Genomic DNA, 72,089 nt, shown 5'->3' on the forward strand with positions numbered 1-72,089 from the left:
GAGTCAGAATAGACTTGCTGGACTTACAACAATAACAAGAAATCTGTGTCCAGAGTTCATGCTCCTAAAAGTTTTGCTAGGTTAGTTTGTCATTCTTGGGCTATTTAAGGAGGTCTGGTGGCGTGATTAGGGTATTTGGCTGCTAACCAAAAGGTCAAGGTTAGTGGTTGGAACCCACCAGCCACTCTGCAGGAGGAAGAGGAGCCAGTCTGCTTCCATAAAGATTTACAGCCTTGGAAACCCTGTCAGTTCTACGCTGTTGTATAGAATTGCTGTGTGTCAGAATTGACTTGATAGCAGTGGCTTTGGTTTTGGGCTAGTTTAGCCATTTTACCCATCTCTTGCTACAGCCATTTAAGCAGGGAGATCTGCCCAAGTGATAGACTGTTAGAATGTATGTGGGATAAGATGGGACTCTTCATTCTCCTTCTGTATATGGCACAAAAGGTGGTGATTACTGTGCCTGGGTCAGGGTTGATTGTTTATGGGAGTGGATTGACATGGAAAGAAGAAATCTGTAGACTGTGGAGACCATTTGTGAACTTTTATAATATTGACCTTGATCTAGTTTCCAAGCATTTCAGATCCCATTAATCTGGCTGGTGTGCAGATGTGGGAGACAAAAAGCTATTGACTCTAATGTCTGATCCTAAGACCTTTTTATGTGGTACTGCTTGCTTCCTTAACCAAAACAAAGAAAGAAACAAAAACAAACAAACAGAAAGTGTCCTTTAGGAATTCAGTTGAAATGTTGAAAGTTAGCAAATATCTCTGAGAGGGGAGTTGATTGTGTGTTTAAAAATGTACTTTGTAGTCATTAGTCTTCTAATTACCTTCTCTCTCATTCTTCCTCTCATCCTCACGGTGAACCCCAAACTGGGTTGGAGACTCAGAAGACACTAGCAAGATTCAGAAACTAGAGTTCAACTTCGGGTGTCTGCTGGGGGAGGAGATTCCTGGGGCCCTGAAAATGAAATGAAACTATGATGTGCTTCCAGTTTGCATGCTCCTGAGTCTGTGCGGTGTCATAGGTGCATCTTTGAAAAGGCAATTCCCTTTGAGACCTGTAATGAGAAAGCAGGTCGGAGTTAGTGGCACTTCTTTCATGTTTCCTTTTTTCACTTTTTTTATTGCTGTCTTAGTGCATTTGTTTATCTCTTTTCCAGACCTGGACTCCAGAACTCCCAGAGAACAGGGACTGTATCTTGCTCACCACTGTTTCTCTGGTTGACTCCTAGTTACCCTAAAATGGTGTGCTTCTGTAAACTCTTGTTGAATAAATAAAACAAGAACAGCCTGAAGACCCTGAGGGCTCTTGGGCTTTGGCAACTGAATTCACTTTTGTGTTTTAATAGTTACATGACCACACATAACTCACTTCTCTGAGTCTCTGTGAGTCAATCTGAAGCCAGAGTTCTAGTAGCCTCCAGGAAAATCTTTAACCAGAAACCTTTTAGTGTCAGCGATACTAACAGGACTTTTGGAATTCTAAACACTCCTTAGGGCCTTTATCTGCCCTCCAGTCTCAGCAGGTATCAAGGAACTTCCTCCGAACTCAGCACGCATCACAAAAGCCATCCGGATTCAGCACATATCGGAGATTTGTTGGGCTCCTGAAAGTCTCCCACATACCTGAGCCTTGCATCCTCCCTAGATAATATTTTCCTAAGTGAACTTTGGAGCCGGGGCGTTTCTTTACGTCCCCCAACATCTTAGATCACTGCCCTAAATCCCTTAGCAACAACCAATCATCTGTACCCTCTTGCCCTGGTGCTGCCCCTCCCCATATTGTTCCATAAATTTGTGAGAATACCGGGGCACGGGGTCTTTTGCTCAAGCCACTGATCTGGTAAGGGCAAAGACCCTAACTTAAGTTAGCTAATAAACTTTCCTATTGCTTTTGCATTGTTGTGTGTTGGCATATTTCTCTTGCCGAGGAACTCCTTCATAACCTGGGCACAACATCTCTATATCATTTTAGACTGATGAGGAACATTTTTGTTGTTGTTGTTACAGAGTTGTGTGAAGAGTAATTGATAGAATGTATGTATTCTTTGGCTCACATGAAAAAAAAAAACAAAAAAACAACCCAAACTCACTGTCCTCCAGTCGATTCGACTCACAGTGACCCCTCCTTGGGTTTCTGAGGCAGTATCTCTATGGAAGTAGATTTCCTAGTCTTCCTTCTGAGGACTGGCTGGTTTGAACCACCAGCAAACTTGATATTCATTCTTTCAAACTTTGATAGAAATACTATCTTAAATCTTTAATCCTATTAATAGCTAAAGAAATAATTTTTCATTTTTGAGAGCACACAAGAGATCCATTCAGTCTTTGCCTGTCTTCTTTTCCTTTCCTTTGATTTGCCAATTTCTATCTCTGATACAGAAGCTTTTTATGCTAATGCTGCTCTTTTCCCTACAATGCAACTGTTATAACAGTTTTAATATATCATAGGTGCTTTGCTAAGAACATTATTTAATTATTTATTTTAACATGTTATTGTAGTTTTAGGTGAAAATTTACCTAGCAGATTACTTTGAATTGTGGTATTGGCAAAGAAAGTTCGGCAGAGTAGACAGCAAAAAAAGGGAAAATGCTCAATGAGATGGACTGACACAGTGGCTACAAGGATAGTCTCAGGTATAGCAAGGATTGTGAGGACAGCACAGGACTGGGCAGTGTTTTGTTCTGTTGTACATGCAGTCACTATGAGTTAGAGCCAACTTGATGGTACCAAATAACAACAACAACTACAACAACAGCAAAACCATATTAAGAAGAATATTAACATATTAAAAAGATTAAAATGTCAATAATAATGTAATTATGGCATGTTAGTGTATTTGGAAAATAATTATAGGGTCAATATCAGACAAATCATCCCTACATCTTCAAAAACAAGTGTTGTGCTCTAATCCTCCTGCTAAGTGATTAGACTGAACATGAATAGCTGGTGAGGATGCTTACATTTCTACTGACCCTGAAATAAATATCAAAGGACAGAACAATATTAAATTCCAGACATAATAATCCAGTCGTACAACAATATCTGAATCCTGAGTAATTGTCTCTCCTTGTAAAAAGCAACCACATTAAAGAGGATATGGCATGTCTGGTAGGTATGAAAGTCAATAAGTTATCAAAGAAAACTCAGCCCTTTTCCTAAACAGGTGAGTCAGTAGCATCAACATTTTTAAATGTCAGCCTCTGGATTCTTATTTAATTCTGCTCAGTACAAAACAGTATCACAAAGCCACTTCCCGGGCACTTGCAATATACCAGGTACCATGGCAGGCTTCAAGAGGTGCCAGAGATAACTAATAGCTTTTCACTTACAAAGTCCTCAGTCCAGTGCCTCAGACAGACACACAGAAATAAGTTTCATACCAAACATTTGCTGAGGGTGGCACTGTCTTTGAAGAACGGTAGGAACAGGATATGTGGGGCTGAATGAGAAGAGTGTTCCCGTGTGAAGGGGTAACCTGCACAAAGGGACAGAGGCCATAGAGCTTTGAGTAAGTGTGGGGGACTAATTCTGTTTGGCTAGTTTAGAGACTTCCACCCATTTGCCAATTTGTAGTACTGTGGTGGTTTGCATGTGGTATAATGCTGGAAGCTATGCCATCAATATTTCAGACACCACCTGTGCCACCCATGGTGAACAGATTTTTGTGGAGATTATAGACTAAGACAGACTAAGCAGAAAGGCCTGGCAAACTGCTTCCAAAAATTAGACAATGAAAATCTCATAGATCAAAACAGAATATTGTCCAATTCACTTGCTCTGGACGCATCATCAGGATGAATTGCTAGAGGAGGACGTTATTTGGTAGAGTAAGGAACCAATGAGGGCATGGGAGACCCTCAGTGAGGTGGATTGACACAATAGTTGCAGTGATGGACTAGAACATGTACGATTGAGAAGATGATGTAAGCCTGGGCAACGTTTTGTTCTGTTGTATGCAAATAAGGTCACCAGAAGTCAGAGTCGATTTAATGATAGTTAACAGTGCAATGCGAGGAAGTTTCAGAGGGCATTGAAGGAAGATGAAGTTTTAAAAAGTGGTTAGAGTTATATTGTGGAGGGCTTTGGGTTATGGGTTGAGCTTACTTTTTTTTTTAAATTTCCAATGGGAGCCATGGAAGGGGGATAAAGAGATGAAGGAAGAGGGTAGTTTGAACAGAGGGTAAAGATGTAATCTGAGGGGAGCCCTAGAGGTATTGTTTGTAGGATGTGTTGCAGAATCTAACATTTGACACTGTTGACTACCCTCCATCTTGAAACTTGAAAGTCCCCATTCTCTTCTTGGGACACTCTTCCGTCCTTCAATTTCTTGGCTCACTCCATCTCTGTCTCTTTTCCTGTGTCTCCTATCATTGGCTCTTCTCATGCTACAGCATCTCCTAGGGTGATCCACCCATATTTATGTATGAAAGACTCCCTAATCTTTATCCCCAGCCAGTTTGCTACCCCGAGGTTCAGGATATCCTAATACCCTCTGAACACTCCCTCTGGCTGGGTATCTCACACTCAACAAACCTAAAGTGAAAGCCTCCAATTGCCTCCCTCCCAGGCTCTGGGAGTCAGGCACTGAACACGGGTGAAGGTAAAAGTCTCAGGGCCAGGAGAGCTCTTTCTAACAATCATTCATCAGGCAAGTCAGATAAAGCAAGGACATTATGATGCTCTGGAAATAGCACTAGATTGGAAGTAAGGAGGAATGTCTGGTCAATTAAAAAAAAAAAAAAAAGAATAGATAGATAAGCAACTAGAATAAATAATAAAGTCACCTGGTGTGGTAGTTAAGGTTGTGTGTCAATTTGGCTGAGCCTAGTAGTGATACCTCTCGGAAACCAAGGAGGGGTCGCTATGAGTTGGGGCCAACTCGATGGCACACAATAACAACAAAAAAAGCAAGTTTTCAGTCACTGGGCTGCTGGATATAGTTATTCCCCACGGTGAGACTGGTGATCAACTCCACGGTGGAATCTACTGGAGCAGCTGAGTAGCTGCCTTAGGGAAGTGGTCTGCTTCCAGTCTATGAGAAGAAGCTTTGAGAAAGGTTTCTGAGTTTCTGGCATACTTGAATCTTGCATATAGCTGAGTTGTCGTTCAGCAGCCTCCCATATTGTCTGTCGATCTTGGGACTGTTAATGGACTTGAATCAGTGGCCTGCCATGTGGTTTGGTAATATTGGGACTGTGCCTTTTTATTTGTTGACCTTGGGTTTGCCAGCCTCAGCAGCCAGCAGCTACCTGAGTGAAGAAAGCCTCCAGCTTCAGTGGGACAGGAACAAGGGGCAGAGCTGAAGTCTAAGGTTGAAGGGCATTCATGTAGCTCCTAGACCTGGCACTTTTAATTTGGACTTCTAGCCTCCCAAACTGTAAGAGAATAAACTCCTGTTTGTTGAAGCCACACATTTGTGGTATTTTCTGCTAGAGCAGCATGAAGTAACCAAAATACCTGGAATCCCACCACCTTCATATATATGTATCTTTCCCAACTTTCTTTCATGTAAATAATTTGTATTTCTTTAGCAAAAATGATATCTTACTGTCATACTGCTCATTAATCTTTTTGTCACTACTATATTGTTTCTTTTTCAGAAAAAAATATATGTATACAAGATTTGTTTCTAAGCCAACATTATCTCTTGCCCCAAATACTGCTATAATCTATCGCCAAATGCCCCTATTTTCATTTTTGCTTTCTTGCAATCATTTATCCATTCAGCAGAGTACTATTAAAACATATCAATAATATGAATGATGTCATCTTGTTCCCTTCCTTAGCCTCCTTCTCATCACCCTCCCTCTCTCCATTGGCTGCCTATAATATTTCAAATACAGTGTACACTTTTCACTGTGCTACAAAGCCCTCTGACCACATCTCTCATCTTACTTGCTTGGTTCTTAGAATTTTCAGGGCCTGAGGTTCTTTACATCCATTGCTCACTCTTCCTAGAATACTTGTCTCTTTATCCTTTGAGTGCTTGTTTTCATCATCATGTTATTGTTGTGAGGTGCTGTTAAGTTGGCTCAGACTCACAGTGATCTCATGCCCAACTGCACAAAATGTTGCCTGGTCCTGCACCGACCCCGCAGTCATTGCTGTGCTCAAGCCCTTTTGCAGCCGCGGTGTCGTTTCATCTGATTGAGGGCCTTCCTCTTTTTCACTGATCCTCTACTTTACCAAACAGGATGTCCTTCTCTAGGGACTGGATCCCCTGATAACATGTCCAAAGTATGTGCAGTGAAGTCTCACCATCTTTGTTTCATTCATAGTAATCTATTAACTAGCCAAACACCAGTTGACTTCAGATGTGTGATCATCAAATGCTAATTATTGTGTACCACTAAGACTTTATGATGATTTGTTAGTCAGCATTATTGTGGGAATAGGTAATTGATATAGAGAGTGATGATGGGAGTGAGTTGGCCAGAATCACTGGGGCGCCACGGTAGAACTCAGTTTGAAAACCTCTGCACTAAATGGTTTTTGAGCTCTGTTCAATTTAGACCTCCTTTGACCACCTAGGATACTATAATGTAGCTTATAGGATATAGTCTTTTGAAGGGCATATTTATGGCCAAGATTTTGGAACCAGACACATTTAGACTAGAATCATGACTTCACCATTACTGACTGACTATAACCTGTGACCAACTGACTCATCCTCATTGATCCTCAGTTTCTTCATCACTAAGATGGAGGAAATAATATCTTCATCACAGATGTATTGTGAGAAATAAATAATATGGTGAACCTGTATTTAGCCTAGTTCCTGTCTACAGACTGAACAACACAGATTTCTCTTAGGACAGTAATAAATGGAAAGTGGCTTTTTCCCCCATCCTTGCTACTTCATGTATGTGTTGCAAGTATCTATTAACTAACAGTGAAAGTGCCAGGCATTTCATTCTCTGTGTGTATGTTCATGCATGTATTTACCAATTCTTACAACCTTCTTGTAATAAATAATGTTTTCTCATACTGAATGAAGAAATGAAGCCTCTGAGAAAGGCAGTGAATTGCCCAGAATCATACATCTTTAAACTGCAAATTCAACTCTGTTTAGACGAAGTCCAAGAGATTTCCACTCTTTGATTGGCCTATTCTTGATTTTAAACCGAAAATATAATCTAATCTCAATCTGATAACTGGTGGATGTATTTGGAATAAAGCTATTTGACTTTTTATTTCTCTATCTAGAGAATTTCATCCCCTTAAAGTTTCAGCCTTCAGGAAAACAAAACAAAAAACCAAAACCTGTTGCCAATTGAGTCTGTTCTGACTCCATAGACACTGCTGAAAAAGAGAAAGCTTTGGGGAGATGGCCACTAGGTGGCAGTGCTGTAACCCAGTCTATGTTATCCAGGTTCAGTGAACCAGCCTGTTTGGCTTGAAATGGTGGATACCCTTGCGCGCCATCCTGCTTCCCATCAGCATCTAATCTCTCTGAAAGAGCAAAGCTCTGGTGTTTTGATGCAGAACATTAATTACATAAGTGGATGGGAAATCTAAGAATTGAACATGCTGTCTTAGCCTCAAGCTCCGGGCGTGCAACAGATGCACCGATTTCAAGGCTCCTACCACGGTATGAACAACCAAGATTAGCTGTTCTGGGCTATCAGAGGATCACTTTCTTGCTCTGGCTTGTGCATCTTTTTTTATTTCCAACCCAAAAGGAGCTATTCTGAAAAACAAGACTTTTCACCATTTGGGAAATGTATTCTATGTTTGGGCAAAGTCTCTCTGTTTTCCCTTCCCCAGAACACATTTAGCATTCAGACTTTTCACTCTGTGACATGTACAGCAGTGTGCCTGTTAATACAGCTGAAGCTGGGGCCTGTACTTCTTGCAGGGCTATACCTGCACAGGTCTTGTGAAATGCCTTTCCTAACCCCTAGGTTCAGCTTTCCTATATAGACCTCTGAGGGGAGGTACATGATGTTCACTGAACCTTTCCCATGACAACTTGACTGCTTTATGCTTTTCATTTAAGGCTGCCTTTTTTGGGAATAAGGAGCTCTGGTGGCATAGTGCCTAAGACATTTGATTGCTAATTAGAGGGTTGGCAGTTCAAACCCACCAGCCACTCCATGGAAGGAAGACTGGGCAATCTAATTCCGTAAAGATTTACCACTTCAGAAACCCGTTGGGGGTTGCTATGAGTTGGAACTGACTCAATGGCAGTGAGTTTTGTTTGCTTTTCTTTTTTTCTTCTGAATACCAGGCTGCGGTATTTAAGGTTATTTGTCAAATTGGCCGGGCCTGGATTTGAGTGGCTGGCCAGCTGGGTGTAGGTATTCTCCATGATGACTCAATCCCATTGTGGATTCTACGGTAAGTAGCTGAGTATCTGCCTTATGGATGTGGTCTGATTCCAGTATGTGAGAAGAGGCTTTGAGAAAGGTCTCTGAGCTTTTTGGCACACTTGGACCCTGCATGCAGCCGAGCTTTCATTCAGCAGCCTTGTTGAGGTTTGATCTTGGGACTATTTTTGGACTTGAACTAGTGGCCTGCTGTGTTGCTTCATAATCTTGGGACTGTGCCATTTTACTTTTTGACCTTGGGTTTGTGAGCTTCAGCAGCCAATATCTGTCTGAGTTAAGAGAAGCCTCTAGCTTCAGTGGGCTGGAGCAAGAGCTAGAGCTGAAGCCAAGGTAGAGGGGCCTTCACCCAGCCCTTAGAGCTGGCACTTTGAACTCAGACTTCTAGCCCCTAGACAGTAAGAGAATAAATCCCTGTTTGTTAAAACCACCCAGTTATAGTATTTTCAATTAGAGCAGCACTAGAGAACCAAAACACAGGCCTTCACTACAAGATGAGATTCTCTTTCAATTGGCCACCATTTGGGATCATTTTGTTTGGTGAATTTCAGTTAACGTATCTCAGCATTGCAGACTATTCCACAAACATCATTTTCTTTTGGGCTGGCTTGTGTGTTATGACAGAAAGAGTTCACTGGACAAAGCTGGGTTGACAGTATTAGGTGCTTTTTGTTGACATCTGCAAAGTGTTGATTTGCTCTTAAACAATATAAATATTTGAGAAGGGGATCCAGTATGAATGTCCACAGAGCTACCATCACCACCCCAGCTCTATTTATTTATTAATTTTTTAAAAAAAACTTAGTGATATCTTCTAAGATACTGGGGTTCTTTTGAGAGTAGTATAAGATATTTTGTCTTAACCTATTGTTTTTGTATCATTTATCTGTTGCTACATAATAAACTACTTCAAACTTAATGGCACAAGAGAACAACCATTATATTATATTCAAGATTCTGTGTATCAGCAGTAACAGGTTGTCTCTGCTCCATGATATCGGGGAACTCTGCTGCAAAAACTCAAAAACTCTGGGTGACTTGATGGCTGGAATGATCTAAAGCCCCTTTCTCTCACATGTCTGGAGGGGCTGGGACCTCAGCTGGGCCTGTTGTCAGGAATATTTACCCATAGCCTCTCATGTGGCTGTTGGGCTTACTCATAGCATGGTAGCTGGATTCCAAGAGTGGGCATCCAGTGGATCCAGGCAGAGTTGTATCTTCTTTTATGATCTTCAGTTGGAAATCACATAGTACTTATTCCATAGTCAAAAGGCACCCAAATTCAAAGGGAAGGAATAAAGATCTCACCACTTAGTGGGCGAGGAGCTCTGGTAGCATAGTGCCTAGAGCATTTGACTGCTAACCAGAAGGCTGGTGGTTCAAACCCACTAGCCACTCCTTGGAAAGAAGATTAGGTGATCTACTTCTGTAGTGATACTGCTTTGGAAACGCAAGGAGGGGTAGCTATGAGTCAGATCTGACTTGACGGCAGTGAATTTAGACTCTGGGCAGAATGTCAAAGTCACGTTATAAAAGACCACATGGAATGGAAAATATTGCTGCAGCTATTTCTGGAAAAGAAAATCTGCCATAATTATCAACATTTTACCTTCAGCAAGGCATTGATGAACCACTGGAGGGATGGCTGGGATTCATATCTCTATAATATCCTCATTCCCTATCTATGGAAGATATAATAGAGAATGTTAAAGCTAACAGGGAGGTTATAGAGCCCATTCTCCATAGAGTATAAGCCTCATCAAGACTAGCCCTGAGGATATAAAAATATATAAAGGTTTAAACTTGTTTTTAAGGAGCTCACAGTCTATCAGGAGAGGCAGATTTGTAAAGAAAATAAATACAAATACAGAGACAGTGCTTTGGAGCTAGGCAAAGAAGGTTTCAAAGACATGTTGAAGTATCAACTGAGATTTGGAAGATAAAAGGAATTCAAGAGACAGCATGGAGCAAGAAAAGGCATTCCAGCCTGCAATGACTGTGTGTGAAGGTGGAGTGGGGGGTAGTGAATCAGCAAATCGTGTTCCAGGAAATCCAATGGATTTGTAAGTAAAGTGCAAGGTGGAGAGTAAAAGGAATGAGATCTGAAGAGGGCTTGTCCATCATCCATTTAAGATTTTGAGCAGAAATGTGATAAGATTAGGTTGAAAACCCATTGGTATTAAGTCACTTCCAACTCATATCAACCTTCTAAGATGGAGTAGAACTGCTCCATAAATTTTCCAAAGCTGTAATCTTTATGGGCACAGACTGCCACATCATTCTCTCATGGAACAGTTGGTGGATTCAAAGTACTGAACTTTGGGATAGCAGCCCAACACTTTAACCACTTCACAGGGCTCCTTAGATCAGGCTTAGGTTTTAGAAAAGTTCCCCTGCCACAGTGAGGAGGACAGACCAGAGGTTTGGTGTGGCCAGAGCAAGAGACATCAATTTGGAGGTCACTGTGGTGATCTAGAGAAGTGACAAAACTTTCAATTAGGAAACTGGTGGTAGGAAAGGAGGGGAGAGAAAGGATATGAACAATAATTAGGGAACATGAATAACAATTAAGGGATGCATGAATTAATGTATGTAAAACCCTTGGAATGAGGCCTGGCTCATAGAAGCACCCAAAAAGTACAAGCTGCTGTTATAATTACTAGCTGTTTTTGTAGGAACTGGATTTTCTGAGTCACTGACGGTGGGGATAAAGAAGAGTATCTAAGATTATAGCACATTTCCAATTTAGGGACCAGAAATAGTTGATATCATTTCCCAACATAAGTAACAAAGGTGGAAAAGCATGTTGGAGGAGATGTTACGAAATGAATTCAATTATGGACCCGTGAGTTTCAAGGTGCCTGTGTAAACTCATGGAGTCCCTGGTGGTAGGGACAGTTAATGCATTTGATTGCTCACCAGAAGGTTGGAAATTTGAGTCTACTCAGAGGTGAGAAGAAAAGCCTGAAAATCTGTATCTGAAAAATCAGCTACTGAACCCCTGTGGGGCACAGATCTAACCTGACACACATGGGCTGCCATGGTCAGGAGCGAGGCGATGGCAGCCGGTTTGTTACTGGTGTAATCCTGAAGAGCTGTTTCAGTAGATGGCCGAAATGTGGGCCTGGAGCACAGGAGGCAGGGCTGTAGTGGACCCAGGGTTTGCTCATGAAGCTAACGGAATGCTAACGGAATGCTAACTGAAGCTGTAAGCAAGCATGTGTCATTAATCAAATATTTTAGAACACTTTTCTTAATTCCTTCTTATTCCTTTAATTCCTTCCACCATTCATCATGTACTGCGAAGGTGTATAATTTTGTCAATATTTTTTAAAACAAACTTTTAATATACTCTTAAAATACAATTATTTTTTAGAAGAGACATTGGAATAATTTAAACTTAAATGTACTTGAATATGAAACATCAGCAGCCATATTGTAATAGAATTCTAGTGTCCTTTGGAAAAAAGAAAACAAAACAAGATCTCCTATTTTCATGAATGATTATGATTCCAGAATCTGATGATTTTAAGGCAATTGTATTAAACTATTGCTTTTTATCTGTCAACATAAATTGTGCTTTGCTGATGAAATTCTGATCTAGCTAGTCAATGAAACACAGCTGGCAAATACAAGGGATGGCTCAATTAGGTGGTTAGCAAACCTAAGAGGCTCCAAACTCTTTGAGAGTCTGCCATTGGTTCAGGTAACAAAGGGAATTAGTCTCTCCTATGAGTAACATGGGAGCTCTGGTAGCATAGTGTCTAAGGCACTTGACTGCTAACCAGAAGCCTGGCGGTTCAAATCCACCAGCCACTCCTCGGAAGGAAGATGGAGCAATCTACTTCTGTAGTGATACTGCCTTGGAAACCCAAGGAGGGGTCGCTATGGGTCGGGTCCGACTTGACGGCACATAACAACAACAAGTAAAATAGAATTGACAAATATGTCAAGTATACAACAACTTCTCCCTCAAGTGTCTTTGGTGGATGCTATGGATCCCAGAGGTAGCTTCTAAACCTGTCTTAAAGGATTCCCTCCAACAGCCATCTATTGATCAGTAGGTACTTGTAATAAAACCAGTTTCTGGTTCCATCAGTGGTAATGCTCTTATCAAGATACTTGAAAGAATATTGTATTTTCATACTTGTACCTACCAACCCGTTAGTGAGAATTCTTTTCAGATATGTTAGATATTACTGACGTAAACAGTTAGAATCCAGAGGAGCACTTGCTTTGTCTTGGAGCCTATTCCCTAATTTTTTTTTTTTTTTCCCCAAACACTTGGAGGAAGACAAGATCAAGCCAGTAAAATTTCTAGGAGACAACACTGGAATGCATACTTTATCATAAGATTATCCCCAATTCCTAAACTAGAATAAAAGATTAACAAGATAATATAAAATTGTATAGGAAAATAAAAAGTAAAATTATGCCAAAACTTACAACAAATCAATAGTCCAAGAGCAAGATGGGAGGCTGAGCAGGCTTAACAAATGTTTCTGAGGGAAAGTACAGCTAATGGCACCATTTCCCAAAGTGATATCTTTCCAAATGGTGCTAATAGGAGAGCAGCATGGGCCAAAGCCTATTCTAAAGGAGAGGCTAATCAATGCAAAGGGTCTGCATCAAATAATTTAGTGAAATGCTTGTGTAAATAAAATTCAACACATTGCTTTGTTCACAGCCTCTCAGAACCCTACATATACTAATGTCCATGGTAATTTTAGAAGAGGAGCAACATTTTTCAATTATTTAATCAAAACCCATTCTTCCTGCAGAGAAAATGTGCCACCCATGTGGCAAACTCTGGAAGAGCCTGATCTAGATTTTAGCTGACTGAAGTTCAGTGGTGGTTCACCGATAGTGAAGGCAGACCACACTTGGGTCCCTGCCCTCTGTGGGATCAGGCCAAGCTAGTTTACACATCGAGTGATTAAGAGGAGAGAAATTTATTTATTGCAAAGCGGCAGTGCAGGAAACAGGGGTCAGTACCCAAATCTGACTGCCCCAGTGGAGATTGGGATACAGTTTCTGTAAAGTTCAGGAGAGAGGTTTATACATATTCATAAAAATCTCAGGAATTTGGACGTGAATTAACCGAGGATTGGCTGAGGCTTCCTTCACCTTGGTTTAAAGGGAGAGTCGTTTTTAATGCAGTGCACTTGTGCACCACCGGATGAGTCACTCATGACTGAGCTGTCAGTAGCTGATCAGGACTTGGGCAGGGGGATGACGCAACTTTGCTCCTGTTTGTCTCACTGCGCATGTCTGCGGGCCAAAATTGATTTCAAGTTGGTATTGGTTGTTTCCTGAAAAACAACTTTATTATTATTATTATTACTTTTTTATTTTTAATTGTGATTTGGGTGAAAATTTACAGAGCAAATCCACTTTCCATACAGCAGTTCACATACACTTTGTCTCGTGACACTGACTACAATTTACCCCAATGCAACAGCTCCCCTCCCATTTCCTCCAGATAGTTACCTCCTCCCTGTGTCCATCCCTCCATGCACTCCTGCCCCCTGAGCTGTCTCCCTGGGCATAAACAGCCCTTCTTTCTCCCATGATTGTTCTCTCCAAGGAGTGTATCTACCTCAGGTAAATGTTCAGCTCATATGCCTGTCTGTTGTTTGGCTGGAAGCCACAGGTGTGGGTTCAATTCCAGACCTGAAGGACAGCTAGGGGCCATAGTCTCAGGGGTTCCACCAGGCTCTATTCGACCAGTAAACCTGGTCTCCACCCCCCCACCTTTATTTCCCCTAATGATTTTGAGTTTCACTCCACATTGTTCTCCCTCTCTATCCAGGATCTGAAAAACAGCTTTAAGGAAACACATTAACATACGTTTTCACCTGTTTCTGACTAGGGTGGGGGAATAACAGCTCTTAAGGAACCCAGTTATCAAGCTCACTCATATGTCTTCACCAAGGTGGGGATAATGGACAGGATGGAGGATTGGGCCTCAATTGAGCTCAGCTCTTAAGGAACTAGTTATCGTGCCCACTTATCTGCCTCCAGCCAAGGTGGGAGTAATGACTAATGACGGACAGGCAGGGGCACTGAGCTTTGATTCTCCTCAGCTTCAATAGAAGCTTCCATGCAGGCGACCTGGGTTTTAATTCCCAGCCAATGGAAGTCAAGCACAGTCACCACCAGACTGTCAGTGGAATGTTTGTGTTGCCACAATGCTGAACAGGTTTCAGCAGAGCTTCCAGATGAAAACAAGACTGTGCAAAAATGCCTGTTGATCTACTTGCAGAAAACAGCCAGTTAAAACCCTGTGGATCACCATGGTCTGATCCTGTGGTACATGGGGACACCATGAGTTAGAGGCCAACTGAATGACAACCAACACTGCCAACAATAGACAGGGATGGTAGACTGTACTTGCCACCTCCTCCCCCTCCCCTTGGAAAGTGTAAAATACAGGTGAAAGTGTAGGATTGTTGTTAGGTGCCGTTAAGTCATCTCCAACTCATAGCTACCCTATGTACAACAGAACGAGACAGTGCCCAGTAAAACATACACAAAATTTTATAGTGACTGAGCTATGTTTATTTATCAAGCACATTTTGCTTACTATATGCCAGGCAGATAATGATACTATTGATTTCCCGGGAGTCCTGGGTGGTGCAAACAATTCATGAGCTCAGTTACTAATGGAAACATTGGTGGTTCCCGTCCACTCAGAGGCATCTCAGAGGCCTGGTCACTTACCTCTAAACAATCAGCCACTGAAAATGCTATGGAGGACAGTGTTGCTCTGATACACACAGGGCTAACATTCCAAAACCAAAACCAAACTCACTGCCGTCGAGTGGTATCTGACTCATAGTGACCCCTCCTTGGGTTTCCAAGGAAGTATCACTACGGAAGTAGATTGCCCAATCTTGCTTCCAAGGAGTGGCTGGTGGGTTTGAACCACTAGCCTTCTGGTTAGCAGTCAAATGCCTTAGGCACTATGCTACCAGAGGACTGTCATTTGTCTGTGCCAACTTGAATGGCAACAGGTAACGGTAATTAATTTGCCATTTTATTGGTGAGGAAACTGAAAGAAGATAAGCTTTGTAACATGTCAAAGGCCACACAGCTAGGAGGGGGCAGAGCCAGGAGCAAGGCTGGGTGTCCATCTCCAGAGCCTGTAACCTCTCCTGTCACAGCTGGAGCAATGCTTCCCATGCAGAGAGCCAAACACAGCCACTATAATGAAACCAGAGTGGTAACAGTAACACGTATGATGTGGCAGAGAGGCTAAACAGAGAATGAGGGCATGCCAAAGGCAAAGCAGTTAGCCTTAAGGTCAGTACCAAAGTGCCAGTAAGAAAGGTTCCAAGATCTTTATGAGAATAACTGATTATCTCAGTGTTTAAAGAACACCGGAAATATTACTGGAGTGTGAATAAAACAGGAGCAGCCGCTTCTAAGAGGCGTGTGTCTGTGGTTACAATGTACAAATTCCCAGGAACCCTTAGCATATTTAAGTAACAGGCAACATTTTGGCCTTTTGGTTTTTGCGCCTTTTTATAGCAAAATAGAGTCATTCTGAATTATGCTGTTTCTTTCAGACAGAGGAGCCCTGGTGGCACAGTGGTTAAAACATTTGGCTGTTAATAAAAGGTTAGTGGTTTGAACCCCCTGGCTACTCTGTGGGAGAAGTATGTGGCAGTCTGCATCCATAAAGATTTACAGCCTTGGAAACCCTATCAGGTCTTCTACTCTGCCTGTAGGGTCTCGGTGAGTCAGAATCCATTCGGCAGCTATGTGTTTGATTTTGTTTCTTTTGTTCTTTCCGACAATTAGGAGGGCAGGACATATTGTCCAAGCCAGGGAGCTCTTTCTGACAATACCTCTCAGAAGTTTTAAAAGAGTATGTACCCTTTTGATTCTATGAATCATCCCAAGTTTAAGAATTTAAGACAGTTATAAATATATTCAAGAATATTTAGTGTATTATTGGCTGAAGTAAAGTTTAGAAACAACTTCTACATGCAACAACTGGTTATATAAATTATAGCAAATCAATGCAGTAACATACTTTGCAGCTACCAAAAATTATATTATTGAAGGATGGATATGCAAGATATTCATGATAGATTAAGAAAAATATGAAGTTACAAAGGATAGGTGCAACTGAACCCCTTTTTGTTGTATATATCTGGGAGGACCAAATTTTCTCTAAAGCAGTACTTGTTGTTGTTGTGTGCCATTGAGTTGGACCCAACTCATAGGGACCCCTCCTTTGGTTTCCGAGGAGTGGCTGGTGGGTTCAATCCGCCAGCCTTCTGGTTAGCAGGCAAGTGCCTTAGCCACTATGCTACCAGAGCTCCTGTCCATTAACATTTGCTGTGATGACAGAAAGGTTCTACGTCTGTGCTGTCGGATAAAGGAGCCACTTTATTTTGAGCACTCTGTGTGTGGTTCATGTGACTGAAGAACTGGATTATTAATTTTCTTTAATTATAAGGAATAGAAATGTAAATAATGAATTCTTACACAAACAACATGCATGTTATACCTTTCTTTTTTGTGTCAATTGTACCCATCTTCACAACCCTGCCCCCAGGTATTTTTGCAAGCATGCTATGTTAATTTTTATTTTTCACAGCAACATGTAAAAATAATTACATAGCAAGCTTGCAAAAATACCTGTGGGGGAGGATGTGATCGGCAAAAAATCATACACAAACCAAACCCAACCCACTGCCATCAAGTCGATCCCCGCTTGCAGAGATCCCCACTGGATTTCCAAGGCTGTAGATCTTTATGGAAGTAGATTTCCTCACCTTCCTCCCACGGAGCAGATGGTGGGCTTGAACTGCTGACTTTCTGCTTAGCAGCCAAATGCCTTACCCACTACATTACCACATTACCATAACGTGTATTATTTTGTGAAAAATACAGTAGTCATAGATGGTTACTGGCTACTTTATTGACGGCACGTATCAGAGAGTAACCTTAGTAATCTCAGTCTTTTTCCTTTGTTGTTGTTGTTAGCTGCCACTGAGTTGGCTCTGGCTCATAGTGACCCCACGTATAACAAACAACACGTTGCCTGGAGCTGTGCCATCCTCATCATAATAGCTATGTTGCAGCCACTGTGTTGAGCGTCTTTTCTCTTTTTTTGCTGGCACTTTACATTACCAAGTATGGCGCCCATCTGCAGAGATTGGCCCCTCCTGATTACATGTCCAAAGTAAGCAAGACAAAGTCTTACTATCATTGCTTGTAAGGAACATTCTTGCTATCCTTCTTCCAAGACAGTTTTTTTTTTTTTTTTTTTAAGTTCTGGTGGTGTATTGCCTAAGGCATTTGACTGCTAACCAGAGGGCTGGTGGTTCAAATCCACCAGCCACTCCTCGGAAGGAAGGTTGGGCAATCTACTTCCGTAGTGATGTTGTTGTTATGTGCCTTTGAGTCGGACCCAACGCATAGCGACCCCTCCTTGGGTTTCCGAGGTGGTATCACTACGGAAGTAGATAGGCACGACTGCCTTGGAAATTCAAGAAGAGGTTGCTATGAGCTGGGTCCAACTTGACGGAAGTGTTTGGTTTTGGATTTATATTCAAAAGTCTTCATCAATGCCATAATTCTAATGTGTCCATTCTTTTCTCTTCCTTATTCATTGGCCAGCTTTCACATAGATAGGAGGTCATTGAATAAATACCATGGCTTGGGTCAGGCACACCTTTATCTTCAAAGTGGCATCTTTACTTTTGAAGATTTTAAAGAGGTCTTTTGCAGCAGGTTTATTCAATGCAATACATCATTTGCTTTCTTAACTGCTGCTTTCACAGGTATTAATTGTAGGTCTCAGTAAAATGAAATCTTTGACAAGTTCAATCTTTCTCCATTTACCATGGTGTTGCTTATTGGTCCAGTTGTGAAGATTTTTTATTTCTTTATGTTGACGTGTAAATCACACTAAAGGCTGTAGTCTTTGATCTTAATCAGTAAGTGCTTCAGGTCCTCTTCACTTCCATTGCAGGTTGTTAATGAGTCTTCCTCCAATCCTGATGGCATATTCTTCTTCATATAGTTCAACTTCTCAGATTATTTGCTCAGCATATAGATTGAGTAAGTATGGCAAAAGGACACAACCCAGATGTACATCTTTTCTGATTTTAAACAATGTAATATCCCCTTGTTCTTTTCTAATGACTACCTCTTGGTCTAGGTATAGGTTCTGCATGAGCACAATGAAGTGTTCTGGAATTCTCGTTATTTGCAACGTTACTATTATTATTTTCCAGAAGAAGATCAGCAGGCCCTTCTTCCTAGTGTTGTTTAGTCTGGAAGCTCCGTTGAATCCTGTCCATCATGGCTGATCCTGAGATGCCACTTGCATAACTTCTAGAATCATAGCAACACACAGACCACTGAAGTATGAGAAACTGACAGGTATTCTTTCTTTGGTGCAATTATTTGTGTTTTCAAACTAGTCTGAAATTCAGTAATGATTTTTTAAAAGTGAAAGTGCAAGCTGTCTCTCAAAATGAATTCTCAGTATGATGAAGGTAAGACAAGAGAAAGAGGACTTTACAAGGCCAGATGGATAGAGTTTAGGAAACCCATAAAACAGAAGTGGCAAACTCGTTCTCCTCCAGGAAAGCTTAGTCTTTGCTCTTCAGGCCTTTGAATGATTGGATCAGGGCCTCCTACATTATGGCGAGTAACCTACTTTACTTAAGGCCAATTGATTTTAATATTAATTCATATTAGTACCTTCATAGCAACATCTAAGCTAATATTTGACCAAGCAACTAGTTACCACAGCCTCATCAAGTTGACATCAAAAAACCATTACTCCTGGATTCCTTAATTGGGATCCTAGAATATTTATGTCTTTATGATATGAATTCTTACACACTAATCTTTTCACTTCCTTTGGAATAAGACTCTTGTGTTTGTATCCTGGTGATGCACATAGTGATTATCAGTCAGACCTGTTATTGTTACACCTTGCCTTGGCTGCTGGACCACGTCTTGCTAATCCTATTCTTCCATCAGGAGATTGCCACTATGAGTCCAATTGCAGTTGGTGGCTCCATTTAGGTTAACTTATCTGTCACAAGTATTTAATAACTACCAAATACAAGTGTCGTATGTATAGTATTATAATCTTGAGAGCCCAAAATCTTATTGGAACAAAAGAGAACTAACCCAAATGCATTTATTTCTTTGTATTCCTTGGCCTAACTCCTATAATGCTGCATAAAACCCAAAAGTTGTAAAAAACAAATATACTCTTTTCCTATGAGATAAGGAGTTGGGCATTTGACTCATTAATTCTAGTTAACTTAATATTGCCTTCTAAGTCTCACAGAGATTAATAAATCTTTCTTACATGATTCAGAAGACTTTAATGTTATAATTATGAAAATCAGTTATTTTTGTTTTGAGTTGCTATGTAGAAAACTGATTTTCTCATCAATTTCATTAAACAGTCTTTGTGTAGGGCTGACCAAAAAAAAAAAAAAAAAAAGGAAAATAAAAGTTATGGCTCTTTGGTTGGTTGGGTCCTGGGTGAATGGGAGTTTACAGTAGGTTTAATTCTATTATTGCCATTTCATGTTAAATTTTTATTTTACCCTTCAATCTATCAATCACCTCAAGCATAAGTAATTAAAGGCCTTAATTTGTATCACAGCTGCTGCTTTTCTAAATGCAAATTCATGAACAGGCCTATAAAGAATGCACAATAGCCAATTTTATCCTAGAATGCTTAATGATAGCAATACATACTTTAATTTGGTCACCAAAGCACAAGGATGTGCCTCTTTCATCTAAGGGAAAACAAAGAGGAGGATTGCATTGATCTCTTTGGAGTTACTCTAAACGTCTCTGATTTGGTTTAGAGCAAGGACTGGCTACACTTCTTCCGGAAAGGGTCAGGTGGTATATATTTTAGGTTATGTAGGCAATCTTGTCTCTGCTGTGACTACTCAATTCTGTCATTGTCTCATGAATGCATCTGTAGTCAATATATAAATGAGGATGCTTGTGTTTCAATAAGACTTTATTGACAAAAGTGGGTGCCAGCTTGGATTTGGTCTTTGGGCCATAATTTGCTGAACTCTGGTTTAGGATATTAGAGATGGGAGGGGTGATTCTGCCTAGTGTAATGGAAAGAATACCAACAGAGTCAGGTGACAAGGTTTGCAGTCTTAGATCTTACAGTTTAGTTTAGTTAAGTGAACGTTTATTGATGAAATATTGGATACTGTGCTGCTATTCTCCCCTCCCCTACCCAAGAGCAGACACTCTCCTCAATCATGGCACTCTTTCCCACAGAGTCCAGGTGCACTGTCAGAATTTTTCTCAACCCGGTACTATAGGCAACCATTATTAACGGATTGGAATTGCTATGTGAGATAAATTAATTTGTCACTCCTTACATAATATGTGTCAGTCCCTGTACTAGGTAATCCACATGTTAAGATTAGTGACACTTGGTACCGGCTCTTCAGGGGCTCAGATTTCAGTGCCATTGCCATAGGTCAAATCATTTTTCCCTCTGACATCTGTGAAATAGAAATACTGGATCCTACCCCATCTCTCCCACTGGACCATTGTGAAGATCAAATGAGGCACTTGGGTGAAAATATTCCATAAATGGCATAACACTGAATAAATCTGTTGTTACATAACTTCAATACTTGTTTAACAAGTGAAAGCACCCAATGAATATATATATATCAGTCTTGCTCCTGTTCCTTATATTTTTGAGCAGTCTCAGAGACGAGGATACAGTCTGCAAAGTTTCAAGGTTTACATTCAGCAACTGGGACATGAGAAAATTAACCACCCATAAAAATGACTTTATTTTGAGAAATTAGGGCAAACATTTCACTTCTGCTAAACTGATGTGTGAATTGTGTTGCCTAAGGTGTCCTCTGTTCTTAAACTTTACATATGCCAGGGATCAAATCCTTCTGAAATAGTTCCTAAAGGACAAGGATCCAAATGCAATAATAGTAGAAAATATTTTTAGTGGAGAAGGCAGTGGGTGGGAGCCTTCAGGGGAAGTTCTTTGAGAGATCTCAGGGGACTAGCATACTTTTTTTGTTCCAAATAACAAAAATCAACTTGGTCTCACCTAAAGAAAGACAGAGAATTTATTTTGAAGAAATCTGGTTGTCTCTTGGAATGCAAGGACAAAGATACAGTCTCAGGAAGTGACTGAAAACAGAAATATAAAAGCCATGAGGCCTCCTTGGGTACCAGCTTTGTCTTTGTGTGTGATTGTTTCATTCCTTGCTTGCTCTCTCTATAGAATGGTTCCCTCTATATTCCCATTCTGGGATGGAGAGAGATGCCTGTGCCTTAGTTTCCGAGTTTATATGTTATAAACCTCTCAACTAATTTGATGCTTTGTTTTAATTCCAAATATTGAAGGATGGAAATGTATGCATCAGTTGCCTACTCTTGTTCAATCAAATGTAATCAGCAGTTGCAAAGAGATGCCAAGAATCATTTCCATGAATATTAGGTGGGTATTATTTTAGATATTAACCAAAATTTATATATATTAGTTTTCCAGGGATCCTACAATGAAGTACCACAACACAGGTGACTTACAACAACAGAAATGTATTGCCCACAGCTCTGGGGCTAGAAGTCTAAAAGTCAGGGGCTTGGCCATGCTGATTTCTGTGGAGGGTTGGTGTGAGGATTTGTTCTATATCTCTGTCCAAGCTTCTGGTGACTCTGAGCAATCCTTGGAACTTCTTGGCTTGCAGCTACATCACTACGTCACTTTCTTCCTTTTGTGTCACATGGCATATGTACTAGTTTCCTCTTTCTGTCCATCTGTGTCTGTTCTCGTCTTGGATGTGTTATGTGCCATCGAGTCAGATCTGACCCATAGTGACCCCTCCTTGGGTTTCCGAGGCAGTATCACTACAGAAGTAGATTGCCCAACCTTCCTTGGAGGAGTGGCTGATGCTACTCCCATATTAACTGATAACATCTTCAAAATACCTATTTATAAGTAAGATCATATTTAGAGGTAATGAGGGGTTAGGATTTCAATGTGTCTTTTTGGACAACACAAATCAATCCATAATGGAGGGAGAGATATTTCCTTGAGAAAAAGGGTAATGTTATTGGCTTATGTAGGAGGCCAACCTCCAAAAGATATTCACTTCAAGTTTTCAACAAAAAGATGCTGTTCTTGTATAATATTTTATAGCTATAGCATTTGGGGTATAAGACTTGGATTAAGACAACAAGGTGGTCCTGCAATATCACCTTCAAAAGTTTTATCTCAGAGATGTTAACCTATTTCCTATTACTTATCCAGAACTTGTATTTTCACAGCTTTTCTCTTCAGAGAGAACTACTGAGGTTTGTATGTGGGGATGGTGACTAGTGAATGTTCTGTTGAGTATCAATAAATGGATACATACTTTTGTAATATTACTCTGCCAAAAAAAAAAAAAAGTTTCTATCCTAGTTTTATCCCTTAGATCTAGATCTAGATCTAGTGAAAACCTTTCTAGTGAAATGTCTCAGAACATTATACCTTCTGTTAAATTCTTGTCCTTTCACAAGCAGATTGGACACCTTTAGAATAGAAAAGAATCTTGTTTGTTCTTTTATATTCATCCATCCCCTCTGTTCCTAGCACACTGCTAGACACATGGCAGATGCCCCCAAAGTACTTGCTAAAAGTGGTTTGCTTCTCTGATAGGAGCCCAAGAAGATGTAATCAAAAGAAAGACCCACGTGTTTGAGAGTCGGCTGGGAAAGAATCCTTTGTGTAATAGCTGCAGGAAGCTGAGCTTCTCAGCTAGTGTGGTAACAGAACAATGACCACGCCCCTGTCAGTAACTCTATGTTCTAATCCCCTAGAACCTTACTTTATATGGACAAAGGGAATTTGCAGATGTAAATAAGGATCTTGAGATGGGAAGATTATCTTAGATTATTCAGGTTGGTCAGATATAATCACAACAATCTTTAAAAGAGGGAAGCAGGAGGAATTAGAGTCAGAGGAGAAGGTGATGTGTGATGTGATGGTGGAAGCAGAGACTGGAGTGGTGTGCTCTGAAAATGCATCAAAGGCCACAAGCCAAGGGAAGCAGGCAGCCACTGGAAGTTGATACAAGCAACAAAACAGATTCTTCTCCCAGAGCTTCCAGAGGAACCAGCCCTGCTGACACTTTGACTTCACCCCAATGAAATTAATACAACTAGGGATCCCAAAGACATAGGCCAAATCCAAATGGCTTATCTGTTTTTTTGGTCAGCACAGTATGTTAAGAAAAGAAAAAAAAAAAAGATCCAACCCTTGAGGATTGGTAGATTTCACATATAAATTTGGGTTTTGTGGTTCTCTGAAAAAAAAAAAATAGAGATCTAGAAACACAGTCTAGATCCAGTGTAGCAAATGTCAACTAAATCTGAGTTGGAGTTCCTTCCATTGTCTGTGAGTGTATCCATTAACTATAGACTTCTCTTCTCCCTGTTGTCTCTCTGTCAAGGTAGTACTTTGTTCAGCTTTAATAGAGAAATATTTCTCTGTACTCATATCCCTAGATAGGTTGAGAGAGCTGTATATATATATATATTTTTTTAAATTGTCACAAATGTACCATACCAATGTTAATAGGGAAAGGTGAGTGAGGGGTGTATAGAGACTTTACACAATTTTCATAAATATTCTGTAAATCTAAAACTATTCTAAAATAAAATGTTTTTTGAAAGCTAAATTGAACATCTTTCTTTATGAAAGTAGAGAATATTCTCATGTGGTAAATATGCAATGTGTTTCCCTGTTGAAAGAAACACTTTAGTCTCTTTCACCCATTGCATTACTCTGTGGGCATCGCTAAGTATATATTCCTGACCCTGACCATTTTCATTTTGTACATAAGGTACAGTAACTGGTTCAAGGTCATACAGCTAGTCTAGGAGAAGCCTTAAGTCGAACCTGGGCATTCTGACTTAGAAAGCCCAGTACTCTCTTTTCCTTCCTGCTGCTGTGAGAAGTGATGACCATAGGGAGCGGATAATAAGGATAATGTTCTAGAATATAGTGGAAATCCCACTTACCTTTCCTGCGTCCTCTATCTGAGGAAAGAAATAGTGCCAGACTCAGAGCATCCTGCTTGCTTGCCTTTCAGTGGTTTTTTTTCACTGTCTTCTTTTATATTTTATATTTGGAGCATAGGGAAAACATTTGACATTTGTCCAAATACAAATGTGCTTTGTATTTCATCACTTACATATTAGAAAACTCCAGCAAAGTAAGAGAACATTTCCTCTGAAAGCAGGAACCTTAGGTTTGAGAAAGTTGGAGCCAAGGCCTCATGGGCAGAGCAGAGCAGTGGTCCCTGTGTTCAGGTTCTTGCAGGTGCTCTAGGGTAAATGCTGAGGCAGGCATTTTGTGTGGGCTTCTGCTCTGCGAGGAGCTGGGAATTAAGGGATCAAGTGGATTTGGGAGGTTATGACTGCTTCCAGAACACTGTGTGTTCACAGCCTTGGGTCTAAAGAGGCTTTGGTGTGGCTGGCTCAGAGCTGTCCAAGGCAGGCTGTTGGGAGACAAAACAGGCTCAGGAATAGGCTGGTTGCTGGCCTACCTCTGGCCTTGTCTCTGCAAGCTTTAATAACCCATCCATGTTTTCTGTCTAATTTCTGAGGCAATTTTCATGTTAGTTGCTTTCCCTGGGGTCTGAAGCAACAAGGATAACTAAAAGATGTGGATTCTCCAAATTTTCTGGTGGTTAAAAACTCTGGAGGTGTGACACTCACTGCTGTAGAGTCGGATCCGACTCATAGTGAAACTTCCTTGGGTTTCTGAGGTAGTATCACTACAGAAGCAGTTGGAGATGGGAAGGGAAAGGTGAAAGTAAATGTTAATAACAGCTACCGTTTTATTGAGTGCTTCCTATGTGCTCATAGAATTTATGTACTACATATGCAAGCAAAGTGTTTCTTGAAAGAGTACACCTTAGTCTCTTTCACCCATTGCACTATTCCCTGCCCCCCTCTAAGGATGAATTCATGATCTGTGGACATTTTCATTCTACAGATGAGACTTCTCAGGCCCAGAGATACCAGGTAACTTGCTCAAGGTCTCTCCGTAGCTAACTGTGGCAAAGATGTGAATGAAGCACAGACCTCCTGATTTACTTCTAGCCCAGTGTTCTCCCTTATTTTGGCTGCTGAGGGGAATTATAAGAATGGGGAAGGGATGATAATATTATAGTGTAAGGGATGCAAACTGAGACTCAGGAGCTGACTGCCTGGGCTTAAATCTTGATTCTACCACATAATAGCTGTGTGCTTGTGCAAGTGGTTTAACCTATCTGAACCTCTGTTTCTCCTATAAAATAAATGTTGTTGTTGTTGTTGTTATGTGCCGTCGAGTCGGCCCCGACTCATAGCGACCCCTCCTTGGGTTTCCGAGGCAGTATCACTACGGAAGTAGGATTGCCCAACCTTCCTTCCGAGGAGTGGCTGGTGGGTTTGAACCGCCAGCCCTCTGGTTAGCAGGCAAATGTCTTAGCCACTATGCTACCAGAGCTCCTAAAATAAATAGCCCATTTCAAAGGGCTTTGTGAGGATTAAAAGAGTTATAAGTAGTGACTAGCTCGTGTTGTTGTGTGGTTAGGTGTCTTCCTGCTGCTTCTTCCTCATAGTGGCCCTTTGTCCAAAAGAACAAAATGCTACTCACTCCTGCCCCATCCTCACCATCCTTGCTATGTTTGAGCCCATTGTTGTAGCCACTGTGTCAATCCATCTTATTGAGGGTCTTCCTCTTTTGCACTAATCCTCTACTTCACCAACCATGATGTCTTTCTTCAGGGGCTGGTCCCTCCTGATGACATGTCCAAAGTACATGAGATGAAGCTTTAAGATGCTTGCTTCTAAGGAACATTCTGGTTGTATATCTTCCCAGAAAGATTTGTTTGTTCTTCTAGAAGTCCATGGTATATTCAAAATTCTTCACCATCAACATCACAATTCAAAGGCATCAGTTCTTTAGTCTTCCTTATTCTTTGTCCAGCTTTAACATGCATATGAGGGGACTGAAAATACCATGGGTTGAGTGAGGCACACCTTAGTCCTCAAGGTGATGTATTTGCTTTTAAACACTTTAAAAAGGTCTCTTGCAACAGATTTGCCCAATGTAATATGTCACTTGATTTCTTAACTGATGCTTCCACGGACGTTCATTGTGGATCCAAGTAAAACGAAATCCTTGACAACTTCAATCTCTTCTCAGTTTATCATGTTATTGCTTATTAGTCCAGTTGTAAGGAATTTTGTTTGCTTTTTTTTCAGGTATAAACCATACTGAAGGTGGTAGGTAGTTTTTCATGCTCATCAATAAGTGGTTCCTGTCTTTTTCACTTTCAGCAAGCAAGGTTGTGTCATCTGTATATTGCAGGTTCTTAATGAGCCTTCCCCTAATCCTGATGCCTTGTTTCTCTACATATAGTCCATGTGGTAGATAACATTGTGTCAACTTGGCTCGCCTGTGATTTTGAGTCAGTTGCCAGCTGGATATAGTCATTGCCCATGAACCAGTGCCCTGCCATGTTGCCTGCTGATCTTGGGACTGTGCCATTTTACCTGCTGATCTTAGGGTCATCAGCCTCAGCAGCCAGCAGCTGCAAGAGTTAGGAGAAGCTCCCAGCTCCAATGAGCCTGGAACAAGAGGTAGAGCCATATAGCTGGCATTCTGAATTTAAGGAGCTTTGGTGGCATAGTGCCTAAAGCATTTGACTGCTAACCAGAAGGTTTGCAGTTCAAACCCACCAGCCACTCTGAGGAATGAAAACTGGACAATTTACTTCCATAAAGATTTACCACCTTGGAAACCCAAAGGAGGTCACAATGAGTCAGAATTGACTTGATGGCAGTGAGTTTTGTATTTTTTGGTTTGGCTGAATTTGGACTTCTAACCTACTAAACTGTAAAAGAATAAATATCTGTTTGTTAAAGCCATCCACTTTCTGTATTTCTGTTCACTTTCTGGTATTTCTTTTATAGCAGCACTAGAGAACTAAGACAGCCCAGCTTCTCAGACTATTTGCTCAGCATATAGATTGAATAAGTAGGGTGAAATGATACAACCACGACACACACATTTCCTGATTTTAAACCATACGGTATCCCCTTGTTCTGTTTGATTGGCTCTTGGTGAATGTACAGTTTTCTCATGAGCATTTTTAAGTGTTCTAGAATTCCAAATTTTTGCAATGTTATCCATAATTTGTTATGATTCACATGGTTGAATGCTTTTACATAGTCAAGAAAATATAATAATCAATAAAACACAAAGAAAACATTGTTTTGGTGTTCTCTTCCTTCAGCCAAGGTTGATTTGACATCAGGGATGATATCCTTCATTTCATGTCCTCTCTTCTGGATCCAGATTGAATTTCTGACAGCTCCCTGTTGATTTGCTGCTGCAACCATTTTTGAATTATCTTCAGCAACATTTTACTTGCATGTAATATTAATGATATTGTCCAATAATTTCTATATTCTGCTGGATCACCTTTCTTTGGAATAGGTACAAATATGGATCTCTTTCAGTCAATTGGCCAGGTAGCTGTCTTCCAAATTTCTTGTTATAGTCAAGTGAACACATCCAGTGATGCATCTGTTTGCTGCAACATCTAAATGGGCATTCATCAATTCCTGGAGCCCTTTTTTTTTTTTTTTTTTTTCCAATTCCTTCAGTGCAACTTGGACTTCTTCCTTCAGTACTACTGGTTCTTGATCATATGCTACTCTTGAAATGGTTTTTGTTATAATGACTCTGTGTATTCCTTCCATTTTCTTTGGCTGGTTCCTGTGTCATTCATCATTTTGCCCAAAGAGTCCTTCAAAATTACAATTTAAGGCATGGATTTTTCTTCAGTTTTTTACTTTGAGAAATGCCGAGTGTTTTCTTCCTTTTTGTTTTTGTAACTCCAGGTCTTTGCATGTTTCATTATAATACTTTTTCTTCTCAAGCTGCCCTTTGAAATCCGTTCAGCTCTCTTTCTTCATTATTTCTTCCACATCTTTTAGGTACTTTACATTCAAGAGCAAGTTTCAGAGTCTCTTATGACATCAATTTTGGCGTTTTCTTTCCTTTAAATGATCTTTTTGCTTTTTTTCTGATGTCCTTGATGTCATCTCACAACTCATCTGTTCTTTGGTCATTAGTGTTCAGTGTGTCAAATCTGTTCTTCAGATAGTCTCTAAGTTCAGGTGGGATATAGTCAAGGTCATATTTTGGCCCTTGTGGACTTGTTTTAATTTTCTTCAGCTTCAACTTGAACTTGCATAGGAGCAATTGATGATCTTTTCCATAGTTGGCCCTGATCTTGCTCTGACTGATGACACTTAGCTTCTTCATCATCTCTTCCCACAGATGTAGCTGATAGCATTTCTGTGTACTTCATCAGACTGGGACCACATGTATAGATGCTGTTTGTATTGTTAAAAAAGACATTTGCAGTGAATAAATTGTTGGTCTTGCAAACTTCTGTCATGCATTGTCCAGTGTCATTTCTATCACCAAAGCCATATTTTTTAGCTACTGATCTTTCTTCTTTCTTTCCAACTTTCATGTTCCAATCAGCAGTAATTATCAATGCATCTTGATTGCATGTTTGGTCAGTTACAGATTGCAGAATTTGATTAAAAATCTTCAATTTCATCTTCTTTGGCATTAGTGATAAGCATGTAAATTTGAATAATTAACTGGACTTCCTCATAGGCATGTAGTAGTTAAGGTTGCATGTCAACTCGGCTGGGCCATGGTCTGAGTGGTTTGGCAGCTGGATGTAGTTATTCCTTATGATGAGATTGTAGTCACCTCCATGGTGGAATCTGCTGTGAGACAATCAGTGGAAAGGGAGCTTCCTCTGGGCTGTGGCCTGCTTCCAGCACATAAGGAGGAGCTTTGGGAAAGGTCTCTAGCTTTGGCACATCTAGATCCTGCATTTTATGGAGTCTTCTCAATGGCCTGCCACGTTGCCTGTGAATCTTGGGATTTTTCCTGGATTTTAACTAGTGGTCTTCTGTGTTACCTGCCTACCTTGGGACTGTGCCATTTTACTTATTAGTCTTGGGTTTGTCATTCTCAGCAGCCAGCAGCTACAGGAGTCAGAAAAATCCTCCAGTTCTAGTGGTCCTAGAATAGGAGGCAGAGGTGAAGCCCAAGATCAAGGGGCCTTCATCCAGCCCCTAGAGGCAACACTTTGAACTCAGACTTCTAGCTTCCTAAACTGTAAGAGAATAGATCCCTGTTTGTTAAAACCATCCATTTGTGGTATTTCTGTTATAACAGCACTGGAGAACCAAGAAAGACAAGGTACATGAATATTATCTTATCACTGACAGTGTTGTATTTCAGGATAGATCTTGAAATGTTATTTTAAACTATGAATGTGATGCCATTCCTCATCAATGTGTCATTCCTGGCATAGTAGACCATATAATTGTTTAATTCAAAATTAGTCATACCAGTCCAAATTCAGCTAACTAATGCCAAGGATAGTGATCTTTATGTGTGTCTTTGTGTTTCTTTTTTGATGACTTCTAATTTTCCTACCTTCATATTTTGTACCTTCCATGTTCCTATCATTAATAGATGTTTATAGCTATTTCTTCTCATTTTGAGTCATGTCACATTAGCAAGTGAAGGCCCCAAAAGCTATACTCATCACTAAGGTTGACTCTACTTTGAGGAGGTAACTTTTCCCCAGTTACATTTTGAATAAATTCAACCTAAGGGGCTCATCTTCTGGTACTATATCAGTCAATGTTCTGCTGCTATTCATAAGGTTTTCACTGCCTTATTTTTTCAGAAGTAGACCACCAGGTCCTTCTTAGTCTGTCTTAGTCTGAAAGCTCCTCTGAAACCTGTCTGCCATGGGTGAAACTGCTGACATTTGAAATACCAGTGGCATAACTTCTAGCATCACAGCAACACACTGGCCACCACGATGAATGGTAGGACTAGCTCATGGTAGCTAGTATATAAATTTTGCTCTTATTATGAGATGGTTATAGATAGTATCCTTATTTTCAAAATAACACAGGCTGAGAGGTTACATAACTTACCCAATAGCATACAGAAAGAGTGCTGAATTGGGATTTGGATTGGTATCTCTGCTGTAAGTTGTCTGCTATATTACTTGTTAGTAACTTGAGTTTTGTCCTATGTCTTCCATGTTTAAAGAAGCTTTAGAGAAAAATATCAAAACCCAGGGCAGGAAACGCACCTTCCACCGAAAAGTCCTTGTGTATTGGTAGGGCCCCATCCCCTGAGGGAATCTGGAGTTTTGCCTTGGTGCTTGAGTCTTTAAGAGCTTCCTAAGTTCTGGTGACTTACTTAGGTGTTGGGATCCACTTATCATAGTTCTTCTCCTCTGACTCAGCCCCGTGGATGACAGAGGCCAAAGTCCTGGCTCCAGAAATGAAATTTTAGTTTAGTGGATTTTAAAATGTCAGTAGTCTTTAGCAATAAATGGCATAGAAAATTCCTTCTTAGCGAAATATCTTCTTTTCACTCTGAGGAAACTCAATAGCAAGGAGGTTCAAATATATGTTGTCAATAGCTAGGATTGCCAGATTTAGCAAATAAAAATACAGCACACCCAATTATATCTACTCTTCACTTATAAATTATCTCATTATCTGACATTTCTCACTTATGACAATAGAAAAAATTCTACTTAAATCACTGCAAAGCAAGGTAAGGACCCATGTGTTTTGAGTGAGAGAGTACTTCTCTCTTGATGCCCAAGTCCTTGATCCTTCCCATGCCACCCCTCTCCCCAGTCTTGGATACAAATAAAGTTAGAAAAGGGGGTGGAAAAAAGGCCAGACATGTGTTCTAAGGCCTTGAAGAATCCCAGCTGTGTCTGCAGGCTGATGGCTGCTCCACTGAGTGGAACTGTGGCTTTGGGCCTCAAGTCCACACAAAAGCAGCAGAGGAGCGTAGACAGAATGCAGGGTGATCACCGCTGCAGACCCCATGATCTACTGTTTGTGCACTTGGCGTTCCTGGGGCCAGTGAGTGGAGGTCCTGTGTGGGTGTACTTTTCTGTGGAGAGCAGGGACTCCCTCTGGGTTAGAGTAGGGCAAGTCCGCTCCTGGCTGCAAATCCTGATCCTATTAGCTCTACCTGCATTTTGAAATAGAAGCCTGTCTGCCTGTGGCCTGTTGGAAGTACAGAAGTCATGGCTGAACACTAGTGAGCTGTGGACAGGGGTTGCAGGGGAGGAGCTGCCTCATGGCCCATTCACTCTAAAATGACTCCTGCAGCCTGTGATGCATTTGGTCACTGAAGTTTTGCATAATGCCAATTTTCACATAATGACCTGGTCTTTGGAACCTGACCATGTCAGTAAGTGAGAAGTGGGTGTAATTTTGAATTTCAGGTAACCAAAAAATAATTTTTAGTATAACTATGCTACAAATATTGGATGAAACACAGTTATACTGAAAATTATTTGTTTATTTGAAATTCAAATTTAACTAGGAGCTCTGTATTTAATTTAGTGGCTGCAACGATGGGCTCAGGTATAGCAAAGATCATGGAGCTGGCACAGAACCGAGCAGTGTTTCATTCTGCTGTGCACTGGGTCTCTATGAGTTGGAGACAACTTGATGACACGTAACAACAACTGTATTTAAGTTGGGAACACTATCAGCAACACCTAAGGCACTTGACTGCTAACCAGAAGGCTGGCGGCTCAAACCCACCAGACACTCCTTGGAAGGAAGATTGGGTAATCTACTTCTGTAGTGATACTGCCTAGGAAACCCAAGGAGGGGTTGCCATGAGTTGGACATGACTCGAGGGCAGTGAGTTTTTTTTTTTTTTTTAATGCCATCAACAGAATTAGCAAATCTAGAAAACAAGATGAGTGCTTCTGGAAAGTTCAGCCTTCTCAGAAACTTAGCAGATGGTATGTGACAATTGCTATTGTTAAGTGCTGCTGAGTAGGTTCTGACTCACAGTGACTCTATGTACAAAAGAAAGACTGCACAGTCCTGTGCAATGCTCACATATGTTGCTGTGTTTGAGCACATTGTTGCAGCCATTGTGTCAGTCCTTCCCATTGAGGGTCTTCCTCTTTTTTTGATGACCCTCTGCTTTACTAATCATGATGTCCTTCCCCAGGGACTGGTCCCTCCAGACAGCCTGTCCAAAGTACTTGAGATGGCGTCTCACCATACTCACTTCTATGGAACATTCTGGCTGTACTTCTTCCAAGATAGATTTGTTCATTCTTCCGTCAGTCCATAGTATATTCAGCATTCTTTGTCAACACCATAATTCAAAGGCATTAATTCTTCTTCTGTCTTCCTTACTCACTGTCCAGCTTTTGTATGCATATGAGATGATTGAAAGTACCATAGCTTAGGTCAGGCACACCTTAGTCCTCAAAGTGATTTTGTTGTTGTTGTTAGGTTCCGTCGAGTTGTCTCTGACTCATAGTGACCCTATGCATAGCAGAATGTAACACTGCCTGGTCCTGTGCCAGCTCCATAATCTTTGGTATACTTGAGCCCATTGACGCTACCACCGTGTCAATCCATCTCGTTGAGAGCCTTCCCCTCTTTCATTGACCCTCCACCTTACCAAGCATGACACCCTTCTCCAGGGAATGGTCTGTTCTAACAACATGACCAAAGTATGTAAGATGAAGTCGGGCCATTCTTGCTTCCAAGGAGCATTCCGGCTGCACTTCCTCCAGGACAGACCTGATAGTTTTTTTAGCAGCACAGCTCAAAAGCATCAATTATTCTTCAGTCTTCCTTATTCATTGTCCAGCTCTCACATGCATATGAGGCATTTGAAAATACCATGGCTTGTGTCAGGTTCACCTTAGTCCTCAAAGAGACATCTTTGCTCTTCAGCACTTGAAAGAGGTCCTTTGCAGCCGACTTGCCTAGTGCTATACGTCATCTGATGTCCTGCCTGCTGCTTCCATTGGCTTCGAATATAGAACCAAGCAATGTCAAGTTTTTGACAACTTCAATCTTTTCTCCATTGGTCATGATGCTGCTTATAGGTCCAGTTGTGAGGATTTTTGTTTTCTTTATACTGAGATGTAACCCATACTGCATTCTGTATTCTTCAGTCTTCATCAGTAAGTGTTTCAAGTCATCCTCACTTTCAGCAAGCAAAGTTGTGCCGTCAGTGTATCACAGGTTGTTAATCATTCTCCCTCCAAACTTGATGCCACGTTCTTCTTCATATAGTCCAGCTTCTTGGATTATTTGTTCAGCATACAGATTGAATAAATACTGTGAAAAGATACAACCCTGACACACTTCCTTCTTGATTTTAAACCATGCAGTGTACCCTTGTTCTGTTTGAATGACAGCCTCCTGGTCTATGTACAGGTTCCTCAGGAGCACAATCAAATGTTTAGGAATTCCCATTCTTCTCAATGTTATCCACAGTTTGTTATGATCCACACAATCAAATGCTTTTGCATAGTCAATAAAACATAAGTAAACATTTTTTTTCTGGTATTCTTTATCACGATGCTGTTTATTGGTCTAGGTGTTAAGATTTTCATTTTATTTATGTTAATGTGTAACCCATTCTGAAGGTTATAGTCTTGATCTTCCTCATTAATTGATTCAAATCTTCTTCACTTTCAGCAAACAAAGTTGTGTCATCTGTGTATCATGAGTTTCTAGCCTGAACTATTATGTAACCTCCTACCTGCTGCCCCCACATCATCCCTGGCCCCAGTCCAGTCTGTTCTGCGTGCAGGAAGCAGAGTGATCTTATAAAACCACATATCTGCCCTTGACAATCCTTTATTCAAAACCCTTCAATGACTTCCCACTTCTCTTTGGCTGTTGTTGTTGTTGTTATTTGCCGTCGAGTCGCCCCCGACTCATAGTGACCCCTCCTTGGGTTTCCGAGGCAGTATCCTACGGAAGTAGGATTGCCCAACCTTCCTTCCGAGGAGTGGCTGGTGGGTTTGAACTTCCAGCCTTCTGGTTAGCAGTTGAGTGCTTTAGCCACTATGCTACCAGAGCTCCCTAAAGACTCTAATACTTCAGCATGATCTACAAGGCTCCCGATCATTCCTAGTTTCATCTCATGCAACCCTGTTCCATCTTTCTTTTCCCTTTTAACACTGGTTTTCTTTAGTTCTTTGACTATGTCATGCTCTTTTGTAACTCAGGACATTTGCATAGGACAAAATCTACTTCTCGGTCCTCTAATGCCCTTCTTCTACACTCTTCCCATGGTTCATTTGTGCTTCAGAGCTCAGCTTAAACTTGACATCAGGCAGACCTTTCCTTATCATCCCAATGATTATTCTTCTCTTATATATAACCAGAGCCCCCTGCATGTTTGGTCATGCTCTTAAGAATTCATAATTATTTTATTTCCTTGCTTGTAATTTTGTCTGTCTTCACTAATTTGTAAGCTTCATGAAGATGATCACCATGCTTTTCTTTTTTTTTCGAGCAGTGTACTTCCAATGCCTAGAACAGTATCTGACATATGTTGTTGTTGTTATCGACCAAACATGCAAACCTTACGTATAGCATGTGCCTAATAAGTAGTTGTTGAATGAAGGAGTTAGCACTGTGTCACTTTAGAGTAATTAACACAGTACAGTGAACTTTCTATGAATTCATAAATAATGACATGTCACTGAGATGAGGTTGGTGTAAAATGATTGAAGGAGAAGGTGAAGACAATATATGGTTATAATGACAAAACTAATATTTAATAAGTTATAATGAATGCCGATAAGACCTAGCACACATTATGATTCAGGTAATTTTCTAAAATGTTTTACCTATTTTAACTCAATCCTCTGGCAGTAAGCCAGCCCGGGACCAGCAGAAGGTGGGTGTTTGTGTGCATGGAGCATCCTGGGGGCAATCTGGGTAAGTAAACAGGGCGCAGGAGACCAGGAAATGAGTAGAGCAGTTTGGAACAGCTAAGAGAGACAAACTTATCTATCATTGTGTTGTACTGTGGTGGTTCGAATGTTGCTGTGAGGCTGGAGGCTATGTCACCAGTGTTCAAATGCCAGAAGTGTTACCCATGGTTAAGAGGTTTCAGCAAAACTTCTAGACTAAGATAGACTCAGAAGAAGAAAGAAGCCATCCAATTCTCAAAGAATTGGCCAGTGAAAACCTCAAGAATAGCAGTGAAACATTGTCTGATATATTACTGGAAAACTTTGTGAATAGCCCTGAAATGTTGTCCGATATAGTGCCAAATGATGATCCCCTCAGGTCAGAAGGCACTCAAAATATTACTGGAGAACTGCCTCCTCAGAGTAGAGCAGACCTTAGTGATGTGGATAGAGTACAGCTTCTAGGACCTCCATTTGCTGATGTGGCACATCTCAAGATGAGAAGAAATAGCTGCAAGCACCCATTAATAATCAGAACATGGAATGTATGCAGTATGAATCTAGGAAAATTGGAAGTTGTCAAAAATGAAATGCAGCACATAAAGATCAATATCCTAGGTATTAGTAAGCTGAAATGGACTGCTTCTGGCCATTTTGAATCAGACAATCATATGATCTACTATGCTGGGAATGACAAATTGAAGAAGAATGGTGTGGCATTCATTATCACAAAGAATGTATCAAGATTTATCCTGAAGTACAATATTGTTAGTGATAGGATAATATCTATACTCCTATGAGGAAGATCAATTAATACTACTATTATTCAAATTTATGCACCAACCACCAAAGCCAAAGATGAGGCAATTGAAGATTTTTACCAACATCTGCATTCTGAAATGAAGTGAACTTGCAATCAAGATGTGTTAATTATCACTGGTGATTGGAATGCAAACGTTGGAAGCAAATAAGAATCACTGATAGTTGGAAAATATGGCCTTCATAATAGAAATAATGCTGGAGATCACATGATAGAATTTTGCAAGACCAATGACTTATTCATTGCAAATACCTTTTTTCAACAACACAAATGGCAACTATCCATGTGGACTTTGTCAGACACAGTATACAGGAATCATATTGACTACATCTGTGGGAAGAGGTGATGGAGAAGCTCAATATCTTCAGCTAAAAAAAGGCCAAGAGCTGATTGTGGAACAGACCACAACTGCTCATATGCAAGTTCAAGTTGAAGCTAAATACAATTTAAAAAAGTCCACAAGAGCCAAAATATAATCTTGATTATATCCCTCCTGAATTTAGAGACCATCTAAAGAATAGATTTGATGCATTGAACAGCATTGATCAAAAACCAGAGGAATTATGAGATGACATTAAGAATATCATCCATGAAGAAAGCAAAAGGTTATTAAAAAGACAGGAAAGGAACAAAAGACCAAAATGGATGTCAGAAGAGACTCTGAAACTTACCCTTGAGCAGAGAGTAGCTAAAGCAAATGGAAGAAATGACAAGATAAAAGAGCTGAACAGAAGATTTCAAAGAGCAGCTCAAGAAGACAAAGTCGATTATTATAATGAAATGTGCAAAGACCTGGAGTTAGAAAACCAAAAGGGAAGAACATGGCTCAGCATTTCTCAAGCTGAAAAAACTGAGGAAAAAAATTTAAGCCTCGAATTGCAATATTGAAATATTCTATGGGTGATATGTTGAATGATGCAGGAAACATCAGAAAAAGATGGATGGAATAGAGAGTCACTATACAAAAAGAATTAGTAGATGATAATCCATTTCAGGAGGCAGCATATGGTCAAGAACCAATGGTATTAAAGGAAAAAGTTGAAGCTGCATTGAAGGGATTGGTGAAAAAATAAAAAAGACTCTAGAAATTGACAAAATACCTATTGACATGTTTGAACAAACAGATGCCACGCTGGAGGCACTCACTCGGGTATGCCAAGAGATATGGAAAACAGCAACCTAGCCAACTGACTGGAAGAAATCCATATTTGTACCCATTGCAAAGAAAGGTGATCTCACAGAATGTGGAAATTATTGAACGATATAATTGATACCACATGCAAGTAAAATCTTGGAGAAGATAATTCAAAAACAGTTGCAGCAGTATATTGGCAGAGAACTTCCAGAAATGCAAGCTGGATTCAGAAGGGGACATGGAGCTAGAGATATCATAGCTGATGTCAGATGGATCTTGGCTCAAAGCAAAGAATGCCAGAAAGATGTTTACTTGTGTTTTATTGACTATGCAAAAGCATTTGATTGTGTGGATCACAACAAATTGTGGATAACATTGAGAAGAATGGGAATTCCAGAACATTTGCTTGTACCCCTAAGGAACCTTGACCAGGAGGCTGCCATTCAAACAGAGCAAGGGGATACTGCATGGTTTAAAATCAGGAAAGGAGTGCATCGGAGTTGTATCCTTTCACCATACTTGTTCATTCTGTATGCTGATCAAGCAATCTAAGAAGCTGGAGTATATGAAAAAGAGCGTGGCATCAGGATTGGAGGGAGGCTCATTAACAACCTGAGATACGCAGACGACACAACTTTGTTTGCTGAAAGTGAGGATGACTTGGAGCACTTATTGATTAAGATTAAAGACTACAGTAGACTGTATAGTATGGATTACACTTCAACATAAAGAAAACAAAACTCCTCACAACTGGACCAATAAGCAGTATCATGATAAATGGAGAAAAGACCGAAGTTGTCAAAGACTTCATATTGCTTGGTTCTACAATCAGTGCCAACGGAAGCAGCAGTCAAGATATCAAATGACATATTGGCCAAATCTGTTGCACAAGACCTCTTTCAAGTGTTGGAGAGCAAAGATATCTCTTTGAAAATGAAGGTGTGCCTAACTCAAGCCATGGTATTTCAATTGCCTCATATGCGTGGGAGAGCTGGACAATGAATAAGGAAGAGCCAAGAAGAGTTGATGTTTTTGTGTTGTGGTGTTGGTGAAGAATACTGAAAGTACCGTGGACTGCTAAAAGAACTAACAAATCTGTCCTGGAAGAAGTGTAGCTGGAGTACTCCTTGGAAGCGAGAATGGCCAGACTTCATCTCAACTACTTTGGTCATGTTCTCAGAAGGGACCATTCTCTGGAGAAGGATGTCATGCTTGATAAAGTGGAAGGTCAATGACAAAGTGGAAGGCTCTCAACAAGATGGATTGACATAGTTGTTGCAGTGATGGGCTCAGATATAGTAAGGATTGTGAGGCTGGCACAGGACCAGGTAGTGTTTTGTTCTGTTGTACATAAGGTTGCTATGAGTTGGAGATGACTCCATAGTACATAACAACAACAATCCTCTGAACTCTCACCACTCCTATAAGGCTTCCTGATCCAAGTTCCTTGCATTCTTCACCCCTCACTCCAGAATTTCTATGGAGAAAACTCAATTTAGTTTCCTTCTCTGGGTAACTCCTATTTCTTTGTCCATATTTGTAAACTATTGGTATTCCCATAGATCTTAGATCTTTTACTTCTTCCTTTTAAGCTCTTGCCTTGAATATTTTCTCCTGATTTTCTATGTGAAAAGAAATTGAAGAAATAAATTATATACAATTCAAAGTCAGGAAGCTAACTGAGTTACATTGGCAGGTAGTAATTCTGGGTGAAAAAAAGTGCTTATCTTTGAAAAGGGAAAAGTTCTTTTGCTTAATGGTTTCAAACTTTACTAAGTAAAGATTATTGACATTTACATGAAAATGTATCTTACTTGCCTATTGGATTAGTATATAGGCCAACAGTCCTAAGAGAGCAGTAAGACAGGTTTTTTGTCAGGTCACTTAGACATAATCACCACAATCTAGTCTGTATCAGGCACTGGCCAGATGCTCAGGACATAATTATAAGACATGCTTCATCTTTTTTTGGACCACTGGTGGACACAGTGGGTAAGGCATTTGGCTGCTAACCAGAAGGTTGGTGGCACACCCATTAGCTGCTCTGCAGGAGGAAGATGAGGCAATCTGCTTCCATAAAGAAACCTTGGAAACCCTATGGGGGTTGCTATGAGTCAGAATCGACTTGGTGGCAGTGGGTTTAGTTTTTCCTCTGTTTTTGATTTGAGTTTACCTAGAGGTGCCTTGGAAGAAAAGGCTAGTGATTTATTTTGAAAAATCAGCCATTGGAAACTCTATGGACACAGGTCTATCCTGACCCACATGGGGTCACCATGAATCAGAGTCAATTCAATGGCAGCTGGTGGTGGTAGTAGTGGTGGTGGTGCCTGCTTTCAAAGACCTCTTATTTGAAACTGTTGTCTATAGTCACTTAATGTCTTGAGTCTGGATCCATTCTATTCTCTATGTATCCTCAAACTTTGCATATGCCATTAACACATAAAATAATATTGATCAGCATTGTATAAGAACCTGTCTGGAAACTGTATTACCCAAGGAAGAATTGAATGAACTGTTAATCTTCAGGCTGGAAATGAGAACATAGTTCCTTTCTTTACATGAATGGTGGTCAAGCAGAAAAGAAATTAAACTCATTTTGCATGGTTCCAGGAGACAGAACTGGATGGGAATTTCAGGAAGAGTGATTTTAAGTTTAATTGAATCAATCCAATGCAACCGTTCTACTTATAGTACTTACCAAGTGCCAACAATCTACCCAGACATGAGTGAGACAGACCCAATTCCTACATTCACATAGCCACTGCCTTGTTATTTTGCTCATCAGAGCTGCTACCTAACTTTGCCATAAAAATGTAGAGAATATAGATGTATATCATAGGATGCAGGAGCTCTGGTAGCATAGTGCCTAAGGCATTTGACTGCTAACCAGAAGTCATGGTTCAAACCCAGCAGCCACTCCTCAGAAGGAAGGTTGGGCAATCTACTTCCATAATGATACCACCTAGGAAACCCAAGGAGGGGTCACTGTGAGTTGGGTCCAACTGGGTGGCACATAACAACAACAACAACCATCATAGGATGCACTTTACAGATAGCTATATTTGAACAAAGGAGTGCTGGTGGTGCAAGGATTAGAGCATTTGGCTGCTGACCAAAAGGCTGGCAGTTTGAACCCACCAGCTGATCCATAGGAGAAAGATGAGGCAGTCTGTTTCTATAAAGATTTATAACCTTGGAAGCCCTATGAGGCAGTTCTACTCTATCCTGCAGAGTAGGATGAGTCAGAATCAACTTGATGGCTATGGTTTTTTTTTTTTTTTTTTTTGTGTGTATAAATAATTTGAACAAATGTGTCTGGACTATTGAGCTTTTTATAATGTTACTTTAATCTTTTGTTTGTTTGTTTATCCCAAGAAAATAGCTAGTTTGGTTGGCAAAGTGTTTTTATGGTATGGTGGGCCTTGGTGTTTTCGTCTGCAAAATGGCAACATTGAGCTAGCTAGCCTCCAATCTTCTCTCCATTCCATGATTCTATTCTACTTTCACTTTGACATTAGTCAAAAAATATACTTATATCTGTTCTTAAAGTACAGGAAGATGGTTATTATGAGAGGCCCACTGGTTTAATAAATACTTAATTTGATAATTTCATTTTGGTTGGAAAAATAAGTCAGCTGGAAAGAGTAATCCCTGTTATTCATGTGCTGGGAAATATAAGGAGGACTTCCTGTAGAATCCAAGCTGCAGACAAATAAGATATGCTAAGAACTTTCAGAAAATAAATCAACCTTAATAAAGAAATGACAGGAAATTTTATTGAAGTGAATTCTGATAGTTTTAGGAAAAAAATGAAAACACTAAAATCAAGCAAAATTCCTCCCCCCACACACACATTTCCATTAGCACTATTTATTTATTACTTATTATTGGAGTTTGGGTGAAAGTATACAGAGCCAATTAGTTTTCCATTGGACAATTTGTACACAACTTGATTTGTAATATTAGTTGCAATCCCCACAGTGTAATAGAACTCTTCCTACTTCCTTCCTAGGTTCCCTGCTTCCATTCATCCTATTTTCTGCCCCTTCCTGCTTTCTGAGCTTCATTTTTGGTAAATGCTCCCTTTCTGTGTCACTTGGTTGCTTGTGTTGAAGGATATATTCCTCCCGGATATTATTATTTACTTTATAGGCCTGAGTATTGTTGGGCTGAACTGATCCCCAGAGGTTGGTTTAGTTCCAGGCTTGCAGAGTATGTGAGGACCACACTGTTGGCAGTTCTACCAGTCTCTTATCAGACAAGTAAGTCCGGGCTTTTTATGATGTTGAATTTTGTTCTCCATTTTTTTCTCCTCTCTCTGTCTAAGACCATCTGTTGTGATCCTGATCAGAGCAGTAGGTAGTGGTAGCCAAGCACTCTGTTTCTTCTGGTCTCAGGTTAGTAGAGGCTGTGGTTTGTGTGGTCCATTAGTCCTCTGGGCCAATTGTTTCTCCGAGTCTTTGATATTCTTCATTCTTCTTTGCTCCAGATGAGGAAAGACTGATAGTTGCATCTTAGATGGCTGCTCACAAGTCAAGAAAAATTCTTATTGATATTTCTAAATGAACAGTGAGCAAAGATTATATTTACAGAAACATTTTGAAATACATTTCTATATTCTTACTGACTAGAAAATACATATCTGTGTGCCATGTACAAATAGTTCAAGAACTTGGAAAAATACAAAGTTAGGCCCTTGGTAGACGACAATATTTTTGATATTTAAATGTGTTACAAAATGGAGTAAAAAGAGTTAGCATTCTCAAAAGCAGCTTAAGTCATGAAGCATTTTTAGTGTGTACTGTTTTAAAAGAAATAATAGATCTGGGAGAATATATAGTCAAGTGATAAAGCAAATGCAGAGAGTGCCCAGGAAATACAGCTATTGTCTCCTGACTGCCAACTCTTTTTAAGAGAACCATTTCTCTGAAAAGTTAATTTGCAAGTAAGTTAAATGTAGCCTGTTAAGTCGCCTAAAGTGCTGTCACATAGACTTCAAGCTTCCCATCCCACCAATGGAGTAGGATTGCAGTCCAGATGGCATGGTGACAGGTGATATATCTTACTGCCTGGAAGAGAGTTTTGCCAGAGGTTGGAAACTTTGATCAAATTTATTTAAGTATTGAAATATGTAAGGGCTAACAATTCAGGAAAAGGCATCATTGGTTTTGAAACTAAATATCCACAGACCCAAATTAACATGTCTTACCTTGGCTTTTAATTTAAGTCTGAAGTAATAATTGTTAAGATGTGGTACTTTTAGTCTGGAAAGGCTGACTCCTTACACTCTTTCCCAATTTACCACACATCTTCTCAGCCCTGCTTCTACCCTTTCAAGTCGACAATAAATTCTCTCCCAGAAATACTGGCCAGTTGGAACTGATGTCACCACTTCTGTGGATCATCAGCAAAGTGAACAGTCTCAGCAGCCCATCTGAGGGACCCTACTTTCCTGACATTATTCTCAGTAATGAAACAATTAGACATAGAGATATAGGTACCTGATCTACAACACAGGAGAAATACTGGCTCTACTCTTGCAGGCCATACACTCTACTGGGAAGTTGTGTTCTATTTTGTACTCTCATCTCATTATCTTGAGATCTCCTTCTCCTAAATCTGGGGTTTCTTACAAGTTAAATCAAATGATCTCTGTAAAAGATCACTAAGTCCACTAAAAATGGGAAATATTCCATGAATTCAGGTTGAATAAAACTTACAGAACTCAGATCTCACTTCTTTAGGATATATACCTAGTAATGGGATTGCTGGATCCAATGGTATTTCTAATTCCAACTTTTTAAGGAATCGTCATACTGCTTTCCACAGTGCTTGTATCATTTTACAGTCCGACTAGCAGTGTATGAAAGTCCCAATCTCTTCACATTCTTGCCAGCATTTATTATCTTCTGTCTTGTTGAACTTTGCCATTAGTGCTAGGGCAAGATGGTATCTCATGGTTGTTTTGATTTGCATCTCTCTAATGGCTAATGATCATGAACATTTCTTTATGTGTTCGTTGGCCACCTGAATATCCTCTTTGGTGAAGTGTCTTTTCATGTCTTCTGCCCATTTTTAATTGGATTATTTGTCTTTTTGTTGTTGAGGTGTTGGAGTTTTCTATAAATTTTAGAGTTAAGTCCCTTGTCAGATATGTCTTTGCCAAATATTTTTTCCCAATCTGTTGGTTCTCTTTTTACTCTTTTGGAGAAGTCTTTGGAAGCACATAAAATTTAATGTTCAGAAGGTCCCATCCATCTAGTTTATCTGCTGCTGTTCATGCGTTTTGGGTTATGCTTGACAGTCTATTTATGCCATGAATTAGGGCCCTTAAATTTGTCCCTAGCTTTTCCTTGAGGAACTTCATAGTTTTAGGTTTTGCATTTAAGTCTTTGATTCATCTGGAATAAGTTTTTGTGTATGGTATAAAGTATGGATCTTGTCTCATTTCTCTGCAAATGGATATCCAGTTTTGCCAACACCATTTGTTAAAGAGACCAGTTCTTCCCCATTTAATGGATTTCAGCCCTTTGTCAAAAATCAACTGACCACAGGTTGATGGTTCTATTTCTGGGTTCTCGATTTTGTTCCACTGGTCTATGTGTCTGTCGTTGTACCAATACCAGGCTGTTTTGATTACTGTGGCTGTATAGTAGGTTCTGAGATGTGGGAGTGCGACACTTCTCACTTTGTTCTTCTTCAATAGTGCTTTGCTTATCTGAGGTCTTTTTCCTTTTCATATAAAATTGTTGTTGTTGTTGTTGTTGTTATGTGCCATCGAGTCGGACCCGACTCATAGCGACCCCTCCTTGGGTTTCCGAGGCAGTATCACTACGGAAGTGGATTGCCCGACCTTCCTTCCGAGGAGTGGCTGGTGGGTTTGAACCACCAGCCTTCTGGTTAGCAGTCAAGTGCCTTAGCCACTATGCTACCAGAGCTCCCTCATATAAAATTAGTGATTGTTTTTTCGTTATCCTTAAAGAATGTTGATGGGATCTGGATTGGGATTGCATTGAATGTATAGATTGCTTTGGGTAGTACTGACATTTTCACAATGTTCAATCTTCCTATCCACGAGCATGGGATGTTCTTCCAATTATGTAGATCTCTTACAGTTTCTTGAAGTAGTGTTTTGCAGTTTTCTTTGTGCAGGTCTTTTGTGTCCCTGGTAAGATTTATTCCCAAGTATTTATTTTTTTTGGTAGCTGTTGTAAATGGTATTGATTGCCTTATTTCCTTTTCAGCAATCTCTTTGCTAGTGTAGAGGAATCCAACTGATTTTTGGATGTTGATCTTGTATCCCATCACTATGCTAAATCTCTCAACTAGTTTCAGTAGTTTTTTGCCGAGTCTCTTGGGTCTTCTATGAATAGGATTATATCATCTTCAAATAGGGATAGTTTTACTTCTTCGTTACTAATTTGGATGCCTTTGATTTCCCTTTCTTGCCTTATTGCCCTGGCTATGACTTCCAATACAACGTTGAATAGAGTGGTAATAGAGGGAATCCTTGTCTCTTTCCTGTTTGAAAGGGGAATGGTTTCAGTCTCTCTCCATTGAGAAGAATGTTGGCTGTTGGTTTTGCATATATGTCCTTTATTATGTTGAGGAATGTCCCTTCTATTTCTATTTTGCAGAATTTTGATCAGGAATGGTTGTTGGATTTTGTCAAATACTTTTTCTTCAATTAATATGATCCTTTGGTTCTTTTCCTTTGTTTTATGTATGTGATGGATGATTTTGATTGTTTTTCTAATGTTGATCCATCCTTGCATAACTGATATGAACCGCACTTGGTCATAATGTATTATTTTTTTTGATACGTTGTTGGAGTCTATTGGCTAGGATTTTGTTGAAGATTTTTTGTATGTATATTCATGTGGGATATTGGTCTGTAGTTTTCCTTTTTAGTGATGTCTTTGCCTGGTTTTGATATCAAGGTTATGCTTGCTTCATAAAATGAATTACAGAGGATTCCATCCTTTTCTATGTTCTGGAATAGTTTGATTAGGATCGGTGTTACTTCTTCTTAGAATGTTTGGTAGAATTTGCCAGTGAAACCTTCTGTGCCAGGGCTTTTTTTCATTGGTAATTTTTTTTATGACCTTTTCAATTTCTTCTTCTGTTATGGGTCTGTTCAAATTTTCCACCTCAGTCTTTGTTAGTTTAGGTAAGTAGTGTGTTTCTAGAAATCTGCCCATTTCTTCTAGATTTTCAAATTTGTTGGAGTACAGTTCTTCATACTATCCTCATGTTATCTGTTTAATTTCTGTTGGTTCTGTTGTGATGTTGCCCAATTAATTTCTTATTTGTGTTATTATTCTCTCCTTCTTTCCGTTTGTCAAATTTGCCAGTGATTTGTCAATTTTACTAATCTTTTCAAAACACCAACTTCTAGTCTTGTTGATTTTTTCTATTGTCCATTTTCTATTTCATTGATTTCTGCTCAAATCTTTATTATTTTCTTTCTTCTGGTGACTGTAGGCTTTTATTGCTGTCCTTTTTCTAATTGTTGGAGATGTTGGGTTAAGGTGTTTATTTTGGTTCTTTTTTGATGTGTGCATTTATTGCTATAAATTGGCCATTGATCACTGTTTTTGCTGTGTCCCCCAAATTTTTGTATGCTTTTGCTGTGTTGCAAAGATTTTGGTATGTTGTGTTTTCATTCTCATTTGGTTCAAGGAATTTTTTAGTTTTATTTTTTATTCTGTTACCCAATTGTTCTTAAGGAAGGTGTTGTTTGGTTTCCATGTGTTTTGGTCTTTTTCTGTTTATCTTCCTATTGTTGATTTCTAATTTTATAGTATTGTGATCTGAGAGATGCTTTGCAGTATTTCAATGTTTTCACATTTATTAAGGCTTGTTTTATGGCCTAACATATCGTCTATCCGGGAGACTGTTTCATGTGCACTGGACAAAAATGTATATTGTGGTGGTGTAGTCTGAAGTGCTCGTAGAGGTCTATTAGGTCAAGTTGGTGAATTGCATTCTTTAGTTCTTATGTGTCTTTGTTGAGTTTCTTTCCAGTTTTATTTTTCATTGCAAGTGGTATATTAAAGCCTCCTAATATGACTATGGAGTCATCTATTTGTCTTTTCAATTCTGTTAAAGTCTGATTTATGTATTTTGGGGCTCTTTCATTTGGTGCATAGATAATTACTTTGGTTATGTCCTCTTGTTCAATTGATTGTTTAGTTATTATGTAACATCCTTGTCTCTTATGATGGTTTTTATCAGAAATTAATATTTCTACTCCTGCTTTTATGGTTGCCATTGGCTCAATATATCTTTTTTTCAAGCTTTGATTTTTAGTCTATTTGTGTCTTTTTCTCTAAGGTATGTCTCTTGTAGACAGCATATTGATGGGTTATATTTTCTTAACCAGTCTGCAACTCTCTGTCTCTTGGGTGGTACATTTAATCCATCTACATTCAGTTTAATTATTGACAAGTATGAATTTGTTACTGTCATTTTGTTATGTGTTTTTTCGTGGTGTTACTGATTTCTTTGTTCCATATAATTTTCTGTGCTGAGCTCGTTTTGCTTATGAATAGCTAATTTCTTTTTAGGAGCTCTGGTAGCATAGTGCCTAAGGCACTTCACTGCTAACCAAAAAGGCTGGTGGTTCAAACCCACCAGACACTCCTCGGAAGGAAGGTTGGGCAATCTACTTCTGTAGTGATACTGCCTTGGAAACCCAAGGAGAGGTTGCTATGAGTCAGGTCTGACTCCATGGCACATAACAACAACAACAACAATTTCCTTTTATCACTGAATTATATACCATTGTATGGATTATCACAGTTTATTCATTTGCCTTTTGAAGGACAAAGGAATTCTGGTGGTGTAGATCCTAAGGCATTTGACTGCTAACCAGGAGGTTGGCAGTTCAAATCCACCAGCTGCTTCCTGGAAGGAAGATGGGGTAGTCTACTTCCTTAAATATTTACCACCTCATAAACCTAATGGGGGTTGCTATGAGTGGAATCAACTCAATGGCAGTGAGTTTGGTTTGGTTTGCTATTGAAGGGCAAGTTGGTTGATTTCAATTTTTGACAATTTTGAATAAATAAATATCTGTGTGCAAGGTTTGAGTGGATGTGAGTTTTTAATTCATTTGGGGAAATACTTAGAAACCTCCTGGATTGATGATAAACTCATCTTTAGATTTATAAGAAACACTGTCTTCCAAAATGGTTGTACCATATTTGCATTCCCACCAGCAATGAATAAGTGTTCCTTTTGCTCCATATCCTTGCCAGAATTTAGTTTTGTGAGTGTTTCATATACTAGTCATTCTAACTGGTATATCAGTGCATCCAGGAGAGAGCAAACAAATGGCAGAGGGATCAAGGTAAGGGGAGGGAAATAGGCCCCAACCCTCAAGACACAGGAAAAGTAGAGAGGAAAGGAAAGGAAAGCCAGTGTGTCCAAGACAGAGTGAGCAAGTGGCAGGGATCCTTCCAGGTAAGGGGAGGGTGGAGAGGTTTCAAACAACTAAAGGAGACAAACTTGTCTATCGGTTTGTCATACTGTGTTGGTGTGAGGCTTGAGGCTATGCCACTGGTGTTTCAAATTCCAGCAGGGTTGCACATGGTACACAAGATTCAATGTGGCTTGCAGACTGAGATAGCCTAGGAAGAAGGAAGAGGCCATCTACTTCTCAAAGAATTGGCCAGGGAAAACCCTATGAATAACAGAGAAACACTGTCTGTTACAATACTAGGCAGCCATATGTATAGCCTGGAAACACAGTCTGATACAGTGCAGGAGCATGAACCACTTAGGTTGGAAGGCTTTCAAAATATGACTGGGAAAGAGTGGCATCATCAGAATAGAACCAACCTTACTGATATGGATAAAGTAAACATTTTGAGACCTCCATTTGCTGACGTGGCATGACTCAAATTGAGGAGAAACAGCTGCAAACCTCCCTTAATAATTGAAACATGGAATGTATGAAGTATGAATCTAAGAAAATTGGAAGTTGTCAAAAATGAAGTGGAACACATGAAGATTGATGTCCTAGGCATTAGTGAGCTGAAGTGGACTGGTTTTGGACATTTTGAATCAGACAACCATATGATCTGCTATGCCAGGAATGACAATTTGAAGAAGAATGGCATGGAATTCATCATCACAAAGGATATTTCAAGATCTGTCCTGAAGTACAATGCTCTCAGTGATAGGGTAATATTCATACGTCTACAAGGAAGACCAGTTAATAGGACTATTATTCAAATTTATGCACCAATCACCAAAGAAAAAGATGAGGAAATTGAAGATTTTTATCAACTTCTGTAGTCTGAAATTGACTGAGTATGCAATCAAGATGTGTTAATTATGGTGACTGGAATGCAAAAATTGGAAACAAAGAAGAATCACTGGTAGCTGGAAAATTCAGCTTTGGTGACATAAATAATGCTGCAGATCACATGATAGAATTTTTCAAGACCAACAACTTATTCATTGCAAATACTTTTCTTCAACAACTATACATGTGGACTTCACCAGATGGAATACACAGGAACAAGATTGACTACGTCTGTGGCAAGAGGTGATAGAAAAGCTCAATATCTTCAGCCAAAACAAGGCCAGGAGCTGATTGTGAAATAGACCATCAACTGCTCATATGCAAGTTCAACTTGAAGTTGAAGACAATTAAAACAAGTCCACAAGAGCCAAAATATGATTTTGAATTTATCCCTCCTGAATTTAGAGACCATCTAAAGAATAGATTTGATGCATTGAACATCAATGACCGAAAACCAGAAGAATTGTGGGATGACATCAAGAACATCATCTATGAAGAAAGCAACAGGTCCTTTAAAAGATGACAAAAAAAGAAAAGACCAGAATGGATGACAGAAGAGACTCGGAAGCTTGCCCTTGAGAGGAAAATAGCCAAAGCAAATGGAAGAAATGACAAGATAAAAGACTGAACAGAAGATTTCAAAGAGCAGCTCAAGCAGACAAAGCCAATTACTATAATGAAATGTGCAAAGACCTGGAGTTAGAAAGCAAAAAAGAAGAACACTCTCAGCATTTCTCAAGCTGAAAGAACTGAGGAAAAAAATTAAGCCTTGAGTTTCAATATTGAAAGATTGTATGGGAAAAATATTGAATGATGCAGGAAGCATCAAAAGAAGATGGAAAGAATACACAGAGTCACTGTATAGAAAAGAACTGGTAGATCTTCATCCATTTCAGGAGGTGGCATATGATCAAGAACCAGTGATATTGAAGTAAGAAGTCAAAGCTGTACTGAAGGAATTGGTGAAGAACAAGGCTCCAGGAATTGAGAGAATACCCATTGAAATGTTTCAACAAACAGATGCTCCATTGGAGGCACTCATTCGATTATGCTAAGAGATTTGGAGGACAGCTACCTGGCCAACTGACTGGAAGAGATCCATATTTGTGCCCATTCCAAAGAAAAGTGATCGCACAGAATATGGAAATTATCAAACAATATCATTAATATCACACACAAGTAAAATCTTACCGAAGATAATTGAAAAACAGTTGCAGCAGTATATTGACAGAGATCTTCCAGAGGTGCAAGCTGGATTCAGAAGAGGATGTGGAACAAGGGATATCATTGCGGATGTCAGATGGATCTTGGCTCAAAGCAGAGAATACCAGAAAGATGTTTAGCAGTGTTTTATTGACTATGCAAAAGCATTTGATTGTGTGGATCATAAAAAAATGTGAATAATGTTGATAAAAATGTGAATTCCAGAACACTTAATTATACTCACGTGGAACCTGTACATAGACCAGGAGGCTGTCATTCAAACAGAACAAGGGGTTTAAAATCAAGAAGGGAGTGCATCAGGGTTGTATCCTTTCACCATACTTATTCAATCTGTATGATGAGCAAATGATCTGAGAAGCTAGACTATATGAAGAAGAACATGGCATCAAGACTGGAGGGAGAATCATTAACAACCTGTCATATGCTGATGACACAACCTTGCTTGCTGAAAGTGAGGATGACTTGAAGCACCTACTGATGAGGATTAAAGAATACAGTTTGCTATATGGATTACATTTCAATATAAAGAAAATGAAAACCCTCACAACTGGACCTATAAGCAGCATCACAATAAATGGAGAACATATTGAACTTGTCAAAGAGTTCATGTTGCTTTGTTCTATAATTGAAGGCAATGGAAGCAGCAGTCAGGACATTAGACATATGGCACTGGGCAACTCAGCTGCAAAAGACCTCTTTCAAGTGCTGTGGAGCAAAGATGTCTCCTTGAGGACTATGTTGTGCCTGACAAAAGCCATGATATCTTCAAATGCCTCATATGCAAGTGAGAGCTGGACAATGAATAAGGAAGAGCCAAGAAGAGTTGATGCTTTAGAATTGTGGTGCTGGTGAAGACTGTTGAAGATACCATGGACTGCTAAAAGAACTAACAAATCTGTCCTGGATGAAGGGCAGCCAGAATGCTCCTTGGAAGTAAGGATAGCCAGACTTCATCTCACCTACTTTGGTCATGTTATCAGAAGGGACCATTCTTTGGAGAAGGATGTCATGCTTGCTAAGGTGGAGGATTGACAAAAGAGGGGAAGGCCCTCAACGAGATGGATTGACACAGTGGCTCCAAAGATGGGTTCAAGTATAGCAGGGATCAGGGAGCTGGTGTGGGACCAGGTGGTGTTTCGTTCTGATGTTCATAGGGTCAGTATGAGTGGAAGATGACACGATCCACACTTAACAACAACAACAACTGGTACACAGTGATATCTCATTTTGTTTTGATATGCAATTTTCTAATGACGTATGATATCGGGCTTTGTTATATGCTTACTTGCTATCTGTATAAACATTTTTGGTGAGGTGCCTGTTCAGATCTTTCACCCATTTTTCAATTGGTTGTTGGGTTTTGAATTGTTGACTTTTAAGAGTTCTTCACTGGATACAAATTTGGATACAAATTTTTCATCAGATATCTATTTTGCAAATACTTGTTTTCTAGTGTATGGCTTGTCTTTTCATTCTTTTAATAGTGCCTTTAATAGAGTAGAGATATTTGATTTTAATGAAGTCTTACTTATCAAAATTTTCTTTTATTGGTTGTGCTTTTGGTAATGTATCTAAAAACTTATTGCCAAACTCAAGGTCACCTAGATTTCTCCTATGTTATCATCCAGAGAAGTTGTATAGTTTTTAATTTAACATTTAGATCTGAAATTCATTTGGAGGTAACTTTTGTGAAAAGTTCAAGGTCTAGGTCTTGATTCAGTTTTTTGCTTGTGGATGCTCGGTTATAGCACCATTTGTTGAAAATATTACCCTCCATCGAAATGCTTGTATTTCTCTGTCAAAGATCAGTTGACTATATTTGTGTGGGTCTATTTCTGGGCTCTCCATTTTGTCCAATTGATCTCTTTGTCTATTCTTTTACCAATACTGTATTGTCTTGATCACTTAAGCTTTATAGTCCTTATAGTAACTCTTGAAGTCAAGTAGTGTCTGTATTCCAACTTTTTAAATAATATTTTGGTTATTTTGAGTCTTTTGCCTTCTGTGAAAATTTTGGGATCAGTTTGTTGATATCCACAAAATAACTTGTTGGGACTTTGAGTGATATTGCATTAATCTATAGATCATGTTGTCATTTTGCTGTCTCTATAATAAAGAAAACTTCATATATGAGAATATTTTTTTGTTTTGTTTTGTTTTTTAGGTTAACATAAATATTGGCATATAATTTTGTCCATATTTGATTATCAGAAGAATATTTCAAAGACCAAGTTATTTGGTCTATAAAATCAATTACTCACTAAAACTGTTTATAACATGTACACAAACTCTATTTAAGAAACCAAATTGACATTCCTGGACTCCCAGCAAGACAGTAATCAAAAGACTGTCTCTCAGAGAGTCTTCATTTGTTCTCCAGCTCATGACAATCACAGTAATTTTAAAGTAACTATTTCCATTTGATAATTATGTAGTGGAGACCTGTTGTCTGCTGTGCTGCCTGAAGAATGCTGTAGACAGAGGCAAGACTCAAGTTCACTTTTTGTACAAAATCATATGTAACATATTAAAGTGTCCCCAGGCTTAACTGGTGCTTCCTGAAAGTGAACAAGTATTTGAATAGAGTGATCAAATCTTGTTAGAATAATCTAAGCACAATAGATTAGGAAAAATAATGCCAAAGCAGATAATATTTTAGAGTTAAATTCAATATAACAACATAGTCACACCTTTACCTTGTCAATTTAAATATTATTGTAGTTCTTCACCCCACCCCACCCCCTTGCAGTCTTTAATTTGGAGAATTCAGAATCCCTTTCAAGTATTGTTTTTATTCATGTTGAGAATGGTGAGTCAGAAAGATGAATAAGGAATTCCTTGAAGAACAGGCTGAAATTTCATGATCATATGTACCCTATGTCACTGGACTTATCTTTCACTCCCTAGCCTTCTGCTCCTACTGTTGTTAGGTGCCATTAAGTTGGTTTCAACTTATAGCGACCTCATGTACAAAAAACGAAATACTGCCTAGTCCTGTGCCATCTTCATAGTTGTTGTTACACTTGAGCCCATTTTTGCAGCCATTGTGTCAATCAGTCTTGTTGAGGCTTTTCCCCTTTGTCACTCACCATCAACTTTACCAAGGATGATGTCATTTTCCAGGGACTGGTGTCTCCTGAGAACATGTCCAAAGTATGAGAGATGAAATTTCACCATCCTCACTTCTAAGGAGCATTCTGGCTGTACTTCTTCCAAGACTGATTTATTTGTTCTTCTAGAAGTCCATTGTACCTTCAATATGCTTTGCCAACATCACAAATCAAACACATTAAGTTTTCTCCAGTCTTCCTTATTCATTGTCCTTCTTTCACATGTATATGAGGCTACTGAAAAGACCATGGCTGGAGTCAGGCACACTTTAGTCTTCAAAGTGACATCTTTACCCTTTAGTACTTTAAAGAAGTCTTTTACACCAGATTTGCCAATGCAATACATTGTTTCATTTCTTCACTGCTGCTTCCATGGTCATTGATTGTGGATCCACATAAAGTGACAAACTGACAAATTCAGTCTTTTTTCTATTTATCACGATGTTGCTTATTGGTCCAGTTGTACTGGACCAAAAAAGAGGATTTTTGCTTTCTTTAAGTTGAGGTGTAATCCATACTGACCACCACTTGTCTGTCAGTGTCTCATACTGTGGTGGCTTGCATGTTGCTGTGAGGCTGGAGACCATGCCACCAGTATTTAGAATACTAGCAGAGTCACCCAGGTTTCAGTGGAGCTTCTAGATGAAGACAGACTTGGGAGAAGGATAGAGCCATCCACTTCTGTAATAATTGACTACTGAAAACCTTATGAGTAGCAGTGAAACACTGTCTGATATATTACTGGGAAGATTTATGAAGAGCCATGAAAGACTGTCTGATATAATGCCTGAAGATGAGCTCCTCATATTAGAAGCCACTCAAAATATGACTGGGGAAGAGCTGCCTCCCCAAAGTAGAGTGGACCTTTATGACACAGATAGAGTAAAGCTTTCAAGACTCCCATTTGCTGATGGGACATGATTTCAAATGGGAATAAACACAGCTGCAAACAACAATTAATAATTAGATTGTGAAACATACAAAGTATGAATCTAGGAAAATTGGAAGTTGTCAAAAGTGAAATGGGATGTATAAACATCGATATCCTAGGCATTAGTGAGCTGGAAATGATTGCTGCTGGCCATTTTGAATCAGACAAACATATGGTCTACTATGCCAGGAACTAAAAATTGAAGAGAAAGCATTCATTGTCAAAAAGAGCATCTCAATATCTATCTTGAAGTACAATGCTTCAGTGATAGAATAATATCTATACACTTACAAGGAAGACCAGTTAATACTATTATTATTCAAATTTACACACCAACCACTAAAAGCAAAGATAAAGAAATTAAAGATTTTTGCCAACTTCTGCAGTCTGAAATTGACCAAACATGCAATCAAGAAGAATTTATACTTATTGGTGATTGTAATGCAAAAGTTGGAAACAAAGAAGAATCATCAATAGTTGGAAAATAAGGCCTTGGTGATAGAAATGATGCCAGAGATTGCATGATAGAATTTTGTAAGATGAATGACTTCTTCATTGTAAATACCTCTTTTCAACAACATAAATGGAGGTTATACAGTGGATCTCACTAGATGGAATACACAAAAATCAGATCTGCAACGTTTGTGGAAAGAGACAATGGAGAACTTCAATATCATCAGTTAAAACAAGGTCAGACCTGACTGTGGAACCGACCTTCAATTACTCAAATGCAAGTTCAATGTGAAGCTGATGAAAATTAAAATAAGGTCATAAGAGCCAACATATGACCTTGATTATATCCCACCTGAATTTAGAGACCATGTGAAGAATACATTTGATGCCTTGAACTCCAGTGACCAAACACCAGATGAGTTGTTGGATGACATCATGAGCATCACGTATGAAGAAAGCAAATAGTCATTAAAAAGACAGAAAAGGAAGAAAACACCAAAATAGATGTCAGAAGAAACTCTGAAACTTGCTCCTGAATGTAGAGTAGCTAAAGTGAATGGAAGAAATGTTGAATAAAAGAGCTGGACAGAAGATTTCAAAGGGCAGCTCAAAGGCAAAGTAAAGTATAATGAAATGTGCAAAGACTTGGAGCTAGAAAACAAAAAGGGAAAATGACACTCAGAATTTCTGAAGCTGAAAGAATTGAAGAAAAGATTCAAGCCTCAACTTGCAATGTTGAAGGATTCTATGGGCAAAATATTGAATGTTCAACTATTTTAGGAAGTAGCATATGATCAAGAACCAATGGTATTGCAGGAAGAAGTCAAAGTGGCACTGAAGGAATTGGTGAAAAACAAGGCTACAGGAATTGACGGAAAACCCATTGAGATGTTTCCACAAACGAATGCAGCACTAGAGGCACTTACTCATTTATGCCAGAAAATTGGAAGACAGCTACCTGGACAACTGACTGGAAGAGATCCATATTTGTGCCCATTCCAAAAACAAGTGATCCAATATAATGTGGACTCTCTTCTTCCTCTTCTTCCTCTCTCTCTTCTTCTCTTCTTCCCTTCTTTCTCTTTCTTTCTTCTTCTCTTCTTCCTCTTCTCCTCTTCTTCCTCTTCTTCCTCTCTCTCTTCTTCTCTTCTTCCCTTCTTTCTCTTTCTTTCTTCTTCTCTTCTTCCTCTTCTCCTCTTCTTCCTCTTCTTCCTCCTCCTCCTCTTCTTCTTCTGTCCTTCGTCAGTGCAGGCGCCCTTTCGCCTCTTCGAATAAAATCTCCTGTTGGGTACCCTGGTGTGTGGCGTGGTTGTTGAGTGCCGACAGAGCTCTAACATTGGTGTCAGAAGCGGGATTGCTGGTGCCCCTGATTCCTCATCGGAGGGTCTGGAACCCCCCATTTCCCCGGCACTTTGACCTGCCCCCCAGCACCTGCGACCATCTTCCCTGGCACCTTCCCAGCAAACAACACCGGCAAATCATCACCTTCACTCCAGCCTGGGGGTGCAGAATAAAAGCTTCTCCCTTTCCTCCTCCTTTTTGCGGACCAGGAACCTCCAGCCACCACCATCCAACACTGGTCTGCCAGATATCTACCCAAATTTTGCGACAGACAGCAAACCAAATGATCCTTCAAGCCAAAGACCTGGAAGAGATTCCCTTGCGCTCATGGAGACCACCCAACTAATAAGATACCTTGGCCACCTAGGCTCCGCTGTTTCCCTGTTCTCACTTCCCTCCCCTAATCGTTGCAACCCAGCCTGTCTTACAGGTCCCAGAACACCAGATGCCAAACATGTCCAGCTGATGCCTGGGAGTCGACACATTTAGAAGCCTCTTCTTCGAGGACCTCTACATACTACAAATCACCAACCAGGTGAAACAACCCAGCATCTCTGAAGTTGAAGCAAAAGAAAACTGGTTTTGGTACTACAAGAGACAAACTCCAGTGCATGTATAGACTGGAAGGCCCCGCTTCCAAAGACACCACACCCCTCACGAGCAGGAAGCAGCTCCAGAAGATTGACCTTCACTCCTTTTCCCACAAAAGCAAGCCCTTCTTTTTTTTTTTTTTTCTTTTGAAAAACCAAAGAGGGGGGAATGTTAGAGATATGCCACGCAAGATGGGTTCTTCTTCATTCCCTGCTGCCCCGCCCAAGGTCAGTTAAAGGAAGTCGAAACTGAGCTTCCTGCAAGGCGTGAATTTTAAAAGGCAACATAGCCTCTGATAGGTTAAGACCTCTTCCCCCAGCTCTGATGAACAACCTCCTAACCCCAGGTCTATATAAGACCACCCTCTTCCTCTTCTTCCTCTCTCTTCTTCCTCTTCCTCTTCTTCCTCTCTCTCCTCTTCTTCCCTTCTTCCTCTTTCTTTCTTCTTCTCTTCATCTTCTCCTCTTCTTCCTCTTCTTCCTCCTTCTCCTCTTCTTCTGTCCTTCCTCAGTGCAGGCACCCTTTCACCTCCTTAATAAAATCTCCTGTTGGGTAAAAAAAAAAAACAATATAATGTGGAATTTATCGAACAATATCATTAATATCACACCCAGGTTAAATGATGCTGAAGATAATTCAAGATGGTTGCAGCAGTAAATGGACAGAGAACTTCCAGAAATGCAAGCTGGATTCAGAAGAGGATGTGGAATGAGAGATATCATTGCTGATGTCACATGGATCTTGGCTGAAAGCAAAGAATACCAGAAAGTGATCTACCTGTGTTTTTATTGACTGCAGAGGCCTTTGACTGTGTGGATTATAACAAATTATGGATAACATTGTGAAGAATGAGAATTCAAGAACATTTAATTGTTCTAATGAGGAACCTGTAAGTAGACCAGGAGGCTGTTGTTTGAACAGAACAAGGGATACTGCATGGCTTTCAATCAGAAAGGATGTGAGTCAGGGCTGCATCCTTTCACCATACTTATTCAATCTGTATGCTAAGCAAATAATCTGAAAAGCTGGACTATATGAAGAAGAACATGGCATCAAGATTGGAGGAAGAACCATTAACAACCTGCAATATACTGTCTGCTGTGGCGTAGTGCCTAAAGCATTTGACTGCTAAGCAGAAGTCTGGCTGTTTATATCCACTGGTCACTCCTTGGAAGGAAGGATGGGCAATCTACTTCCATAGTGATATCTCCTCAGAAACCCAAGAAGGTGTTGCTATGAGTTGGATCTGACTCGATGACAGTGAGTTCATTTTTTTGTTGTTGTTCAATATTTAAAACAGTGGTTTCATTATTTTGCCCCATTTTCTACTTGTTATAGTGGGAGCACAAGACCAGTGTTCATTACTCTATTAGGAAGTTTACACTACTGAAAATCAGTATGTTGTTATGTGCCATTGAGTCAGCTCCAACTCATATGACCCTATGTACAACAGAATGAAACACTGACTGGTCCTGTGACAGCCTCATAATATTTGCTATACCTGAGCCCATCACCCCCTTTTCATTGACCTTCCACTGTACCAAGCATGATATCCTTCTCCAGGCAATGGTCCTTTCTGACAACATGACCAAAGTAAGTCAGACAAAGTCTGGCCATTCTTGCATCCACAGAGCATTCCAGGTGTATTTCTGCCAGGACAGTTTTTGTTAGTTCTTCTGACAGTCCATGGTACTTTCAGTATTTTTTGCCAACATCCTAACTCAAAAGCATCAACTTTAGTCTTCCTTGTTCATTGTTCAGCTTTCACATGTATATGAAGCAATTGAAAATACCATGGCTTGGGTTAGGCACACCTTAGTCTTCAAGGAGACATCTTTGCTCTTCAGCACTTTAGAGGTTTTTTGTAGCAGATTTTCCCAGTGCAATATGTTGTCTAATTTCTCAACTGCTTTTTCCATTGGTGTTGATTGTGGAACCAAGTAATATGAAATCTTTGACAACTTCAATCTTTTCTCCAGTTATCGTGATGCTGCTTATTGGTCTAATTTTGAGGATTTTCATTTTTCCTTATGTTGAGATATAATCCATACTGCAGACTGTAGTCCTTAATCTTGGTCAGTAAATGCTTCAAGTCATCCTCACTTTCAGCAAGCAAAGTTTTGTAATCTGCATATCACAGTTGTTAATGAGTCTTCCTCCAGTCCTGATGCCATGCTCTTCTTCATATAGTATAGCTTCAGATTATTTGCTCAGGATATAGATTGAACAAGTATGGTGAAAGCATACAACCCTGACACATTCCCTTCCTGATTTGAAACCATGCAGTATCCCCTTGTTCCATTCGAATGACAGCCTCCTGGTCTATGTACAGGTTCCTCATGAGCACAATTAAATGTGGAATTTCCATTCTTCTCAATGTTATCCATAATTTGTTATGATCCACACAATCAAATGCTTTTGCATAGTCAATAAAACACAAGTAAACATCTTTCTGGTATTCTTTGCTTTTGACATCAGCAATGATATCTCTAATTCCATGTCCTCTTCTGAATCCAGCTTGCATTTCTGGAAATTCTCTGTTAATATACTGCTACAACCATTTTTGAATTATCTTCAGCAAGATTTTACTTGTGTGACATATGATATTATTCAATAATTTCCACTTGTGTTGGATCATCTTTTTTTGGAATGGGTACAAATATGGATATCTTCTAGTCAGTTGGCCAACTAGCTGTCTTCCAAATATCTATATAGATGAGGGAGTGCCACCAGTGTGGCATCCATTTGTTGAAATATCTCAATGGGTATTCCATCAATTCCTGAAGCCTTGTTCTTCACCGATTCCTTCAGTGCAGCTTCAATTTCTTCCTTCAGTACCATTGGTTCTTGATCATATGCCACCTCCTGAAATGGATGAACATCAACCACTTCTTTTTGGTACAATGACCCTGTATTCCTTCCATCTTCTTTTGATGTTTCCTGCATCATTCAATATTTTGCCCATAGAATCAATATTGCAACTCGAGGCTTGAATTTTTCCTCAGTTCTTTCAGCTTGAGAAAAGCATTCTCCCCCATCTGTCTTAGCCTGGAAGCGCCACTGAAACCTGTCCACGATGGCTAACCCTGCTGGTATTTGAGATACTGGTGGCATAGCCTCCAGGCTGACACCAACACGTAAGTCACCACAGCATGACAAACTGACAGACGAGTGGTGGCACAATTGCTTGGATGTTCTAAAACAAATAACAAAAAAAATCTCACTGGCAGAATTCTGAAAAGCAGTTCAAATAATCACTGAATATTGCTTATCATTGCAATGGGTAAAAAGTAAACCATTAACCCTTTGGCCTCTGTCTTGATGGTCTCAAATATCCATTTTATTATTTATCTTAAATTAATCAAAGTAAGCTTACTACTTTGGTGGGATCCTAAACAAGCATGTTTAACATGTTGTCATAATGCTAAGTATGTACCCATGTCAAATTATGAGCTCCTTCAGAAACAGGTAGATATAAGTAGGTACCCAGGAAGTTTACTTTAAGTGAATGAATGACTAGCATATGGTGTGCTAACTCAAAGAGTGAGGCATACTGAATTACTCAGCAGCACTTGATAGGTGAGAAGGGGGTCAAGCCAGCAAGAGGTAAGGGAAGGAGCCACATCATCTAGCCATGGGATAAGAGGTGTCTCAACAATCTCAGTCTAAACTCTAGTGGAGGTTGGTGTTAGAGTGCCCAACCAAGTGATTTGGTTTAGCAGTAGCAAGAAATAATGCCTATCTAGACTACATGACAAGGGGCTCTTGTGGCATAGTGCCTAAGGCATTTGACTGCTAACCAGAAGGCTGGAGGTTCAAAACCACCAGCCACTCCATGGAAGGGAGACTGTGCAATCTACTTCCATAAAGATTTACTGCCTTAGAAACCCAAAGGGATCTTACAAGTTGGAATTGACTTGATGCCAGTGAGTTTTGGTAGACTATATGACCTAGTAAAAAGGCACAGATTTTTGGAATCCAACACACCTAAGTTTGAATCTTGTCTCTTTCTCACTTGGCATATTTTCACATCTGAAAATAAGGATAATAATGCTTATCTTGCCATGAAGTTGTAAGGATTAAATGAGATTATGTCAGCAAAGCACTTAGCTGGAACCTGACACATGATAAGCACTCAATGTACAGTGGCTCTTACTGTTCTAAGCTAAATGTTCATTGATTGATTGAATATCTTGTGCTCCTCATGAATATAATTGAGAAATAAGTCCATTTCTTGTTTGATTCAATTGCCCATTGGAAATGAATCTAGCCTCTGTGATGTGTTTACCAGTTTCCCTCTTAGATTAATTTCTGGGACGTAAGAAGATAACTACTGAGTCACAAGTGCTTAAATAATTAAGCCAAAGCAAGATAAACTTGATAATAAACACTTAGCTTTTGCGTTATAATTGAATAGCAATATCTCCTAGATAGTTAACCCTGAAGGCTTTATCGATTTAACTGAAACCTAATCAACTAACAATTTAGAAATACTGTTGGAAGCACTTCTCCAGAGAGTCATTGTAATTAGCAGCTGGCCCCTTTCTGCACTGTGGAGCTTCCACCCTGCTTGCATTTAGTCAAATAATTTTTCAGCTGAGTGATCATCCCAGAGGACATCGTTTCCCTTAATACGACTTCCTCCATTTCGCTGGCCACAGCAAATTATCTCCAGTTCTGCTTCTCAAAATGGTCAGACCTTTAACCAGAGACTTCCTTCTCTTTGGAAGTGAAAGGCATACATTTAAAAATTCAGAGTGAGAGGAACATCTTATCTTGAATACTTCTGAGTGGTTAGGGAAGGCTTCCATTGACTGGACCTGCTCTTACCTTTCCCTTCTATTAGAACTGGTTTTTAATTTGTTTGCTCACTTATTTCTTCCATAGTTTTCTAGATGGTTCATTCCTGCAAGATCTTGTTGTTGTTGTTATGTGCCGTCGAGTTGGATGCAACTCATAGTGACCCCTCCTTGGGTTTCGAGGCGGTATCACTACAGAAGTAGAATTGCCCAACCTTCCTTCCGAGGAGTGGCTGGTGGGTTTGAACCACCAGAAAGATAGAATGTTCTTTTATCACTCCTACTATCCATATAGAGGAGTTTTCCTCTAGGAAGAATCCTAGTCTTTCTCCAAACTTTTATTACTCTACCCTTGCAGAGATAGAATGCTTTACCTCATTGTAAATTTGGAAAGAAATATTGAGTCTACCTGATTCACTTTTGTGCCTCCTCTCTTAGGTATGTACCTTCTCTCTTAGGTATGTACCTTCCTAGAAAAAGCACAAAGGAGACCTAGTGGCTCAATGGTTAAATGCTTGGCTGCTAACCAAAAGTTGGTGGTTAGAACTTTTTAGTAGTTCCATAGGAGAAAAGACCTGGAGATTTGCTCCAGTAAAGATTCCAGCCTGGGAAACCCAAGAGGGCAGTTCTACTCTGTTCTATAGCATCACTATGCATCAAAATCACCTCCATGGTACACAAGAACAACACAGAGAACATTGCTCCGCTGCCTTTGTAGAGGAAGGCCAGCTTCATGAGTTGCCTAATTCTGGGGAGGAGTTCGCAGGCCAGATGGGTTCTCAAACCACACTGTGTCCCCTCCAGTTTAGACTCCATCAGTAATGGGATGTGTGGCCCTTCTTCTGCTTTACTCTTGGTTTTATTTCTCAAACTTTTCAGAACTCAGCAAGGGATTTGGAAGTCATCAGTGGAGTTGATCTCTTCAGTGACTGGAGATCTCTGGTGGGAATAATTCCCACATATTTTACAACTATATTTCAACCAAGAATTAGAGAATCTCTATTTAGCAAAGGCAAGTCCAAAAAAGTGATTGAATATCACAGCAACTAAGATGTTTAGAGGAAGCCAGAGGAAGAGCTAATTTTTTATTGCATAGCTACAAAAAGCAGGTCCTATTCTAAGCATTTTATTTATATAATTTCATTTAATATTGAAAAACATGTGAAACCTGGTTGAAAATCTAAAACTATTTTGTCTTAGTAAGTCTTTTCTGGTTTTTGAGAAAAGGGTGGGAAGACAGTGCTTTGTCTTTAAATAGAGATTCCTAAAGAAATATGTTGTTGTTTACTGAGATACCATCTCACCCCAGCACTAATAGCAAAATACAACAAGATAGAAAAGAAAAAATGCTGGCAAGGATGTGGAGAGTTTGGGACTCTCATACACTGCTAGTGGGATTGCAAAATGATACAACCACTGTGGAAATCAAGATGGTGATTCCTTAAAAGTTGGAATTAGATATACCATTTGATCGGGCAGTCCCATTACTAGGTATATATCCTAAAGAAGTAATGGACAGGACAAGAAGGGATACATGCACACCCATGTTCACAGCAGCATATTCATGATAGCAAAGAGATGGAAACAACCTAAATGCCTATCAACAGAAGAATGGATAACCAAACTATGATACATATACACAGTGGAATACTATGCAATGCTAAACAATAATGTAGAATCTGTGAAACACTGCATAACATAGATGAACTTGGAGGACATTATGCTGAGTGAAGTAATTCAATCACAGACTATTCACTATTGTAAAAAATCAAGGAAAGATTTATACGTGGAAGGACATTTTCTTTGTTGGTTACCAGGGATGGGAGAGGAAGGGAGGCAATATTGCTAGATAGGTAGAGACAAGTAGTGATTTGGGTGAAGGGAAGAGCAATGTACCAAAAGTGAGTGATCAACATGGTGCATTGAGGAAGAGGAAGACAAAAAGAGGTACACAGGAGGCACAGACAACAAAGATGAACCCTTTTCAAGTACAGTACTATGTTGTCAGTGATAGCAAGCATTGATCTACAGGTGGATGGATGGGTGGCATGCTGAATGACCAAGTATGTCTAGGCAGGGGCTAGTGTTCCCATGACCATGTATAGGGTTAGAAGACAATGTTTTTACATGCATATTTCTATGTGCTATAAGAAATCCCAGGTATATAGTAGAGCTGACAAGGGGCAAGGTTGTGGTGGCTTCTTGGCCACAGCCAACAACCCAGAGGGAGTGAATAGTTGGATCTGTGGGCTCAGGACCATGGTTGCAGAAGACATCAAGCTCAGTTGGCATAACATACTACACAAAAAACATTGTTCTACATCCTTTGGTGACTGGGGTCTTAAAACCTTGCAAGTGGCCATCTAGATGCAACAATGGGTCTCTCCTTGTCCAGAGAAAAGAATTAAGAAAACCAAAGATGCATGGAAATAATAAGTCCAAGGGACTAGTAGATCATGCAATGTTGTTGTTGTTGTTATGTGCTGTCGAGTCAAACCCGACTCATAGCGACCCCTCCTTGGGTTTCCGAGGCAGTGTCACTACAGAAGTAGGATTGCCCAACCTTCCTTCCGAGGAGTGGCTGGTGGGTTTGAACCGCCAGTCGTCTGGTTAGCAGGCAAGTGTCTTAGCCACTATGCTACCAGAGCTCCCAGATCATGCAATACGCAGCCTATATGACCAAGAGACCAGAAGAACCAGATGGTGCCCAGCTTCTACTGTCAACCACTTGGAGGGAGATTGGTGCAGGAGATTCTGGATAAAGTAGGAGAACAATGTGGAACAAAATTCAAAGTCATCAAAAAAAGACCAGGTTTGGTGGTCTGCTAGAGCTTGGTAAGACCCCTGATACTATGGCCCCTAGTTACCTTTCAGGTCTGGAACTGAACTCACTCCTGTGGGTTCCAATCAAACAATAGACAGGCATATGAAGTAAACATTTATATCAGGTACATATACCCCTTGGAATGATCAATGATGAGAGAACAGAAAGTCAGTGTTTGCATAGGGTGATATCTCCAGGAGCAGGAAGGCATGGGAGGAAAGGACATAGGGAAGAGGTAACTACAGGGAGGAAGTGGGAAGAGAGCTGTCACATTGTAGGGAATTGCAGTTAATGTCATGAAACAAAACGTATGTATGAACTGCAGTATGGAAAACGAATTTGCAATGTAAACTTTCACCCAAATAACAATAAAAAAATATGTTTTTGTCAGCCACCATCAAATTAGCCCCTAATTCACAGGAACCCCACACACAATGGAATGAAACACTGCCTGGTCCTATACCATCCCCCTGATCACTTGTAGATTGGACCATTGTGATCCACAGGGTTTTCATTGGTTGATATTTGGAAGTAGATCACCAGACATTCCTTCCTAGTCTGTCTTTGTCTGAAACCTCTGTTGAAACAGCATCATGGTAACATGTACCACCCCTGACAGATGAGTGGTAGTTGCACCTGAGCTACAGTAACTGGGAACCAAACTCAGGTCTCCTGCATAAAAGGTACCAGTTCTACCACTGAGCCACCAATGTCCCTCCTAAAGAATATGATTATTCTGAATGAATCAACTCTAGGCAAAGGAGCAAAGGTGTTTCTAGTTTCTTCCTTAGGTGAATCCCCATGATTCTACAACAAATCCCAAACTGTGCAATGAATAGCTTAGGTTTAGGGATGGGAAAAAAATCTTATAGTACTGGTATTGTGCCCTTTCTAAAGAGGAGGAACAGATACAGAGAGGTTAAGTAACTTGCCCAAGATCACAGCACTCTTTAGTAGGTATGCTGGGATGAGAAATGCAGTCTCTTGAGACCTAGGCTGGTGTTCTTTCTACTAGGCAATTATTACAGCAGTTAACTACTTGTACCATCTGTTTTCTAAGGCTGTCTTCTGATGGATGAGAGAACAGTCAGAGAGGCGAGTTCCTCACTTAATAATTGTTTCTCAGTAGCTTAAGCCATTCTTACCCATTCCTAAGAATTAACATCTTCTCTCTTTTGTTTAGGTTATGAGGCAGAACACAGCTACCTGATGGCACCTACAACTTGTCTTTTTGACAAGACAGATAGTACTTCAGCAAAAGTATATTCTGAAACATCGATCACCCTGACAGGATATATGATAATAATTGGGATGCTCACCATGCACCCCATTATACTTTTAAGTCGTTCATTAAGATTTACATTTTATTCCTATTACCCTGTCTTTTTGGCAATTTGTTGAAATTCTCAAGTGGTGCAATGATTTCTTAGGTGCTTTGCCTGTGGTAACGTTTAATGATTAGTCAGTGTATGCAGTTGCTGACTTTGTTATTTTGAAATGATTTGGGAATCATGTGAGCTTAAGGCCCAGTTCAAATGTCACCTTCTTTGGGATGTATTAAGAAGCTGTTCTTGATACCCCCAAGAATCCTCATCTTTAGCCTCCATCTATCTTATATTTTCTTTTATCAGAACCCTCATCAAGCTACATGGAGACTATTTATTTGTGAGTTTTTCTCCTTTTAGATAGAAGGTGGTTTCATTTAAGGGGCAGATTTTGGAATCAGATAGACTTGGGTTCATGTCCTGGTTCTGTCACTTATCTGCAGTGTGATCATGGGCAAGTTACTTAAACTTTTAAAATCTCAGCTACCTTATCTGTAAAATAGGTATAATAATAATACCTCTCATTCAGAGAAGTTATGAAGATTAAAGGTGGACATATGTACTAAGTGCATAACATACAATTGCAAAAAGGAACATTCAGTAAATGTGAGCCAGCATTTATTTTTACTTAAATTATTATTATCCTAGTACAAAGCACAATGTCTGTCACATGGTGGTGTTGTAGTTGCCATTTAGTTGGCCCCCAGATCGTGATGATTCCATGCACAATGGAACAAAATGCTGCCCTGTCCTGTGCTGTCCCCTTGGTTGGTTGCAGATTGGACCACTGGCTGATTTTCTGAAGTAGATCTCTAGGTCTTTTTTCCTAGTTCATCTTAGTTTAGATGATCTGTTTAAGGCTGTTCAATATCAGAACAGCACGTGTGCCACCATGGACAGATGGGTGGTGGCCATGCGTGAGGTGTATTGGCTGGGAACCAAACCCATGTGTCCAGCATGGAAGGCAAGAATTCTACCGTTGAGTCACAAATGCTCCCTGTCACATGGCAGGTGCTATAAAGGAGTGAGTGTTGAGTAAATGAATGAACTCCAATATTACTTAAACTATTTTTTCCATATAATATATGATATAGGAGCTCTGGTAGCATAGTGCCTAAGGCACTTGACTGCTAACCAGAAGGCTGGCAGTTCAAACCCACCAGCCACTCCTCGGAAGGAAGGTTGGGCATTCCTACTTCCGTAGTGATACTACCTCGGAAACCCAAGGAGGGGTCGCTATGAGTCGGGGCCGACTCGATGGCAAATAACAACAACAACAACATATATGATATAAGTATGTTTACCTATCTCAATCTCTTTCCTCCCGGAGCTTCTAGTCCAGGAGTGGAGATGTTGATTTCATCCTTGATGAATAGAGAAGTAGGTTTGAGGTAAGTAATCGAGGTTTAATGAGTGTTTGGTCTAGCCTCCATTGCAATCTCTCCCCTAGCTGCAAATGTACCAGATGCTTGTCACAAATTCTGTTCAATCACCATCCACACATATTTACTAGTGAGCAGATGGGTAAAACTTGTGGTGTTCAGAATAAATGCTTCAAATCCTGTTCCTGAGCCTGTGGGTAGATTGATCCTTTTGAGAAATGACTGATCAGCTATGATAGTGCTTGATACACAGTGATACAACAAAAACAAAAACAAAAACAAAAAAACCTCACTGCTATTGAGTTGATTCCAACTCATAGTGACCGCCACTGGGTTTCTGAGGCTGTAACTCTTTATGGAAGTAGATTCCCATCTTCCTTCCATGGAGTGGAAATGGGCTTAAACCACTGACCTTCTGGTTAGCAGTCAAATGCCTTATCTACTACACCACCAGAGCTCCTTGATATGACTATATTGATTGTTAAAATACTGAAATTCTTCTATCCAAGGAGTAATAGTTCTGTTTGTAATATCCCTGAATGACCCCTCCCATTCCAGTCACCTTGTCTACCTCAGGTCTTCTCCACGGATGTCCTACACAAAAGTCAATCCCTGGTGATACAAAGAGCTCCTCAGGACCTACACCCATTCTGATTGTTTGTTGTGTGCTCGCCAATACCAAATATTTTGAATATCACCCCTCGATAGAGAGTAGCCTACCTGCTTCTTGGTCTCCTTCTTGCTGGTCCTCAGGTTTCTCCTTCTTTCCACAGCCTACTGATGTTCTACTTGGTCTTGTCAGTTCTTTGATTGGGGTCTATGAGCACTCTCCTCCACCATCCCCAACCCCCTCCAGTGCTCCTCTGTTCAGATTATCCTTGATACCCCTGCATACGGCACATCTGCCAATGGTTGAAGTTTCCTCCCTTGTTCAAAGCTTCTCTTAAACTCTATGTTAAGGGTAAACTTTTTATTTATGGGCCTCTGTCTTTCAGGGTAGGGTTCCAGGAGTCCTATATATACAGAAAATGTTCCCTATTTAATGATTTTGTCCTCATCCTATATTGACTTTGTCAAAATACCCTGTTGTTGTTGTTAGGTGTTGTTGAGTTGGCTCTGACTCAGTGACCCTATATACAACAGAATGAAACACTGCCTGGTTGGGTGCAGCCTCACAATTCTTACTATACGTGAGCCCATTGTTACAGCAATTGTGTCAATCCATCTTGTTGAGGGCCTTCCACTTTTTCTCTGACCCTCCACTTTACCAAGCATGATATTCTTCTCCAGGGAATGGTCCCTTCTGACAATATGACCAAAGTAGGTATGACAAAGTCTGTCCATTCTCGCTTCCACGGAGCATTCCAGGTACACTTCTTCCAGGTCAGATTTGTTCTTCTGACAGTCCATGGTGCTTTCAGTATTTTTCACCAACATCACAACTCAAAAGCATCAACTCTTCTTCATTCTTCCTTATAAATTGTTCAGCTTTTACAAGCATATGAAGCAATTGAAAACACCATGGTTTGGGTTGTTGTTGTTGTTGTTGTTATGTGCCGTCGAGTCGGCCCCGACTCATAGCGACCCCTCCTTGGGTTTCCGAGGCAGTATCACTACGGAAGTAGGATTGCCCAACCTTCCTTCCGAGGAGTGGCTGGTGGGTTTGAACCGCCAGCCGTCTGGTTAGCAGGCAAGTGTCTTAGCCACTATGCTACCAGAGCTCCCATGGTTTGGGTTAGGCACACGTTAGTCTTCAAGGAGACATCTTTGCTCTTCAGCACTTTAAAGAGGTCTTTTGTAGCAGATCTGCCCAGTGAAATATGTTGTCTAATATCTCAACTGCTGCTTCCATTGGTGTTGATTGTGGAACCAATTAATATGAAATCTTTGACAACTTCAATCTTTTCTCCATTTATTGTGATGCTGCTTATTGGTCCAGTTGTGAAGATTTTCATTTTCTCTGTTGACATGTAATCCATACTTCAGACAGTAATCTTTAATCTTCATCAGTAAGTGCTTCAGGTCATTGTCAATTTCAGAAAGCAATTGTGTCATGTTTATATCACTTGTTAATGGTTGTTAATGGGTCTTCCTCCACTGATGCTGTGTTATTTTTCATATAGTCCAGCTTCTCGGATTATTTGCTCAGTTTATAGATTGAATTAGTACAGCAAAACAATGTAACCCTGATGCACTCCCTTCCTGATTTTAAACCATGTAGTATTCTCTTGTTCTTTTCAAATGACAACCTCCTGGTCTATGTACAGTTTCCCCATGAACACAATTAGGTGTTCTGTTATTCTCTTTCTTCTCAATGTTATCCATAATTTGTTATGATTCACATAGTCAAATGCTTTTGCATAGTCAATAAGACACAAGTATACATCTTTCTGGTATTCTTTACTTTCAGCTAGGATCTATTTGACATCAGCAATTATATCCCTCATTCCACATCCTCTTCTGAATCCAGCTTACATTTCTGAAAGTTCCTTGTCAATATACTGCTGCAACTATTTTTGAATTATCTTCAGTAAGATTTTACTTGTGTTTAATATTAATGGTTTTGTTTGATAATTTTCACATTCTGTTGGATCACCTTTCTTTGGAATGGGTACAAATGTGGATCTCTTCCAGTCAGTTGGCCAGGTAGCTGTCTTCCAATTTTCTTGGCATAGATGAGTAAATGCCTCCAGTGCAGCATCTGTTTGTTGAAACATTTCAGGGTATTCTGTCAATTCCTGGAGCCTTGTTTTTTGCCAATTTGTTCGGTGAAGATTTGACTTTTTCCTACAATACCATTGGTTCTTGATCATATGCCACTTCTTGAAATAGATGAACATCAACCAATTCTTTTTGGTACAGTGACTCTGTATTTCTTCCATCTTCTTTTGATGTTTCCCACATCAGTCAATATTTTGTCCCTAGAATCTTTGAATATTGCAACCTGAGGCTTGAATTTTTTCTTCAGTTCTTTCAGCTTGAGAAATAATGAGTGTGTTCTTGCCTTTTTAGTTTCTAACTCCAGATCTTTGCACATTTCATTATAATAATTGACTTTTTCTTCTTGACCTGCTCTTTGAAATCTTCTGTTCAACTTTTTAATCTTGTCATTTCTTCAATTTGCTTTAGCTACTCTCCATTAAAGAACAAGTTTGAGAGTCTCCTCTGACATCCATTTTGGTCTTTTCTTCCTGTCTTTTTAATGACTTTTTGCTTCCTTCATGTATAATGTTCTTGATGTCATCCTACAATTCATTTGATTTTTGGTCTTTGGTATTCAATGTGTCAAATCTGTTCTTTGGATGGTCTTTAAATTCAGGTGGGATGTAATCAAGGTCATATTTTGGCTCTTGTGGAGTTGTTTTAATTGTCTTCAGCTTGAACTTGGACTTGTATATGAGCAGTTGATGGTCTGACTGTTCTACAGTCAGCTCCTGGTCTTGTTTTGGCTGAAGATACTGCGCTTCTCTGTCACCTCTTTCCACAGATATAGTCAGTCTGATTCCTGTGTATTCCATCTGGTGAAGTCCACATGTATAGCTGTTGAAATGTTATTTTGTTGAAAAAAAGTTATTTGCAATGAATAAGTTGTTGGTTTTGCAAAATTCTATCATACTATCTCTGGCATCATTTCCATCACCTAGGCCATATTTTCCAACTAGTGGTAATTCTTCTTTGTTTCCAACTTTTGTGTTCTCATCACCAGTAATAATCAATACATCTTGATTGCATGTTTGGTCAATTTCATATTGCAGAAGTTGGAAAAATCTGAAATTTTCTTGTCTTTGGCTTTGGTGGTTGGTATGTAAATTTGAACACTAATAGTATTAACTGGTCTTCATTGTAGAAGTATAGATATTATCCTATCACTGACAGCATATACTTCAGGTTAGATCTTGAAACATTTTTTGTGACAATGAATGCCATGCCATTCCTCTTCAACTTGTCATTCTTGGCATAGTAGATTATATGATTATCTGATTCAAAATGGCCAAAACCAATCCATTTCAGCTTACTAATGCCTAGGATATTGATCTTCATAGGTTCCATTTCATTTTGACAACTTCCAATTTTCCCCCATTCATACTTCACACATTCCATGTTCTGATTATTAATGGAGCTTGGCAGCTATTTCTTACCATTTTGAATCATGGCATATCAGCTTTACTCCATCCATGTCATGAAGGTCGATTCTACTTTGAGGAGGCAGCTCTTTCCCAGTCGTATTTTGAGCACCTTACCCCTGAGGGTCTCATCTTCCAGCACTATGTTGGACAATGTTTCAGGGCTATTCACAATATTTTTCTAGTAATGTATCAGGCATTGTTTCACTACTGTTCATAAGATTTTCACAGGCTAGTACTTCGAGAAGTGATGGCCCCTTCTTTCTTGAGTCTATTTAGAATACCCTAAGAGTCTTTAATTAGGTTTTTTTTTTGTTTTAATTACAAAATCACTGCTTCTATTGAAGTTATTTTTCAAATTTAACTGAATGAATGTCTTTTTTTTTTTCTTCCATATCTGGCACTCCTATCTTGTACCATGAAGACCACAACTTTACCCTCATATCTTAGTTTCTGAGGATTGCCCTGCCAAAATACCACAAAGTCGGTGGACTTAAAGAACAAAAATGTATTTTCGCACAGTCTGGAGGTTAGAAGTCCAAAGTCAGGGCATCAACAGGGTTATGCTATTTCTCTGTGGATTTTAGAGGAAGATCTTTCCTTGTCTTTTCCCATTTTTGCAGCTTGTATACAGGTTCTGTCTATCTTTGCTTCTGTGTCTATTCTCCTTTTTTATAAGACACCACTCAGAAGGGATTAGGATTAAGACCCACCCTAGTGTGATATGATCTCCTTTAATTTAACTGAAAAACTTTGTATTAAAAAAAAGTCACAACACAGGCTCAGGAGTTAGGAATACAACATTTCTTTTTCTTTCCTTTTTTTTTTTTTGGAGGGATACATTCAATCCATAACAGTTCATTTCCCTGAATTTCTGTTAGTCTTCTTCTCCTTCTGAGTTAAGGTGTTTACTGTCTATGTAAAAATGCTGTGTTCAGCAGTCTAGATTATCTGCACAAAATCCTTGCTAATTAGAACACAAATATTAGAATGAATGAAGTTATAACTAATGAAAAAGACTTTGCTCTATAAAGTCTCTTTCTCTCTAGGATTATATTCAGAACATGACAGGGCCTTTGAGTCTGAAAAACAAATATAATGAAGCTAAACCCTGCTCTGGGGAAGCCAGACCACTTTTATACTACTGACACCTCTATATTTAAATACCTTTTGTTTTTCCATTAGCAATTAGTAAAGTGCCAGTCTGTCTCAGATGTGCTAAGGAGAACCAAGAGATGTTTTTGTCTACACTTGAGCCAAAGTGTTAAGGGAACAGTGGCACATTTAGGGTGGAGGTTGGGGAAAGAGTGGAGATGGAAAGTAATTAATATTTACTGAGCAACCATCATTTACTCTTTTAGACATGATCTCATTTTATCCTCACAGTAACCCTGAAAAGTATATTCTAAATAAAGGATCAGATTTATCTAGGCTAGGTAACTTACTCACATCCTAGAGTTAGTAAGCAGCGAGCTTGTATTTCAATCTAAATCTCCATACAACCCCATG

Source organism: Orycteropus afer, unplaced genomic scaffold (assembly GCF_000298275.1).
Source record: "Orycteropus afer afer isolate SDZICR_OR568_19922 unplaced genomic scaffold, OryAfe1.0 scaffold00103, whole genome shotgun sequence".
In the NCBI taxonomy this organism is placed as follows: domain Eukaryota; kingdom Metazoa; phylum Chordata; class Mammalia; order Tubulidentata; family Orycteropodidae; genus Orycteropus; species Orycteropus afer.